Source organism: Hylobates moloch, unplaced genomic scaffold, assembly GCF_009828535.3.
Source record: "Hylobates moloch isolate HMO894 unplaced genomic scaffold, HMol_V3 SCAFFOLD_6, whole genome shotgun sequence".
In the NCBI taxonomy this organism is placed as follows: domain Eukaryota; kingdom Metazoa; phylum Chordata; class Mammalia; order Primates; family Hylobatidae; genus Hylobates; species Hylobates moloch.
The window spans coordinates 81033047-81088521 of record NW_026652281.1 but is presented as its reverse complement, the minus strand read 5'-3'; the positions used below and the strand labels follow the sequence as shown (position 1 = coordinate 81088521).

Genomic DNA, 55475 nt, shown 5'->3' with positions numbered 1-55475 from the left:
GGGCAGAGCACCTGAGGTCAGAAGTTCGAGATCAGTCTGGACAACATGGTGAAACCCTGTCTCTACTAAAAATACAAAAATTAGTCAGGTATGGTGGCAGGCACCTGTAATCCCAGCTAGTTGGGAGGCTGAGGCAGAAGAATCGCTTGAACCCGGGAGGTGGAGGTTGCAGTGAGCTGAGATCGCACCATTGTACTCCAGCCTGGGTGACAAGAGCAAAATTGTCTTTTTTTTGTTTTGTTTTGTTTTGGAGACGAAGTCTTACTCTTGCCCCCCAGGCTGGAGTGCGATGGCGCGATCTCCACTCACTGCAACCTCCGCCTCCCGGGTTCAAGTGATTCTCCTCCTGCCTCAGCCTCCCGAGTAGGTGGGATTACAGGCATGCGCCACCATGCCTGGCTAATTTTTGTATTTTTAGTAGAGACAGGATTTCAACATGTTGACCAGGCTGGTCTTGAACTCCTGACCTCAGGTGAACCGCCCGCCTCGGCCTCCCAAAGTGCTGGGATTACAGGAGTGAACCATGACGCCCTGCCGAAACACTGTCTTAAAAAAAAAAAAAAAAGGCCAGGCGCAGTGGCTCATGCCTGTAATCCCAGCACTTCGGGAGGCCGAGGCGGGCGGATCACGACGTCAAGAAATTGAGACCATCTTGGCTAACACAGTGAAACCCCGTCTCTACTAAAAATACAAAAAAATTAGCCGGGCATGGTGGTGGGCACCTGTAGTCCCAGCTACCCAGGAGGCTGAGGCAGGAGAATGGCATGAACCCAGGAGGCGGAGCTTGCAGTGAGCCAAGATCGCGCCACTGCATTCCAGCCTGGGCGACAGAGCAAGACTGTGTCTTGGCTGGGCGCGGTGGCTCACGCTTGTAATCCCAGCACTTTGGGAGGCCGAGGCGGGCGGATCACGAGGTCAGGAGATCGAGACCACTGTGAAACCCCGTCTCTATAGAAAAAATACAAAAAAAAATTAGCCGGGCGTGGTGGCGGGCGCCTGTAGTCCCAGCTACTCGGAGAGGCTGAGGCAGGAGAATGGCGTGAACCCAGGAGGCGGAGCTTGCAGTGAGCCGAGATCGCGCCACTGCACTCCAGCCTGGGCGACAGAGGAGACTCCGTCTCAGAAAAAAAAAAGACTCTGTCTCAAAAAAAAAAAAGAAAGGCCAGGTGCGGTGGCTCACACCTGTAATCCCAGCACTTTGGAATGCCGGGAGTTCGAGACCAGTCTGACCAACATGGTGAAACCCCATCTCTACTAAAAATACAAAAATTACGTGGGCGTGGTGGCACATGCCTGTAATCCCAGCCACTCCGGAAGCTGAGGCAGGAAAATCGCTTGAACCCGGGAGGCAGAGGTTGCGGTGAGCTGAGATCACACCATTGCACTCCAGCTTGGACAACAAGAGCGAAACTACAAGAGCGAAACTCTGTCTCAAAAAAAAGAAAAAAATGGTGATATCACATTTAAAAAATTTTTTTTTTTGAGGTAGGGTCTGGCTCTGTCACACAGACTGGACGATCCTCCCACCTCAGCCTTCTGAGTAGCTGGGACCACAGGTGCATGCCACCATGCCCAGATAATTTTTGTATTTTTTGTAGACATGGGGTTTCACCATGTTCCCCAGGCTGGTCTCGAATTCCTGAGCTTAAGCCATCCTCCTGCCTCGGCCTCCGAAAGTGCTGGGATTACAGGCATGAGCCACCACTCCCGGCCCACATTTAAATGTTTATATTTCAATTGCATTTTATAATTTTTCTATGAGACCATGTGTTGGTTGTACAATAAATAGATAAATATATGTCATCTTAAATTTTGTATTTTTTTTGAGACAGGGTCACACTCTGTCACCCATGCTAAAGTGTAGTGACACCACAATGACTCATTGCAGCCTCAAATTCCTGGGCTCAAGTGATCCTCCCGCCTCAACCTCCCAACTAGCTGGGACAACAACAATTGTGCACCACGATGCCCAGCTAATTTTTTTTTTTTTTTTCATTTGTAAAGACAGGATCTCACTGTGTTGCTCAGGCTGGTCTCAAAATCCTGGCCTCAAGTGATCCTCCCACCTCGGCCTCCCAAAGTGCTGGGATTACAGACATGAGCCACTGCCTGGCCTACATGTTATCCTCTTTTTTATTTATTTTTTTAATACAGATCGGGTCTTGCTATGTTGACCAGACTCGTCTTGAACTCCTAGCCTCAAGCAATCCTCCCACCTCAGGCTCCCAAAGCACTGGGATTACAGGCGTGAGCCACCATGCCCAACCTTTTTTTTTTTTTTTTTTTTCCTTTAAACATGTTATTCTGTCAAAGGCTGTTGAATAACTCAGAGAAGAGTTGATCAGGGTCTGAACCCAAAGCAGGTTAATGGCATGGAGAGTGTGGAAAAAATGGGACCAATTTTTCTGAAGGATAGGTGGGAATTGGAAACTCACTGGAAACACTTGTGGGGAATGAGGGTGAGGGGAGTTCAGAATGTTTTTTTTCCTTTTTTTTGAGACAGAGTCTTGCTCTGTCGCCAGGCGGGAGTGCAGTGGTGCGATCTTGGCTCACTGCAACCTGCGCCTCCTGGGTTCAAGTGATTCTTGTGCCTCAGCCTCCCAAGTAGCTGGGATTACAGGCACATGCCACCACACCCAACTAATTTTTGTATTTTTAGTAGAGACAGGGTTTCACCATGTTGGCCAGGATGGTCTCGATCTCCTGACCTCCTGATCTGCCTGCCTTGGCCTCCCCAAGTCCTGGGATTACAGGCATGAACCACCACGCCCGGCTGATTTCAGAATTTTAACTAAGACCATAGAGATGCTCAGCCTGGTGAGAGATGCAGGAGGAAGGCCGGTGGTGGAGTGCTGAGAGGTAACGTGATCCCTGCCCCTTGCTTATTTATTTATTTATATTATTATTATTATTAGAGAAAGAGTTTTGCTCTTGTCGCCCAGATTGGAGTGCAATGGCACGATCTCAGCTCACCGCAACCTTCGCCTCCCAGGTTCAAGTGATTCTCCTGCTTCAGCTGCCGTGTAGCTGGGATTACAGGCATGCGCCACCACGCCCTGCTAATTTTGTATTTTTAGTAGAGCCAGGGTTTCTCCATGTTGGTCAGGCTGGTCTCGAACTCCTGACCACAGGTGATCCGCCTGACTCGGCCTCCCAAAGTGCTGGGATTACAGGCATGAGCCACCGCGCCCGGCCTATTTATTTATTTTTTTGAGATGGAGTCTCGACCTGTTGCCCAGGCTGGAGTGCAGTGGCAGGATCTTGGCGCACTGCAACCTATGCCTCCCAGGTTCTAGCAGTTCTCCTGCCTCAGCCTCCCTAGTAGCTGTGATTACAGGCATGCACCACCACGCCTGGCTAATTTTTGTATTCTTAGTAGAGACAGGGTTTTCACCATGTTGGCCAGGCTGGTCTCGAACTCCTGACCTCAAGTGATCCGCCTGCCCCGTCCTCCCAAAGTGCTGGAATTACAGGCATGAGCCACTGCACCCAGCCACCCTTTCCAGATTCTTAACAGTCCCTTGATGGTATTAAGTAGCATTTTTGTTTGTTTGTTTTTTGTTTTTTGAGATGGAGTCTTGCTCTGTCACCAGGCTGGAGTGCAGTGGCGCGATCTTGGCTCACTGCAACCTCCACCTCCTGTGTTCAAGCAATTCTCCTGCTTTAGCCTCCTGAGTAGCTAGGACTACAGGCACATGCCACCATGCCCAGCTAATTTTTTGTATTTTTAGTAGAGATGGGGTTTCACCATGTTGGCCAAGATGGTCTCAATCTCTTGACCTCGTGATCTGCCCGACTCAGGCTCCCAAAGTGCTGGGATTACAGGTGTGAGCCACTGCAGCCGTCCTGAGGTAGATTTGTTTGTTTGTTTGTTTGAGATAGGGTCTTGCTCTGTTGCCCAAGATGGAGTGTAGCGGTGCAATCTCGGCTCACTGCAACCTCCACCTCCGGGGCTCAAGCAATTCTCTTGCCTCAGATTCCCAAGTAGCTGGAATTAAAGGCACACACCACCACACCTGGCTAATTTTTGTATTTTTGCTAGACAGGGTCTCGCCATGTTGGCCAGGCTGGTCTTGAACTCCTGGCCTCAAGTGATCCACCCGCCTCGGCCTCCCAAAGTGCTGGGATTACAGGCGTGAGCCACCACGCCAGCCAGGTGCTGGGAATCTGAAGGAGGGACAATGACCCTGCCTAGGGTAGGTGGAGAGATTGCATAGAGGCAGAGTCTTTGGAAAGAAACACTTGAAGGATGAGGAAGAGTCTAACTGATTCAGAAAAAGGAAAAGCTCAATGTGAGTAGAGAGCCAAGGATGTTTGGAAGAGTGAGAGATGGGGTGATGAGGTCAGCTGAGGGAGGCTTTGGCGGTCAGGCCAGAATTCAGACTTGACTCTGAGTTACTGGGGAGTTCTTGAAGGATTTTGAGCAGTGGAGTTCCTTGGCCAGGATTCTGAAGGAAAATCTCTCGGGCAGTGGTGTCCAAAGACCTGGAGTCCTTTTATGAATCCATTGTCTGAGCTGGAAAATGGATGGCTTCACCCACTCCCAATCCCATCATGGCTTCTGGTCCACTTAAACCATGAGAACTTTTTTCTTTTTCTTTTTTTGAAACAGGGTTGACCCGGCGCGGTGGCTCACGCCTGTAATCCCAGCAGTTGGGGAGGCCGAGGCGGGCGGATCACGAGGTCAGGAGATCGAAACTATCCTGGCTAACACGGGGAAATCCCGTCTCTACTAAAAATCCAGGCGCGGTAGTGGGTGCCTGTAGTCCCAGCTACTCAGGAGGCTGAGGCAGGAGAATGGCGAGAACCCGGGAGGCGGAGCTTGCAGTGAGCCGAGATGGCGCCACTACACTACAGCCTGGGCGACAGAGCGAGACTCTGTCTCAAAAAAAAAAAAAAAAGAAACAGGGTTTTGCTCTGTTGCTCAGGCTGGAGTGTAGTGGTGTGATCACAGCTCACTGCAGTCTTGATCTTCTGGGCTCATGCAATCCTCCCACCTCAGCCTCCCCAGTAGCTGGGACTACAGGATTGTACCATCATGTCTGGCTAATTTTTTTATGTTTTGTAGAGATGGTAGAGGGGCACGTCCCTCTGTTGCCCAGGCTGGTCTCGAGCTCCTTGACTCAAGCTGTCCTCCCTCCTCCGCCTCCCAAAGTGCTGAGATTACAGGCATGAGCCACCTTGCCCGTCCTGGGAACTGTTTTTTAATCAGCTCATCAAAACCTTCATCACCCCTGCTAACAAAGGGAGCCACTTCCTTCCTCTCTGCACATACCCCATGTCTCACCACGATGATGGAGCTACAGTGGGACTTGGAATCCAGATGTGTGAAGGATGCAGGAGTTGAAGGTGTGTAGAGAGGTGATGGGCAAAGGGGTCCAGGAGGTGGTAACTCCAGGTGTTCTTGGCCTTGGCCTTCCCCACCTTTCTGGGACTGGGCCAGTTTAAGCATCTCAGCTGCCTCTTCTGCCCGCCCCCTTGTTAGCCACACTCAGCTTCCTGCCCCACCAGAGGAAGTGGGGAGAGACGGCAGGTGCAGTGATGGCTGGCGGAGTCATGGTGAGTCCTTACACCCAGAAACCCGGGCATCTCGGCCCCAGCCCCCATGCCTAGGGTTCCCAGACCCCACTGACTCTTCCTAGCCTGGGAACTCAAGTGATCCTGGGGACCCTGCCTGCCATTGCCAGCAGCCTCATATTGTCCACCCCCATCCACAGGACAAGGAGTACGTGGGTTTTGCTGCCCTCCCCAACCAGCTGCACCGCAAGTCTGTCAAGAAGGGGTTTGACTTCACACTAATGGTGGCAGGTCTGGGGGTTTTGGAGAGGGAACTGCGGAGGGGATGTCCTTAGGAGACCCTGGCTGTCCCCTCCCCTGACCAGTTGGGCCTGTTCTGTCCACAGGGGAGTCAGGCCTAGGGAAATCCACCCTCATCAACAGCCTCTTCCTCACCAACCTCTATGAGGATCGCCAGGTGCCAGAGGCCAGTGGTAAGACCCTCCTCACCCTCTCCAGGCAGTATCCCCTGTCCCCAGGTTACACCCTTGTTTTTTCCATCTGGGGACTCAGGTAGTTGACTGCTTTTTTCTGAGACTTTTCTCCCCTGGGAAATGGGTGCAGGCAACTGTGATGTTGACAAAGGAAATTAATTCTGCCTCAGAGCCTCCCCGGATCCCTGACCTCTCCCCCATCCCACAGCTCGCTTGACACAGACCCTGGCCATTGAGCGCCGGGGCGTAGAGATCGAGGAAGGGGGTGTGAAAGTGAAGCTGACCCTTGTGGACACACCTGGCTTTGGGGACTCAGTGGACTGCTCTGACTGGTGAGGAAGAGAAAAGGGGACAGAGGCTCAGCCTCTCACAGTGGCGACTCCCTGGAGAGTTACAGGGCTGGTTTGTGCTGGCTCCCTATCCCAAAAGGTGGTGTCTGTTTCAGAGGGTCCCTGTGCTTCTTGATGACTCACCTAGGCCCCCACCAGTTCCCTTAATGTCTTTGGAGGGAGCCAAAGAAATGACGTTCTACTCCCACAGTCCTGGCTAACCTTGCCCCCTGCCCTCTGACCTTTGATCTCTGACCTCACATCCTCTCCCCACACCCAGCTGGCTTCCGGTGGTGAAATTCATCGAGGAGCAATTTGAGCAGTACCTTAGGGATGAGAGTGGCCTGAACCGGAAGAACATCCAGGACTCCCGAGTCCACTGCTGCCTCTACTTCATCTCACCCTTCGGCCGGGGGTCTGGTGGGGGGATCCTGGGGGCTGGGGCATTTAGGGAGGGCTGGGGGGTCTCTGCCTCCTGAGGCTGGGCAATGACCAATCCCTGGGTGCAGGCTCCGACCCCTAGATGTGGCCTTCCTCCGGGCAGTACATGAGAAAGTCAACATCATCCCAGTCATTGGCAAAGCGGATGCCCTGATGCCCCAGGAAACCCAGGCCCTCAAGCAGAAGGTGTGAGTGATGACCTCTGACCTTTGACCCCAAGTGAGACCAAACCTGATTTCAGCTTAGACTTCTTTGATCTTGAAGTGGCCTTTTTGGAGCATGGTGCGTCAGGCTAGATTGTAGGAGAAGCTTCTGAGGAAGGCGGGTGGTAAGCCACCAGCGTAGCCATGTCTCTGAAGGCTCAAAATAGGCTAGATATGCAGCCCTTGGGCTAGATGCCTGGCTAAGGCCTATTTCAGGGCAGGAGCATAGACATGAGAACATAGTGACATCCCTCTGGCCCCCACCCTGTGTCTTCAGAGCCCTTTCCCACTGTTTCTGCTTATATCTCTCTCAGCCTCTCTTTCTCTCTCTTTTTCTTTTTTTCTTTTTTTAGATAGAGTCTCACCCTGTGGCCCAGGCTGGAGTACAGTGGCAAGATCATAGCTCACTGCAGCCTCGAACTTGTAGGCACAAGTGATCCTCCTGCCTCAGCCTCTTGAGTAGCAGGGACTACAGATGAATACCACCATGCCTGGCTAACTTAAAAAAAAATATTTTTTTGGCTGGGCTTGGTGGCAGACACCTGTTAATCCCAGCACTTTGGGAGGCTGAGGTCAGTGGATTGCTTGAGCTGAAGTTTAAGACAAGCCACGGCAACATGGCAAAACCCCATCTCTACAAAAAGTACAAAAATTAGCCAGGTGTGGTGGTGTGCACTTGTAGTCCCAGCTACTCAGGAGGCTGAGATGGGAGGATCACCTGAGCCTGAGAGGTTGAGGCTGCAGTGAACCAAGATGGAGCTACTAGACTCCAGCCTGGGTGATAGAGTGAAACCTTGTTTCAAAATAGATATATATATATATTTTGTAGAGATGGGATCTAGCTATATTGCCCAGGCTTCTCCTGGTCTCTTAATGTCTGCACCATCTTAGAATCTTGTGTTTCTCACCATCTATGTCTCTGAGATTTTGTTTTTGTCTTCCTGTACGTCCATCTCTCCCCATCTCTGTCTTTCATGTCTTTCTCTCTGTCTCTGACCACCCAGTATCTCTGTGTCTCACTGTCTCTGGTCATGAAATGTCTGTCATTGTGGCCTGTTTCACACTGTCTCTGTATCTGTTTCCCCTGAGATCCGGGATCAGTTGAAGGAAGAGGAGATCCACATCTACCAGTTCCCCGAATGTGACTCTGACGAAGATGAAGACTTCAAGAGGCAGGATGCAGAGATGAAGGTGTGGGAGACAAAGAAGGAAGGCAGGCCGGGCACGGTGGCTCACGTCTGCAATCCCAGCACTTTGGGAGGCTGAGACGGGCGGATCCCCTGAGGTCAGGAGTTCGAGGCCAGCCTGGGCAACATGGCGAGACCCCGCCTCTACTAAAAATACACAAATTAGCCAGGTGTGGTGTGGTGGTGGGCGCCTGTAATTCCAGCTACTCGGGAGGCTGAGGCAGGAAAATCACTTGAACACCCCAGCCTGGGCAATGGAGTTAGACCCTGTCTCAAAAAAAAAAAAAAAAAAAAAGAGGAAGGGGCAGGAAGCAGAGGAGGCAGGTGTGGAGATTGAAGCTGGGAAAGAGAAAGTTTGTGCCGTGTGAGCCAGTGGTGACCCCCTGCCCCTGCCCTCCAGGAAAGCATCCCTTTTGCAGTCGTGGGATCATGCGAGGTGGTGAGGGATGGCGGGAACCGACCGGTGAGGGGACGCCGCTACTCCTGGGGGACCGTGGAGGGTGAGTGAGGCTAGGCAGGGGTCCTAAGGCCAGCAGGGAGCCCGGGGCCTCTGGGTCAGGCGCACTCAACATGTGAAGTTGGGGTGGGCTTTGGTCCCAGGGGATCCTAGGAGGAAAGGGGGGTCGCTGGGCTGCAGACCGCGGACCCTCCGCTACAGTGGCAGCAGGGCTTTCCTGTAGACCCGACCCTACGGGTGGGCTGGACCCGAAACTCCCTGACGTTCGCTGGTCCGCGCCGCGCCCCCTCCAGTGGAGAACCCACATCACTGCGATTTCCTGAACCTGCGACGGATGCTGGTGCAGACACACCTGCAGGACCTGAAAGAGGTGACGCACGATCTGCTCTACGAGGGCTACCGGGCCCGCTGCCTACAGAGCCTGGCCCGGCCTGGGGCTCGCGATCGAGCCAGCCGCAGGTGAGACCCGGTGCCGACAGTCTCCGAGCCTCCAAGGTCCCGCCTCACCCATGACCCCGCCCTGAGGCCCCGTCCCCACCACCCGTGACTCTGCCTTCACCACTCAGACCCCTCTCTCCCTCTCTCCCTCCTTCTCTCTCCCTCTCTCCCCACCCGCTTTGCCTCCGGCCCTAACCTCAAGGACCTGGCTCCGCCTCCTAGACCCCAACCTCGCCCCAGGCCCTGCCTCCTGGGCCTCACCCATAACCTCAGGCCCCGCTCCTGATTCCTGTCCCCTTCCCACTGTCCGGCAGTAAGCTTTCCCGCCAGAGCGCCACGGAGATCCCGCTGCCCATGCTGCCTCTGGCGGACACCGAGAAGCTGATCCGCGAGAAAGACGAAGAGGTGAGCACGCACCTCGCTTCCCCCCGACCGATGCCCCAGGTCCCCCTCTGGCCTCGCCACGTCACCGCCTGCAATCTCGCCCTGCACAGCTGCGCCGCATGCAAGAGATGCTGGAGAAGATGCAGGCCCAGATGCAACAGAGCCAGGCCCAGGGCGAGCAGTCAGACGCCCTCTGAGGCCACGCCCCACCCGGCCTTACCTCGGCTCCGCCTTCAGTCGGCCTCTTGTCCAATCCCCGCGCCCCACACTGCCCAGCGCCGCCCCCAGACCTCCGCGGGTGCCGCCCTCGCGCGGGCTAGTGGGAGGTTCTCCCAGCCTGGGCCCGTAGCCCCGCCCGGGCGCTGGTCCTGCCCACCCAGACACCGCCCACTTCCCGGCCCGGGGCCCGCACAGTCTCCGACCGCATCACTGTCTTCCAGGGTCCCCCCTCTTTTCCCAGGCTCTGTCTTCAATAAAAACTGAGCTTCCCGCGGCCACGCGAGCCTTCTCCTTCCTTGCGGAAAAAGACGGCAGGCGTAGATTGTGGGGCCGCCCCCCGCAGGCCTCCAGGCCGCATCCATTCATTTGTGGGGCGCTCCCACCCGAGGCCCTCGCACAGACACTCTGAAGGCGCCGCCCATAAGAAACAAAGACCAGTGAAATTTTATTGGGAGCCGGGGTGGAGGTCGGGCCGAACAGAAGCGTCGGCCAGCGGGAGCCCCTACTCCTGGTCCTTGGCGTCGCCGTGCGTGATGACGTAGCAGATATTTTTGTAGTCGACGTTGCCGCTCACGTCGGGGGGGAAGGCCGCCCACATGTTCTTGATCTGGGGAAAGACGTAGGGGCGTCTCGCACAGGCCCTTAGGCTCCCTGGCCCCAGCCCCTTTGCTGCTCCGGCCCCGCCCCGGTCCCCACTCACCTCCTCCTGGGAGAAGCGGTCACACTGCGTGGTCAGCAGCTCCTCCAGGCTGGAGAGAGGTGACACAAGGGGAGTTGCGATTGGGTTCCTGGTTCCTTTCCACTCCCTCGCACCTCATCCCCGTTGCCAGCCCCAGCCGCCCCCGAAAACCCAGGTCACTCTACTTCCTTTATTGGCCTCCCAGACACTCGCTTTTGCCCTCTCCGTCCACATTTGCTGTGACAATGCAATCTTACCGCCCATTACCACAATCTTAACTACTCCCTTACCTCTGGCAGTACCTAACCCTTCGTAGGAATTTTTGGGTTTTTGTTCGTTTTGAGACAGGGTCTCGCCCTGTCGCCCAGGCTGGAATGCAGTGGATAATGGCTCACTGCAACCTGGAACTCCTGGGCTCAAGGGATCTTCCTGCCTCAGCCTCCGGAGTAGCTGGAACTATAGGTGTTTGCCACCACTCCCGCGAATTTTTTTTTTTTTTTTTTTTGGAGACGGAGTTTTGCTATTGTCGCCCAGATTGGAGGGCAGTGGCGTGATCTCGGCTCACTGCAACCTCCGCCTCCAGGGTTCAAGCGATTCTCATGTCCCAGTCTCCTGAGTAGCTGGGACTACAGGTGCCCGCCACCACGCCCAGCTAGTTTTTGTATTTTTAGTAGAGACGGGGTTTCACCGTGTTGGCCAAGCTGGTCTTGAACTCCAGACCTCACATGATCCACCTGCCTTGGCCTCCCAAAGTGCTGGGATTACAGGCATGAGCCACTGCGCCTGGCCAGTCCATGAATTTTTTAGTTAAGTTTTTAGAAACAGGGTCATGCTATGTTACACAGGCTGATCTCAAACTCCTGTCCTCAAGCAAATCCTCCTGCCTCTGCCTCCCAAAGCACTGAGATTATAGGCCTGAGCCACAGGGCCCAGCCTTGGTAGGAATTTAAGGAGGCTGTCAGTGTGGGAGCAGCTGGTGGAGTGGGGGAAGGGTCGGAAGGGTGGGGAGCCGATGCTTACAACTTCTTCTTGATGGTGCCCTTTCCCTCAGGGTCCAGGACCTTGAAGGCTCCAGTGATCACATCCTCAGGGTCGGCACCTGTGGGAGTCAGAGGGCACATGAAGCTGATGGGTCCCTGAAGGGTCTGGGAAAAGGCAGCTGGGGCCTTGGACCCAGGACACTCCACTCACCCTTGAGCTTCTCCCCGAACATGTTCAGGAAGACGGTGAAGTTGATGGGACCGCTGGCTTCCTTCATCATGGCGTCCAACTCCTCATTCTTCACATTGAGGCGGCCTGGAGGGGGTTGGGGGAAGCATGGGCTGGAGCGGGCTCCTGGGGCCGGCCTGCGCTTCCTACTAATTCAGCTAATCCCATCCATTTTTCAGCTGGGTAGACTGAGGCCCAAGGTGGAGCTGACAGGGCTGGAACCCAAGGCCACTGAATTTCCTAGACTCTGCATCCTTGAATATTCCCACCTGGGGGTAGGGGGCTCACCCATGGCTGCGAAGGTGTCCCGAAGGTCCTCCTTGTCTATAATACCATCACGGTTCTGGTCAATCACGGTGAAGGCCTGGGGAGGGCCGGGGTGGGGAGGGTTAGGTCCCCCATGGCCCAGCCTCAGCATCCCTACCCCAGGCGGATCAGATACTGGCTCTCAGCCAACTGTCCTCTTCTACCCCAAGCAGAGAGGGGAGGAGGGAATTCTAAACCTTTCCCCTCCTTCAAACAGGTGCACATTCCAGGGAGAGGGTTGGGGAGAAGGCCAGCAGGGCTGCTTTTGGTCAGCCTTCCAGTTTCCCCGTCCGCTCACCCACCTCCTTGAACTCCTGGATCTGAGTCTGGTCGAACATGGAGAAGACGCTGGAGCTTCCGCCCTCTACTGTCCTTCTCTTGGCCCTCTTGGGTGCCTGGAGGGTGAGGGTTGAACAAAGGGGCCCATGGACCAGTCCCTCCACCTCTCTGGGGGCAGTGGATTAGATTAAGAATTCTTTGAGTCCCTGTTCCTAAAGCATCCGTTTGCCCTGAGTCTCCCCTTCCTTGGGACCTCTTTGCTGAGGGGGCTTGCTTTGACTGCATTCCCCAAATTCCCATCTGTGGCTCCTGGGTCTCCAACTCTCCATTCCCCACAATGGGTGGAAGCTTCCTTATCTTCTCAGTGCCCTGAGCCTAGCTCCTCTGAGCCCCAGACTTGCTGTGTGACCCCACCACTCATTTGCCCTGTTTGAGCCTCTATTTTTCTTTTTCTTTTTTTTTTTTTTTTTTTTTTTTGAGACGGAGTCTCGCTCTGTCGCCCAGGCTGGAGTGCAGTGGCGCGATCTCGGCTCACTGCAAGCTCCGCCTCCCGGGTTCACGCCATTCTCCTGCCTCAGCCTCTCCGAGTAGCTGGGACTACAGGCGCCCGCCACCACGCCCGGCTAATTTTTTGTATTTTTTTAGTAGAGACGGGGTTTCACCGTGTTAGCCAGGATGGTTTTTTTTTTTTTTGAGACAGAGTCTTGCTCTGTCACCCAGGCTGGAGTGCAGTGCTGCGATCTCGGCTTACCGCAACCTCTGCCTCCCGGGTTCAAGAGATTCTCATGCCCCAGCCTCCAGAGTAGCTGGGATTACAGGCATGCACCACCACGCCCAGTTAATTTTTGTATTTTTAGTAGAGACAGGGTTTTGCCATGTTGGCCAGTTGGTCTCGAACTCCTGGCTTCAAGTGATCCAACCACCTTGGCCTCCCAAAGTGCTGGGATTACAGGCGTGAACCACAGCACCTGGCCTGAGCCTCTACTTTCTCATTTGTAAAATGGGATGGGAGTTATTGCCTGGCTGGTGCCAGAGGGCCTTAGGAAGATGGAGTACAGGAATGAATGGATCAGGCTTTGAGAGGGACTGGGCCCCTGTGAGTTGAATGTCTGGGCGGATTATCATTGATTAGATCCTTTAGGCCATCACACAATCTGTTTTCCATCAGTGATGCCGAGAAAGAGATGAGCATTCTTTTAACTTTTTGTTGGACTGGGAACCAGCTACTTTCTTTCAAAGGGTGAGGCTGCCCTGAGGTCTAAGGGATCTGGGCAGGGGTTGGAGGATTCTCACTCACCATGTCTTCAGTCTCTGGGGGGCAAGGCAGAGGCTCCGGCTGGAAAGAAGCAGGGAGTCAGCATGGAGCAGTCCCTCTGGGGTTATATAGTCCTGCCCCAGGGAGCCCTTAACATACCAAGGTAACCTTAGCCCTGCGGGTGCCCACCCCAGATACCAAAATAGCCCAACTCAGGGCCTCTCCTTTCTTGGAGGGCCGGCAGCAGCTGGAGCCCAGCGGGGAGGAAGGGGGGAGCAGGTCTTGCAATGCATGTCTCACTAGGGCCTGGGCAAGAAGGGATGTTCTTTCTCCCAAAGAGGGGCTAGAATGTGCCAGAGTTTAGAGGGGACCCAACCCAAGGCATCATTCTGGGAGATAAATGAACCAGATCCTGTACCCCGAGTAGGGTGGGCTCAGATTTAAATCCAGTAAACGTCCGGGTGCAGTGGTTCACACCTGTAATCCCAGCACTTTGGGAAGCTGAGGCGGAAGGATTGCTTGAGTCCAGGAGTTCAGGACCAGCCTGGGCAACATAGTGAGACCCCTGTCTCTATTTTTTTTTTTTTTTTAAGACAGTCTCGCTCTGTCTCCCAGGCTGGAGTGCAGTAGCGTGATCTCGGTTCACTGCAACCTCCACCTCCCCGGTACAAGTGATTCTCCTATCTCGGCCTCCCGAGTAGCTGGGATTATAGGTGTGCCACGAAGCCAGGCTAATTTTTTTTTGTATTTTTAGTAGAGACGGGGTTTCACCATGTCGGCCAGAGTGGTCTCAACTTTCTGACCTCGTGATCCATCCACTTTGGCCTCCCAAAGTGCTGGGATTACAGGTGTGAGCCACTGCGCCTGGCCCCCATCTCTATTTTAAATTAATAAAATAAACTCAGTAAACATGTATTGAACACACACAGTGTGCCACGTGCTAGGCTGGGCTTTGTGGGTGCACTTTGGCAGACACAATCCCTCCACCCCCACATGGTGGAGTTCATAGTCAAGTGTGTGTAAGTGTGAGGGTGGTGAGAAAGAGCCATCTGTGGAAGCTGAGGGATCAGGTGGGTCTCCTACCTCCCTTCAAGGAGAGGGGAATTTTTTTTTTTTTTTTTTTTGAGATGGAGTCTTGCTCTTGTCGCCCAGGCTGGAGTGCAATGGTGCAATCTCGGCTTACGGTAACCTCCGCCTGCTGGGTTCAAGCGATACTTCTGCCTCAGCCTCCTGAGTAGCTGGAATTCCAGGCACCCGCCACCACGCCCAGCTACTTTTTTTTTTTTTTTTTGAGATAAAGTCTCGTTTTGTTACCCAGGCTGGAGTGCAGTGGCGTGATCTTGGCTCACTGCAACCTCCGCCTCCCCGGCTCAAGTGATTCTCCTGCTTCAGCCTCCCGAGTAACTGAGACTACAGGCGCGTGTCACCACGCCTGCCTAATTTTTTTGTATTTTCAGTAGAGATGGGGTTTCCCTCTGTTAGCCAGGATGGTCTCGATCTCCTGACCTTGTGATCCGCCTGCCTCGGCCTCCCAAAGTGCTGAGATTACAGGTCTGAGCCAACGCACCCGGCATCTAATTTTTTGTATTTTTAGTAGAGATGGGGTTTCACCATGTTGGCCAGGCTGGTCTCGAACACTGACTTCAGATGATCCACCCGTCTCGGCCTCCCAAAGTGCTCAAAGTGCTGGATTACAGGCATGAGCCACCGTGCCTAGCCGAGAGGGATTTTTTGAGGTGATATGCTTTGTGGTCTCAGATTTTGTGCTGGGCCTTGGTTTCCCCTCTGTAAAAGGGAGATGTAGTTCCCATCCCACAGAACTTGCCTTATAACTAATAATTATCCCTGCCCTGGTGGAACTTACAGTCTAGCCATAGAGACAGGAATGAATGCAGAAACTGACATACCAGGGCTGGTCAGGAGCGCAGAAGTGGAGGGCGTGGCAGCCCTGTCTAGGAGTATGGGAGTGGCTTCACAAGGGCCAGGAAGTCAGGTGCAGGTGGAGGAGCAGGTGTGCTGGGCGGAGGGCATGGCCTGAGCAAAGGCCTGGAGAATGGAAGATCAGAGGTGTTCAGCTTGCCAGAATTGTGATGGGGCTGGTGACCAGCCCCTGAGGGGCCTTCAAGACCAGGCACAGGACGGAGACCCTGGGGAACCTTGGAAAGGTTTCATGCAGAAGAAGGACATGATCTAGTATGAGTCTAGAATATTTTCTCTGGGTACTGGTGCGGAGGCTGGAACTCAGGAGGGGAGGCAAAGACCCTAAGAGGACAGCCAGCTGGTCACTTTCTGTGAGGTGCCTTGATGGCCAGTGGCAGCTCACTTCATTCTGGCCAAGAGCCAGCTTGGCTGATTGTGTGACTTTGATGTACCCTCTCTTCTCCCTCTGGGCCTCAGTGACCCAGTCCCCTCCATGCAGCAGAAGTCTGGAAAAATAGTGGCTGAGGAAGCCCCAAGTTGGCAAGGACAACCATCTCCTTCTTCTCCTGCTCCCTCTAGGACCCGACGACGTCCTGAGGAAGATGCCTCCCCCTCCCCCCTCCCCCCTCCTCCAGGCCCATGCCGATACCTCTAAGACATTTTCTTTTCTGGGCACTGAGGCCCAGCCACCTGTTGTCTCTAAGAGAGAAGGAGCCACCCTAAACTTAGCAGCTGCCCTTAGCCTCCCACACCAGCCCCTCCCTGCCTCAGACGGCAGCTGCCTCGCCTTATAGGGTTACCATGGGGGTCCAGGCCAGGGAGGAGCCCACTTATTACTGGGTTCTGGGAGAGGAGGAGGACTCCAAAAAGGGGAATGGGAGGAGTGCTCAGGAAGCTTGGGTCAAATGGGAGATGGGGAAGGTGAGGAGAAGGAGATCAGACACTGAATGGGAATTGACAGGACTTGGGGCTGAGTTGGGAGTGAAGGACCTTAGAGAACTCAGAAACCAAGGAGGAGCTGAGAAGTCGGGAGCTAGGTCTCAGTGGAATTCCAGGATGGTGGATGCTATATGGAAATCGGAATATGGGGGTCAGAGAAAGAAAAGGGTATTTAGAAGTTGGAAGGTTGGAGCTCATAACGTCAGGTCTTTATGCTTGTGATCTAAGGACAACCTGGGGCGCTCATGAGATTGAGGTCGGGGTTCTCAGTGGAACATGAGGAGCACAGAGGGATGTGGCAGTGAGGGGAGAGGAGTTGACGGGACTGGGGCCTTGGATCCCCAAAAGAATAGTAACACACATATGGGGAGTTCATGGTATTGGAGATTCACGGATTTGGGGTTTGAGATCCCCACTAGAAGAAATGGTGCGGGTAATCAGAGGGATAAGGTCTGAGGAATTGGAGCCTGGGTTCTGGGGAGGAGCTCAGATAGATGGGAACTGAGGAGAGGGACTTGGAGGTTGGGATTCCCGCAGGAAATGGGTGAAGCAGAGATATGGGTTGCTTATAGGATCTGGGGGCTCTGGCTATTGCCACCCGGGCCTGGAGTGTTGGGGTTAGTTGGGGGCCGGGATCGGAGAATTAGAGTAAAGGCTGAGAGTACTGGGTCAGGGCACTGGATCTGTGGTGGGGCTTAGGGTCCCACAGACCCCCAGAGTGGGGGGCTCAGGAGCTGAACGAAGAATAGGGACCTGGAAAGGACTCGAGAAGGGCAGCGCGGCACTCATTGTTTGAGGGCTGCACTAATGCCCCCGCCCCTTCTCCGTGCTGTCCCCAGCTGTCACCCTCCTGTAAGGCTTGTCTCCGGTTGTCACCGACTATCCCTGGGCTGGCACCGCCTGCTGGCAGCATCTTTGCCCTTTGGATGCTCCCATTGGCTGAGACAGCTATTTTCCTGTCCTGTGGCCAAAGTGGGAGAACACGATCATTGGCTGACGAGGTGAATTAATCTCTAGCTTGCCCCGCCTCCTTCTCGCTGTCATTCCTTACTGACCATTTTGGGAGACCTAAAGAATTCCTCAGCCCTTCCTATTGACTGCGGACGCTGTCTGTCACCGCCTAAACAGACATCACTGCCTGTCAATTTGACCACCACCTACTCCCCTTTTCATTGGCTCCCCTTTTACCGTTCCTATTGGTCAAGAACCCTCCAGGCCCCACTTCTTACTCGCACAGCCCCTACCTCCTCCTCCGCCCTTCCGCGGTCATTCACTCTTCAGTCATATTCATTGGCCAGGAGGTTCAGGCAACTGCGTTTCTATTGGTTATTCCTTTCGTCCCACCTCCCCCTGCCTTTCCTCGTCCTCTGACTGGTCTTACAGCCCTACGCCTTCTCCGTTTCCTCTTTCCAGATGATGACCCACCCCCTTTTCGCCTCGAGCCTCGCCCACGATTCCAACGATTGGCAGAAGCCCAGGTCACTCTCTCCCACTATTCGTCCAAATCCTCTGACTAGGCGGGAGAAAAAAGGAGCGCGATGGGCCAGTGCGCGCGCAGGCGTGGAACGCCGAGACGCTGGCCGCGGAGCCGGCTCTGCGGCGTGTGCGCAGGCGCGAGGTCGGCGGCTCGCCCCAAGCGGGAGGGAGGGGGCGGTGGCGAGAGCGCGCGAGGGGGGTGAGAGGGTACGAGAGAGACCCCGGCGCGCGGCGCCCCCCGACCCCTGCCCCGCCTCCGCGCGCCCAGCGGCCGCCCCGCCCCCGGCGCGCGCCGAGCCGCGCCCTTCGCCCTCTCCCCTTTCTCGGCTGGCCTCGCCGGGAGGCCCGAGGGGCGGCGCCTTCTGCGGCCTCCCCGGCGGGGGGATGTGAGGGGCGGCCCGCGGCCATGGAGACGGGCCCGGCGCCCCTGGTGGCCCCGCCGCGCCGTCATGGCGCCCCCGCGGCCCCCTCGCCGCCGCCCCGGGGTTCCCGGGCCGGGCCCGTAGTGGTGGTGGCTCCGGGACCTCCAGTGACTACAGCCACTTCGGCCCCCGTCACCCTGGTGGCCCCCGGGGAGGCGCGGCCCGCCTGGGTCCCGGGGTCGGCCCAGACCTCTGCTCCGGCTCCGGCCCCAGCCCCGGCTGTCACGGGCAGCACGGTGGTGGTGCTGACCCTGGAGGCCTCGCCCGAAGCCCCAAAGCCGCAGGTCCCCTCCGGCCCGGAACCCCCAGAGCCCGCGGCGGTGGCTGGAGTTGAGACGTCGAGGGCTCTGGCCGCAGGGGCAGACTCTCCGAAGACAGAGGAGGCTCGACCCTCACCCGCCCCAGGACCAGGGACCCCTACCAGGACCCCTTCCAGAACGGCTCCTGGGGCCCTGACCGCCAAACCCCCGCTTGCCCCCAAGCCGGGAACCACAGTGGCCTCAGGAGTGACTGCACAGAGTGCATCAGGACAAGTGACAGGTGGGCATGGAGCTGCCGCAGCAACGTCAGCATCAGCAGGACAGGCTCCTGAGGACCCCTCAGGCCCTGGCACAGGCCCCTCTGGGACTTGTGAGGCTCCGGTAGCTGTCGTGACCGTGACCCCAGCTCCGGAACCTGCTGAAAACTCTCAAGACCTGGGCTCCACGTCCAGCCTGGGACCTGGCATCTCTGGGCCTCGAGGGCAGGCCCCGGACACGCTGAGTTACTTGGACTCCGTGAGCCTCATGTCTGGGACCTTGGAGTCCTTGGCAGATGATGTGAGCTCCATGGGCTCAGACTCAGAGATAAACGGGCTGGCCCTGCGCAAGACGGACAAGTATGGCTTCCTTGGGGGTAGCCAGTACTCGGGCAGCCTGTGAGTACCAGTGGGCACCCAGCGGGACTGCTTCGGGGAAGCAGAGGTTGGGGGAGGGCGAAACGATACACTTTGCCCAGACTCTGGCAGCCCAGCCTCCTCTGAGGATCCATGGGGTGATCAGCGCGAGCTGCCGTGTCTTGAGTATCCTGAGGTGCCTGTGACATTGGCATGTTAGTGGAGTTTCAGACCAGGGGTCAAGAGGTCTGGGTTTAAGCCTTGCCTTTGATGGGTTGTGTGCCCTTGAGCTAGTGGCTTCCCCATTTCCCTGCCTCAGTTTCTTCCTCTATAAAGTGGATTGAATGAGATGATACCTGAGGTCATCCCAGCTCTTTGATGGGGAACTCCAGCTACATGCCAGATATTCTGGAGGGTTGGTTGGGCGAGGGTTCTGGTAGAGACCCTTGGTCCCTTAGGGGTGGATAGCCTGGGAGGGGTGCAGGCACCTCCCTTCCCCCATAGCCCTAGGTTCCAGGGATGGAATAGAGAGGTGGGGAAGTCTGGCTGATGGGAGACCGTGCAGTCAGGACCCCGCTGTGAAACAGGGCAGTCTCGTTTCTGCACTGAAGTAAATGGGGTGGGAGAGGCCTCTTCCCCATTTCCTCATCTCCCCAGCCGGGCTGACTCTTTCCCAGTTCTCTCCGGGGCCTGAGTCACTCCCAAGGTAGGGGGTGATTGCCTCTGACTTCTTCCTTCCCCCTCTCTGGATCCTGCCCGTTGTTCCTGTGCCCCTTTGACCTGCTGGGCCAGTCAGCCTACAGCATCGCCTGGGCCCCCAGGTGTCAGGTCCCAGGTGCTAAGGATAAAATAGTCCTTTCAAGGAGCCAATCATCTGGAGAGAAAAACAAGTACTTAAACAGTTGGTTTCAGTAGAAGACCTCGGGTTTAGCGTAGAGATCCCCAGAGGGTTTCCTGAGCGCACCTAGAGCAGGGAGTCAGCTGAACCTGCTCTGAATCCTGGAGAGTAAGTAGGATTGATTTAGTCTTGGCTATGTGTGCAGGGATGGGGGAAAGCCCTGTGGAAGAGTTTTCCAGGAGGGTTCATGAGCCAACCAAAATCAGAAAGCCTTTGATTGGGTACCAACATTCAGGGTCTTACATGGGAAAGCAACTGAGGTTTGACCCTGGTGCTTTCTAGGCACGAGGACTCGGTTTGTAGATGAAGAAACAATTAATGCAGTTGAGTGAATTGTCCCCCTCAAATAATCTGGATCTGTGTGACCAGTGGCTCTCTCCTCAATAGCAGGCTGTCCTGTGGAACTCAGGCTGAATTCAGTTTGGGGGAGTCCCTCTTGTGTGCCAGGCGCTGTGCCGGGTGCTGTTTCTCTGCTTTGTAGCTTTGTCCCTCTAAGATCAGCTTCCATGCCAGAGAACTCTACCTCTTGGGCAAGACTGACTGTAATCCACGTTACTTTCGCAGCGTTCAGCGGCTCACTGCTGTCCACAGGATGAAGTTCAGGCTCTTTGGCCTGCGCACAGCCTTTCTGGTCACCTTTGCCACCACTCCTCACCGGGTGCTTTGCGCGGTGGTCCTGCTGAACTAGTTGTAGTCCTTTCCCCTTCATATTCAGGCTGTGCACCTGCCAGGAGGGCTCTTCTCCCCTTTCTTTGCCTGCTAAGTTCTACTCATTTCTTCATGGCTTACCTCAGATGTCTCCTCCTCCAGGAAGCCTTCCCTGATACCCACTGCCCCCACTCAAATTAGATGTGTCTTTGGTACATCTTTGTCATTGCATTTCCCATACTGTATTACAGTTATCGCTCCTCTTAGGCCATAACCTTCTTGAGGGCCAGAATGTATCTTACTCTTCCCAGCCCTTGGTAGAGTTTGTAACTGACTTAGGATACAAATTAATGAGAGATAGTCTGTCTGTTTAAGACGCTTCTAGAACAAAGGTAACTAACATTTAATGAGTCCCTTCTATTTAAGAGTTGTTTATATGCAGTTTCTCAATAGTCTTCTCATAACTTTGTGATGTAGGTGGTGGTGGTGGTTTTTTTTTTTTTTGAGACGGAGTTTTGCTCTTGTTGCCCAGGCTGGAGTGCAATAGTGCGATCTTGGCTTACTGCAACCTCCGCCTCCCAGGTTCAAGCGATTCTCCTGCCTCAGCCTCCTGAGTATCTGGGATTGAAGGCATGTGCCACCATACCTGGCTGAGTTTGTATTTTTAGCAGAGACAGGGTTTCACCATGTTGGCCAGGCTGGTCTTGAACTCGACCTCAGGTGATCCGCTTCTCACTTCTGACACCTGGGCCTCCCAAAGTGCTGGGATTACAGGCATGAGCCACCATGCCCGGCCCGGTGGTGTCTTTTTATAATTGAGTAAGGGACTCAGGTCATCCCTTGCCAAGGCTCCCCATTGTCTCAGAGACAGAACTGAAATTTGAACTTAGGTGGGTTTGATTCTTAAGACCCGAGCTTTCTTCTGTTCCACTCACCTCCTAGTACTGGCTCCTACAAGTAACTGTTTGAAGAATGATGGGGGCACCATGAGTATGAACCTCTGACAGAACAGTGAGTAAATAGGGCAGGGAGTCCTTTATTTGCCTGGGGTGATTTCAGGGAGGAGGAGGTAGAGTAAATTGCAGGTGACCCAAGGGATCGCAAACGTTTGATAGGACAAAACTCAGATGGTTGCATCTAAAGAGACAGAAGTACATTTGTTCCGTATTTTATTTTATTATTATTATTTTTTGAGATGGAGTCTCGCTCTGTCATCCAGGCTGGAGTGCAGTGGCACAATCTCGACTCACTGCACCCTCCGCCTCCCGGGTTCAAGCGATTCTCATGCCTCAGCTTCGCGAATAGCTTGGATTTCAAGCACGTGCCACCATGCCTGGCTAATTTTTGTATTTATAGTAGAGACAGGGTTTTACCATGTTGTCCAGGCTGGTCTCAAACTCCTGACCTCAAGTCATCCGCCTGCCTCGGCCTCCCAAAGTGCTGGGATTACAGGCGGGAGCCACCATGCCCGGCCTATTTTATTATTTTATTTTTATTTTTTGTAGAGACAGAATCTCGTTATGTTGCCCAGGCTGGCCTTGAACTCCTGGCCTCAAGTGATCCTCCCGCCTCTGCTTCCCAAAGTGCTGGGATTACAGGCCTGGCCCTCTAGGGTATTTTATTTTATGGATAGTAAGGTATTACTTAATGGGCACTTCGCTGTGTGTTATTTCATATAAACTCTCAACAGACCCCTTCGGGTAGATATTGTTACTTTCTCCACCTTACAGATGAGGAAATTGGGCTTAGCAAAATTAAGTGATTTGCCCAAGGTCACACAGTGAATAAATGGTAAAGCTATTTTATAGATCCATTTATATAAATGGATCCAGATCTAATGCAAAATGTGGCTTTAAAATACTCCATACTCTCTCCCCAGATTTGGATGTGTCAGAAGTGAGATTTAAATATGACTTCTGAATAGAGATCCATTAGGGAAGGAAGCCCTTTCAGTGTGCCTTGGGATGCCCAAGTGGCCAGACATCCTGATGTTTGGTAGCTCACAGACTATCCAGTTTCTTGTTTGAGCTTGGGGAGGTGGCTTGCCTTAGTTCCCCCTGCAATGCAGGTTTTACACTATTGCTACTGACCCCTTCCATGCTCCCCCCACCCTGCAGAGAGAGCTCCATTCCCGTGGACGTGGCTCGGCAGCGGGAGCTCAAATGGCTGGACATGTTCAGTAACTGGGATAAGTGGCTGTCACGGCGATTCCAGAAGGTTTGAGGGCTGAATGGTGGGCAGGGCAATGCACAGGTTGGGAGGGGCAGCATGTGCTCCAGGGAAGCCCAGGAAGCCGATAATATCTGCCCTCTGGACCACACTGGGGATAGATGGGCCCTGGCGGGGGAATGGCTTTAAAAATAGAAGTCCAGGCCAGGTCCAGTGGAATCAAGCCTATGGGATGTGGGGGGGAGTATCCAGGGAGTTTGTGGACTGCTGGGGAAAGCTTGGAGGCTGTGCCGGCCCTCGAAGCTGTCCTCCTCCTGCCACTTTGCCTTAGGTGAAGCTGCGCTGCCGGAAGGGGATCCCCTCCTCTCTCAGAGCCAAGGCCTGGCAGTACCTGTCTAATAGCAAGGAACTTCTGGAGCAGAACCCAGGAAAGTTTGAGGTGCGTGCAGCTCCAAGGTGTGGGGACATGTGGCCCTGTCTGTGCAAGGGGTATCAGTTCCCCCAGATGCTGAGGTAATCCCCACTGTCCCACTGCAGGAGCTGGAACGGGCTCCTGGGGACCCCAAGTGGCTGGATGTGATTGAGAAGGACCTGCACCGCCAGTTCCCTTTCCACGAGATGTTTGCTGCTCGAGGGGGGCATGGGTAAGGTGGCCGGACCATGGGGATCAGTCAGCAAACATTGGCTGGAGGATCCACCTTTTATCTAGGTGGATACAAGACTGAGTTGAAAGTGGTTTTTGCCCTTCAGGACTTGTAGAAGAGCGATCTGTAATGGACTAAGTGTCAAGCCATGTCAAAGGAACTGTCCTGGGAAGGAGACTTGACTCGGGTTGTGTGTGGGGGCACATCCCAGGCTCCTTTGAAGAGCTTGCATTTGGGCTGGGTTTTGGAGGGGTGGGAACTACAGCAGTGGGGCAGGGTTTTCCTGCCTGGGGGTTATGGAAAAGATCACCAGGGACCCTTAAATGCTATGCCAAAGCATTTGGAATTTTGTTCTATAGACCAAGCTTCCTCCAGATGTCAGTATATACTGTTCCCTAGTAGTATACAAGATGATCATCTTAGGGAGTTCTCTGATGGACTTTTTTTTGTTTTGTTTTTTGAGATGGAGGCTCCGTTTGTTGCCCAGGCTGGAATGCAGTGGTGTGATCTCAGCCTACTGCAACCTCTGCCTCCCAGGTTCAAGCAATTCTCATGCCTCAGCCTCCTGAGTAGCTGGGATTATAGGTGCACACCATCGTGCCCGGCTCATTTTTGTGTTTTTAGCAGAGACGGGGTTTCACCATGTTGGCCAGACTGGTCTTGAACTCCCGAACTCAAGTGATCTGCTTGCCTCAGCCTCCCAAAATGCTGGGATTACAGGTGTGAGCCACTGTGCCTGGCCAGATGGATTTTTTATTCTTTTTTTTTTTTTTTTTTTTTTTCTTGCGTGATTTTTTCTTTTTGCCAATGTTGGGGGACAGTGGCATGATCTTTGCTCCCTGCAACCTCTTTCTTCTGGATACAGGTGTGCGCCACCACACCCAGCTAATTTTTGTATTATTAGTAGAGACAGGGTTTCACCATGTTGGCCAGGCTGGTCTCGAACTCCTGCCCTTAGGTGATCCACCTGCCTCGGCCTCCCAAAGTGCTAGGATTATAGGCGTGAGCCACCACGGTCAGCCGGACAATTTTTTTAATCAATAATTCATCCTTTAGCAAATATTTATTGAGCATCTGTTATCTGCCAGGCACTGTCTAGTCACAAATGATTGCAGTGAACAAAAAACCAAAAACTCCTCTCATGGTGTTTATATTTTAGTAGGGACAAACAATAAATCAGGGAAAGGAAAGTATGTTGTATGTGAAATGATGGTAAGCATTAAAGAGGAGGTTATTTTTATTTTTACTTTTATTTGTTTTTTTGATAGAGATGGGTTTTCATCATGTTGCCCAAGCTGGTCTTGAACTCCTGGGCTCAAGCGATCCGCCCGCCTCAGCCTCCTTAAGTGCTGGGATTACAGGCGTGAGCCACTATGCCTGGGCCTAAAGAGGAGTTTAAAGCAAGAGGGAAATAGAGAATGTGAGTGGGGATGGGGTTACAAATGACTTGATCCTGCTTATGTTTTAAAAGGGTCATTCTGGCTACCATGCTGAGAACAGACTATAGGGAGACAAGGACAGAAATGGACCAGTTAGGAGACTTCCTGTAATCCAGGAAAGGGGTAAGAGCTAGACCAGCATGGTAGCAGCGGGAGTATGGGCAGAAGTGGTTGGATTCTGGATATATTTTGAAGGTTGAGTCAGAGGGATTTGCCAATGGATTAGACATGCAGTGTGAGAGGAGAGAGGGGAGTAGGGTTTTTGGCCTGAGAAATGAGAAGAATGGAGTTGCTGTTTACTAATACAGATGGGCTAAAGGTAGCTGTGGGGGGCATATCAGGAGCTCAGTTTTGGAACGTTTATTTTTTATTTTTATTTTTTGAGACAGAGTCTCGCTCTGTCGCCCAGGGCTGGAATGCAGTGGCACCACCTCGGGTCACTGCAACCTCCGCCTCGCGGGTTCAAGCAATTCTCCTGCCTCAGCCTCCTGAGTAGCTGGAATTACAGGCGCCCGCTACCATGCCCAGCTAAGTTTTGTATTTTTAGTAGAGACGGGTTTTGCCATGTTGGCCAGGCTGGTCTTGAACTCCTGACCTCAAATGACCTGCTCACCTCGGCCTCCCAAAGTGCTGGGATTACATGTATGAGTCTCCATGCCCGGCAGGGAACATTAAGTTTAAAATGCTTATTGGACTTCTAGATGGAGATGTAAGTTCAGTGTACAGTATACATAAACCTGGATTTCAGGGCAGATGTTTAAACTGGAGATAAATTGGAAATTAAGAGTCGTCAACTTATAGAGGGACTAAATCTTACCCATGAGACTGGATGAAGTCACAAAGGCAACAAATGTAGATACAAAAGGAATTGATGCGAAATGTCCAACAATTGAGCCCTGCAGCTCCGACAGTTTGAGAATGGGAAGATGAGAAAGAGCTGGTAAAGGAGACTGGAATGAGAAGCTAGAGGTAGGAGGAGGACCAGGAGCATGTGACTGGGAGCAAAGTGAAGCGAGGTTTCAAGCATCAGCTGTGTGAAATGCTGCTGAAGGGTCCAATAAAGTCCAGCCCGAAAATTGACCTCTGGATTAAACACTGGAGAAGTCATTAGTGACCATGTTAAAAACAGTTTTGTGGCCAGGCGCAGTGGCTCATGCCTATAATCCCAACACTTTGGGAGGCCAAGGCGGACAGATCATCTGAGGTTAGGAGTTCAAGACCAGCCTGGCCAACATGGTGAAACCCCATCTCTACCAAAAATATTTTTAAAAGGCCAGGCGTGGTGGCTCACGCCTGTAATCTCAGCACTTTGGGAGGCTGAGGCGGGCAGATCATGAGGTCAGGAGTTCGAGACCATCCTGGCTAACACGGTGAAACCCCCGTCTCTACTAAAAAAATACAAAAAATTAGCCGGGCATGGTGGCGGGTGCCTATAGTCCCAGCTACTTGGGAGGCTGAGGCAGGAGAATGGCGTGAACCTGGGAGGCAGAGCTTGCAGTGAGCCGAAATCGCGCCACTGCAGTCCAGCTTGGGTGACAGAGGAGATTCTGTCTCAAAAAAAAGAAAAAAATTAGCTTGGTGTGGTGGCAGGTGCCTGTAATCCCAGTTACTCGGGAGGCTGAGGCAGAGGTTTCAGTGAGCCGAGATCGTGCCATTGCACTCCAGCCTGGGCAACAAGAGCGAAACTCCGTCTCAAAGGGAAAAAAAAAAAAGTTTTGTGGCTGGGTGCAGTGGCTCACGCCTGTAATCCCAGCACTTTGGGAGGCTGAGGCAGGCGGATCACCTGAGGTCAGGAGTTCGAGACCAGCCTGACCAACATGGAGAAACTCTGTCTCTACTAAAAATACAAAATTAACTGGGCATGGTCGGGAGGCTGAGGCAGGAGAATTGCGTGAACCTGGGAGACAGAGGTTGCGGTGAGCCGAGATCGCACCATTGCACTCCAGCCTGGGCAATGAGAGTGAAACTCCGTCTCAAACAAAAACAGTTTTGTGTGGAGCAGTGGGTGAAACCCTGACTGGAGAATGGGAGGAAAGAAATTGAAGACAGTGAGTCTATAGGTAAGGAAAGAAACAGTGTGGTATTCGGAGGGAAGAGAGGAGTAAAGAGACCTTTTTTTTTTTTTTTTTTTGAGACAGAGCTGGACTGTCGCCCAGGCTAGAGTGCAGTGGTGTGATCTTGGCTCACTGCAACCTCTGCCTCCCAGATTCCCAGATTCAAGTGTTTCTCCACCTCAGCCTCCCAAGTACCTGGGATCACAGGTGCCCACCACCACACCTGGCTAATTTTTGTATTTTTAGTAGAGACGGGGTTTTGCCATGTTGGCCAGGCTGGTCTCGAACTCCTGACCTCAGGTGATCCGCCCACCTTGGCCTCCCAAAGTGCTAGGATTATAGGCGTGAGCTACTGCGCCTGGTGAAGAGACTTTTTTTTTTTTTGAAACTCAAATAAATAACAGCATGTGGGTATGCTTGTGGGAATGGTGGAGAGAGAAATTGATAGTGCAGGAGGAAGGGGAGGGTTGTTGGAGTGGTGGCCTGTACACGCGAGAGGGGATGGGATCCTGGGCCCAAGTGGAAAGGAAGTGCTTGCCAGGATCACACTCTTCACCCATAGCAACAGGGAGAAGGCAGGGACACGGAATCAGGCAGGTGGGTGATGGGCGTGGGTGCTTGTGGAAGTTACATATTTATTTTAATATGCATTAGGTAAAATAACCATATCAAACCTGTCATTTCGTGGATGGTTTTGCAAAGTGGAGAAAAAATGTCAAGTAAATAATAGTAGGGTGGTATGCAGATAAAATACAGATGAAGATCACACTTGAATGCCTGGAGTTTTGGGAAAAGCTATTCTGGGAAGTGGTCAGGAGGAGGATGTGTCAGACTGGAGGCAGGGAGAGGATCTGGGAGGTCATTTTTTATGGGCAAGAAATGGAGGTCTGAGCTGCGAATGGCTGTGGAGGTGGAGAGGAGCAGGCAGGAATGGAATTCAGGGTGCAGCACTGCTTAGGCTTGGAGGAAGGGGCTCTTTTCTGATGTGGGGCTGAGTGAATAGAAGTCCTGGACATGGCAGTGGGGCACCCTCAAGAGGAGCAGGTCTAGGGTACAGATTTTATTCTTTTGGATGCAGAGACAAAAGAAAGGGCTGAGGCACAGCTGGCTTGCAAACCTTCCCCAAGAACCATGAAATCCAGTGAGACTGATAAGGCAGGCCCTGCCCTGGGGAGCTCCTGCTTTGGGGTGACAAAGACATTTAGTGCTAGAGGAGGGCTGATGCTGCGGCTGTGGAAACCTTCCTGGAGAAAATGACCTGGAAGGTTTCTGGGATGTGGCAGAGGAAGGAGGGTGAGGGTGCAGCCTGTGCTGGGATGGCCTGGAGCATGTGGAATATGTAGCCAAAGGCGGAGCCCTGGGGCCTGGAGTGCTGTGCTGTGGGCTGAGCCTTTAGCTGAAGCTCACTCAGCAGGACTGGGCAGATGGATGGAGGAGCCTGGTGGTAAAGCTCTGGGACGAATCTGGAACTGGGTTTGGGGACAGAGCTCTCAGCCCCTGTGACTGCCCTCACAGTCTTCCCCAACCCCCACAGGCAACAGGACCTGTACCGAATCCTGAAGGCCTACACCATCTACCGGCCTGACGAGGGTTACTGCCAGGCCCAGGCCCCTGTGGCCGCAGTCCTGCTCATGCACATGCCTGCGGAGGTCAGCGCCCTGGTCCTGGGCCGGGAGGGGCAGGGGGGATCTCAGCCTACAGTGGTGATGGGGGAGCTCCCTGCTCCCTGCTTCTCAGGCCCCACCCCTACTCCTTGTTCTTGCTCTTCTCAGCAAGCCTTTTGGTGCCTGGTGCAGATCTGCGACAAGTACCTCCCAGGTTACTACAGTGCAGGGCTGGTGAGTGTCTGGAGGCTGGGTGCATCTGGGGCTGTGGCGTTTCCTCCAGGCTGCAGGGAGGTCCCTGCCTTGCCCCACCCTGGCCTTCCTGGCCTCTGCCCACAGGGCTGGCCAGTTCTCCCCTGATGGGGGCACAGCTGACTTGGCCCTCTTCTCATGGCTTGTCCCACCTGCAGGAGGCCATTCAGCTGGACGGGGAGATCTTTTTTGCGCTCCTGCGCCGGGCCTCCCCCCTGGCACATCGCCACCTGCGGCGGCAGCGCATCGACCCTGTGCTCTACATGACGGAGTGGTTCATGTGCATCTTCGCCCGCACCCTGCCCTGGGCGTCGGTGCTGCGTGTCTGGGACATGTTTTTCTGTGAAGGTACTTCTGTGGCCCTCCAGGCCATGCGGGGCTGGGGTTTCTATGGTGGCTACCAGGGGTTCTGTCGTATTTCTGGTGGTCCATGGACAAAAGGTACTTGTTGGGTGGAGGTTTCACCATAAGCAGCTGAGGGCTGGAGAAACAGGCCTGATTTTAGTTCTGCCACCAACTTAGAGCCTGCTCTCCCTGCCAAGATCCTGAGACTGATAGCAGCTCTTGTCCTTTCACGGGGCCTCAGTTTCCTCATCTGAGATTGGCAGTAGATGGGGATGGGGGCTGTGAGTCTGTCCTGATCAGGACAGGCTGAGATCCTGGGTCTGACCACCCCGTGCTCTCTACTCTTCACCCCTGCAGGCGTTAAGATCATCTTCCGGGTGGCCCTGGTCCTGCTGCGCCACACGCTGGGCTCAGTGGAGAAGCTGCGCTCCTGCCAAGGCATGTATGAGACCATGGAGCAGCTGCGTAACCTGCCCCAGCAGTGCATGCAGGAGGACTTCCTGGTGCATGAGGTAGGCCTGTGCCCTCAACACAGCCCCTGCCTGCCTCAGCCCGCTCCCACCCTCAGCTCCGTTCTGGTACGCATTTCCTCTCTGTCCAGGTGACCAATCTGCCGGTGACAGAAGCACTGATTGAGCGGGAGAATGCAGCCCAGCTCAAGAAGTGGCGGGAAACGCGGGGGGAGCTGCAGTATCGGCCCTCACGGCGACTGCATGGGTCCCGGGCCATCCACGAGGAGCGCCGGCGGCAGCAGCCACCCCTGGGCCCCTCCTCCAGCCTCCTCAGCCTCCCTGGCCTCAAGAGCCGAGGCTCCCGGGCAGCTGGAGGGGCTCCGTCCCCGCCGCCCCCCGTCCGCAGAGCCAGTGCTGGGCCTGCCCCAGGGCCTGTGGTCACTGCTGAGGGACTGCATCCATCCCTTCCCTCACCCACTGGCAATAGCACCCCCTTGGGTTCCAGCAAGGAGACCCGGAAGCAGGAGAAGGAGCGGCAGAAACAGGAGAAGGAGCGGCAGAAACAGGAGAAGGAGCGGGAGAAGGAGCGGCAGAAGCAGGAGAAAGAGCGAGAGAAGCAGGAAAAGGAGCGAGAGAAGCAGGAGAAGGAGCGGCAGAAGCAGGAGAAGAAGGCTCAAGGCCGGAAGCTTTCGCTGCGTCGAAAGGCAGATGGGCCCCCAGGCCCCCAAGATGGTGGGGACAGGCCCTCAGCAGCTGAGGCCCGGCAGGACGCTTACTTCTGACCTCTGCCCTGGGGCTGGACTGCATGGCCCCCCTCTTTCCCTCAGCCAAGAACAGGCCTGGCCCGACGTGCCACCCCCTAGCCCCTTGTCAGGCTGTCCCTCGCTGGGGAAAGTGGCTTGGTTCCCCATCTCCTCGCCAGCTGCTGATCCCTACATGGGCAGGACAGATGGGCAGCTGCAAATGAGTCTGGAGCCTCTCACCTCCCATGAGCCTCAGCTGGGGTCTCTGCCGCTCCTGCCCCAGTTCCCTCTGGGTCCCCTCCTAGGTGCTGTCCTGAATGGCCCGTTGTCATCCCAGGGGTGACTCCTGGTGATGGGAGTCAGCAGTTTCAGATTCTTACACTCCATGGCTCCCCTTACCATGAGGTGGAGCTGGCTTCCTTTTCCCTGTCTTCAGCCCTCCCTGTCTCCCCGCCTTCCTGGCCAGGGCTCTCCTTCTGGACCTTTCTGTGTTGTAATTATGTACAGAGGATGGGGTTGGCCTGGGGTGGGGGTGCTCGCTTTGTCTTCTGTCCTTTGGTTCTCCTATAATGCTCCTGTACCCAGTTTATTTAAGGGGACATGCACTGGAATAGGAAATGTCCCCCATCTCTCTTCCTGCACCCTGCTGTGCTCCCTCCAAACCCACCTTGCTCTGTGTTCTCAGGCCCCCCTGCTTTGTCTCACCAGGACCCATACCTTTCACCTTGTTCCCTTCCACCCTCCAGTTAGTCCCTATCTGGGTAAGGGTCTTCCCTTGAGCTCCAGGGGGTGGAACCCAATGTTTACATTCTCTTCTGTCTCTGCCCCCACCCCACGCAGCGCTTTGAGGAATCGGAAAAGAACCTGCTGTTGTATCTGGGCCTGTCTCCTACCTTGTTATTTGATGAGGGGTGGATGGGGTAAGGACGAGGGAGGGAGGGACAGAGCCAGGACCTGGGTCTCTGTTGAAGCAGTCTGCTGTCTTGGCAAGTAGGTACCTCTTGGCTTTGGGTCCATCTCTCAATCACTCATCAGACACTGGTTGAGCTCCTACTCCATCTTTGCCTGGGATCTGCTGTCTCCATTGTCACTGGCTGCCTGGAGCTCTCTGTACCACCTGCAGCACCCGGATCTCCTTCCCAAAGTGCTCATGCAACTCCTGGAAGCTGGAGGGGGTACTCACAGTGGCTAGAAAGCCACTGTCCTCTGGGGATGAGATGGGCTCTTGACCAGCTGCCTGGCACAGCTCCCAGTATTGGGTCTTGGTTGGGCGGGGGGGGGGGGGGGGGGCAGCAGCCCAGCCAGCCGCCTCCAGCTCACGCCAGCCAGTGCCCACAGCCAAGTCTCCAGCTCTTCCTGGGTTTCTGCAGCCAGCTTGTAGGCCCGCCCAACTGTGCCCTCCACACCAGGGGTCAGGATGGTAAAGGCATAGGGTTCTGCGGCCTTAAGGTGTGGCTCCACCTGGCAGTTCTCTTAACAGGATGAGGCCCAGGGGTGTATGGTCGGTCTAGTGTTCTAGGTAGAAGAGGAGGTTTCCTCAGAGGATGAACCATCGGCGCTGGTAGCTGCGGTTTCGGGTCCCCTTCTTTAGCAAGGTACCTTCCTGGTCTGGGGCTTGTGTTCTGTAACCATGGAAGAAACTGAGCACGGACTTTCTGTGCGGTTTCATCATGATCCAATATGGGAGGAAACCCCCAGGGGGAGAGAAGTGGCCCATCTAGTTGCCTGGGGGAAGAGTAAGGGAACTCTCATGCTATCCTCGTCTGGCTCCAGCAGGTGCTGCCTGGGCAGAGTCTTGGCTTAGGGGGATGCAGCCTCCGAGTGTCAAGAGCTAGGGGTCCCAGCACAAGGGCTGACCCCCCACTACCTCCCCAATTCCCCCTTCTGCTTGGGCCACATCCCGTTACTTGGGCAGGAGTTGCTAGGCCCTATTTGCTCAGGGGGGCTTCATGCTGCAGAGAGGCACTGTTGCCCTTTTCCAGGCCTACCTGAGAGCAGGGCACAAAGGGCTTCTGGCCTGGGTACTGGTGCCAATGTCACCTCTCCAGTGATGGCTCTCCCACCTCAGAAACCAGGAACTCGCCCAGGGTATGGGCGTGGGACAAATTGCCTCCCCTGGGTCCTAAAGGGAGCTGTGTTCAGAAAGTGCCCCGAGAGCCGTCCAGGGGCTCCAGGCTGGCCATCGGGAGAGCCAGGCTTCCCCTCGGGGAGGGCAAGGCTGCACCTCTCAGACTAGGAGGGCTGACCACTGGACCACAGGAGTGGGAAGTCAGGATTTCTAACGAGACGGTAGGGGCGCTGAGCCCTTAGCCCTGGGGTAAGGGTGACTTGAACCCAGGACAGGAAAACGGGGCAGCAACCCGCTGGCCCTGCTCGGACTTTGCCCCTCCATCCTGACCCTGGGCGGCCCTTTAAGCAGATGCGCTCCAGTTTTTCTCCAGAGCCTCTACTGCTTGAATGAGGGAATGGAAGCTACTTCCGGCCATTTCTCACGCCCGGTCAGAGTCCAGGCATTCTTAGGTTCTCTCTTCTCACCATTGTCCTCCTACGCGACTGACGTCACTTCTGGCGGGAGAGAGGGTGGAGGCGTCTTCTCTCGCTCATCGCGTACTTCCGCCCGCTCTTCCAGTTAGTTCCCTAACCCGAGTGAAGCCACTTCCGGGCTTCCCGAGCGCCTTCTGCAGTCCTCTTCCGGGTGATGGCGGCCGGGTGCCCCGGATGTAGCCCTGGCGCAAGCATCTCTTATTTTCTTCACCTCGCCCCCTGCGGGTTCACAGGTGAGCGCGCGAGGGTGGGACCGCCGGAATCCCCGTGGCCCTCTAAGTTGTACACAGCCCGGGACAGTTGGGGAACACCACACGGAATTGGGAGTTCGGAGCAGGGAGGAACGGGGTGGCGAGAGCGCCAGGTCCTGGGTCTGCCTGGGCCCGGCGAGCTCCGAGAGAGCCAGGGTAGAGGGCGGGGGTCAGCCCGTGGAGCCGGTGGCGCGCAGACTGCGGGGGCTGGAGTTGGGGGCGGTGACCTGGTGAAGCCTGTCTCATTTCGGCCAGGGTCCGGGGATCTAGAGGGTCCGCCCTTCCGTCCCCGCCCCATTTAACTCGCGGATGCTAGACGCAAGTCCTGGAGGCCTCCTGGCTGCCAGCTTCGTTTCGGCCCCTGCTTTTGTGCTCCCTCCGCTCCCAAACTGTACCGGTCATAGACCAGGAAAAATGTTTGCTCTGCTGGGTCCTCTGGCGGCGAGTCCCCTCCTCACCGCGTTCCCTTCCTCTGCATCCTTTCCTCAGCTTGAGAAACACCTGTTTGCCCCGTCATGCCAAAGAGGAAAGTGACCTTCCAAGGTGTGGGAGATGAGGAGGATGAGGATGAAATCATTGTCCCCAAGAAGAAGGTGAGGGGGCCAGACTGCTTTGTGTGGGGGAAAGAGGAGCTAGAAGCCTGAGGAGGAAGAAAGCTGGCGGGAGCGGGGCGGGGCGGGCAGGCAGAGAAAAGCCTAGTTTTTTCAGGTTCTCTGAGGAATGGGTTGGGAGTGTCTTCAGTGTGGGTCCTGAAATATTTGGGGAAGTAGTCGAGATCCTGAAATATTTGGGGAATATTTGGGTCCAGATTCGGAAGTATTTGGGGAGGTAGCCAGTAACCTGCATTTCTCGACTTCCTGGCTCCTGCTCACAGCTGGTGGACCCTGTGGCTGGGTCAGGGGGTCCTGGGAGCCGCTTCAAAGGCAAACACTCTTTGGATAGCGATGAGGAGGATGATGATGATGATGGGGGGTCCAGCAAATATGACATCTTGGCCTCAGAGGATGTAGAAGGTAAGCTGTACCGAAGAATACCCTCTGCTAGAGAAACAAGTAGGGGCCTCTGGTGGTGTGGAGCGAGGGAGGCTCCGGTCTCTTTTTTCCATGCCTAGAAAAGGGCACCTGTGTCTTTGGTGCAGGTCAGGAGGCAGCCACACTCCCCAGCGAGGGGGGTGTTCGGATCACACCCTTTAACCTGCAGGAGGAGATGGAGGAAGGCCACTTTGATGCCGATGGCAACTACTTCCTGAACCGGGATGCTCAGATCCGAGACAGCTGGCTGGACAACATTGACTGGGTGCGGCCCAGGGGCTGGTGTGGCTGGGGACTGGGAGTGGCAGATGCCAGGCCTGCTCCCATGGCAGTTCGTGGGAAATCACTCCATCTTCCCATTACAGGTGAAGATCCGGGAGCGGCCACCTGGCCAGCGCCAGGCCTCAGACTCGGAGGAGGAGGACAGCTTGGGCCAGACCCCAATGAGTGCCCAAGCCCTCTTGGAGGGACTTTTGGAGCTCCTATTGCCTAGAGAGACAGTGGCTGGAGCACTGAGGCGTCTGGGGGCCCGAGGAGGAGGCAAAGGGAGCAAGGGGCCTGGGCGACCCAGTTCCCCTCAGCGCCTGGACCGGCTCTCCGGGTTGGCCGACCAGATGGTGGCCCGGGGCAACCTTGGCGTGTACCAGGAAACGAGGGAACGGTTGGCTATGCGTCTGAAGGGTTTGGGGTGTCAGACACTGGGACCCCACAATCCCACACCTCCACCCTCCCTGGACATGTTTGCTGAGGAGGTGGCGGAGGAGGAACTGGAGACCCCAACCCCTACCCAGAGAGGAGGTGAGCTTGGAGGACAGAGGAGGGGGCAGTGGGTAGGAAGTGCGACACTGGAGGCCAAATGGCTTTGCCTGTTATTTTAGAAGCAGAGTCGTTGGGAGATGGTCTGGTGGACGTGATGTGGGAATATAAGTGGGAGAACACGGGGGATGCCGAGCTGTATGGGCCTTTCACCAGCGCCCAGATGCAGGTGAGCTGCTTTCTCCCTCCTTCTGCCTTATCCCTTCTTCCCCCGCTCCTGTCAGTTGTTCCCCAGCTCTGCCCTCTCCTTGCAGACCTGGGTGAGTGAAGGCTACTTCCCGGATGGTGTTTATTGCCGGAAGCTGGACCCTGCTGGTGGTCAGTTCTACAACTCCAAACGCATTGACTTTGACCTCTACACCTGAGCTTGCTGTGGGCCCAGTTTGGTGGGCCCGTCTTTCGTGGACTTTGTGGAGGAGGCACCAAGTGTCTCAGGCAGTGAGGAAATTGGAGGCCATTTTTCAGTCAATTTCCCTTTCCCAATAAAAGCCTTTAGTTGTGTACTGGGGCCTTGGCTGTGCTGATGGCCAGAAGCCCAGGGGCCTTCTCCACAGTCCCTTTGGACTTGTCTTGGTCCCTGAGTGCTCCCATGAAGATCCTCCTTGGAGGTGCCTGTCAGGTGTCCTGTGGCCTCCCTGCCTGGACTCTGCTTGCGGTGTAAACACCCCCAACTGCGCTACTCTGTGCTCCTCTCCCAGGTTTCTTGTTCAGTTCCTCTTAGGTCTTTGGCTTTCAGGACCTCAGATTCTTTGTCCTTGCAGCCACCAGAGGATAGAGCCCCAGAAGTGGAGCTTTTAGGCCCGGAAGGACCAGGGCATTGATAAGACATTGGGACCCTGTTGGGGGTGAGCATGGAATCCTCTTACTCTTGCTCCACCCTCTCAAGCTCCTTAGATGCTGGGCAGAAGTGGGATGAGTGGCTCAAGACCGAGATCCCTAAGGTTCTGAGAGCCAGTGTCTTCCCTAATCTGGCTTTCCTCTATCCTTGCCATCGTTCCCACAGCCCTTTAGTGAAGTGCAAACTCAATGGCCAAGTGTGGGCCAAGCGTGCATTGTACTGGCACAGAGAGGGGCAGTGACTCACTGGAGGTCACAGGAATCAAAGGGCTGGCCCAGACCCAGTGGGCTCCTTTCCCAGACCTTTCTTGGCACGAAGCCTTTGCTGCCTGGCCTTCGAGGCCCTGCGGCCTACATTCTCTGGGCCCCACTGTGTGCCTGGCACAGGGCTAGTGCCTTGAGGAAACTGAGGTAGCTGGGTTGGTCCCCTTCCAGGAATTCAGAGTGGTGGCAGAGGCATGGGAGATAGACAGATGTAATTCTGTAGCCTGGGCATGGCACCCTCCACCCCCACGCCCCACCATCATTGCCTTACGCCTCCCTTGCACCACGTTAGATGGTTTCTTCCGGTTTTCCACTCTGGCTGCCCCTTGGAGTCTCCTGGGGAGCTGTAATATCTCTTTGGAGTTTCGGATTGAGCTGGTCTAGGTTGTGGCCCAGGCATTGGGTATTTCGGAAGCCCCCAGGTGTTTTCAGCTTACAGCCAGGCCGAGAGAGAGCCCCTGGGTCAGACCCCCATGATTTAGGCACACCTAGTGGGAGGGGTGGCTCCTGGACCCCACCATGGTTGTAGAGCTGAGCATGTGTGTGGCTTTAGTGGGGTCTGTTAGTTACGGGGGTCTGGGCACTGGAGCTGCAGGGCACTTGGGATCCCAGGGCAGAAAGGACCAGATGAGCAACTAGGAAAGACTTGGGGGCCAGGGCGGAGTGGGGTTACCTGACACTCTTGTGAGGCCCATTCTAGTGCCTGCTCACACCGGAATTTCATTCACTCCAAGAAGCCATCAGTAAGATATCTTCCTTTAAATGTCACTAAGAAAGAAGAGGCCTGGCGGTGACACAGTAAAATGCCATTGGTCTAAAGATGCGTCTTGATTTCAGAAAGGTTCGGAAGTAGAAAGCAGGTGTCAGGGCTGCTGAAGTACAGGGTTCTCCTATAGGCCCCAGAGATGGTCTCTCAGGGGTGCTGAGTGAGTGCGTGGTAAATGGATGCAGCCCGGGGCACCTCCTGCCAGTGTCCTCCAGGCACTCAAACCTAGCCCTTCCGAAGCCGACCTCACGTGACCTCACAGCCCCTCCTGAAGGCGCCTCACTGATGACGATGGTGGGTGGAATAACAGCCCCGAAAGATGTCCAGGTTTGGAACCCCAGGACCTGGGAAAGTGTTACCTTGTGTGGCGAAAGGGACCCGGCACCTGTGCTTCAGTTCAGGATTTCATGGTGGGGAGATGACCGTGGATGGTTCAGGTGGGCCCCGAGTAATCATGGGGGCCCTTATAAGGGAAAGGGAGTCAGGAGGGTCTGCGCATGAAGCAAGGAAGCTTCTGGCTGTGAAGATGGCAAGAAGGCCTGGGGCCAGGCGATGAGGTGGCCCCTGGAGGAGCTGGAAAAGGCACTGGATTCTGCCCCAGAGCCTCCGTGGAGAAACAAAGCCACACTGACACGACTTCAGCCCGGTGAAAACCATTTTGGACTCCTGACCTCTAGAACTGTAAGATAATAAATTGGTGTGGTTTTCAGCCTCTCAGTTTGTGGTAATTTGTTAACAGCCCTAATAGGAAACAACTACTCATGCATCCAGGGGACACCTCATGAACCACCCGATATCACTAAGTTCTCCCTGTGACCACATTGCTATTTCAGGTCCCTGTCAGCACTTATAAATGTGGCTGCCTCTTGCTAGGGTGGCCTTTATGGCACATCTGAAACGGCACTCCTTGGCTTTTTGTTTGTTTTGTTTTTAGGGACAGGGCCTTACTGTCACCCAGGCTGGAGTACAGTGGTGTGATCATAGCTCACTGCAGCCTTGAACTCCTGGGTTCAAGTGATCCTCCCACCTCAGCCTCCTAAGTAGCTGGGTCTGCAGGAGTGCACCACTTCACCTGGCTAATTAAGAAACTTTTTTTTTGTAGTGACAGGGTCTTGCTATGTTGCCCAGGCTAGTCTCAAACTCCTCCACTCAACCGATCCTCCCAGATCAGCCACCCAAAGTGCTGGGGTTACAGATGTGGGCCACTGTGCTCAGCATGCTTTTCTTTTTTAGTTGTATGTGTGTATATATGCAGTTTATATGTATACAGTTGGTAAGATATATCTATATATATATAGATATAAACTTTTTGTTTGAGTAAGCTTTTTTTTTTCTTTTGAGATGGAGTTTCACTCTTGTTGCCAGGCTGGAGTGCAAATGGCACGATCTCAGCTCACTGCAACCTCTGTCTCCTGGGTTCAAGGGATCGTCATGCCTCAGTCTCCTGAGTAGCTGGGGCTACAGGCACCTGCCACCACGCTTCAGTACCCTTCAGTGGTTTTTTGTATATTCACAGGGTTGTGCAACCATCACCACAGTCTAATTTTAAAACCTTTTTTTCCTACCATGAAAGAAACGTGACCCATGAGTAGCCCCTCCCCACTAACTCCCCACCTTTCCTCACCCCCCAGCCCTGGCAACCACCCATCTACTTCCTGCCTCTAGACTTGCCTCTTCTGGGCATTGAAGATAAATGGAATCATATATGTGGTCTTCTGGGTCTGGCTTCTACTTGGCCCTATGCTTTCAAGTTCAACCATGTGGATATCTTCATCTATGTTTTTTTTTTTTTTTGAGACGGAGTCTTGTCTGTCACCCAGGCTGGAGTGCAGTGGCGCAATCTTGGCTCACTGCAACCTCTGCTTGCCGGGTTCAAGCGATTCTGCTTCAACCTCCCAAGTAGCTGGGATTACAGGCCTGTGCTACCACACCTAGCTAGTTTTTGTATTTTAAGTAGAGACTAGGTCTCACCATGTTGGCCAGGCTGGTCTCGAACCCCTGACCTCAGGTGATCCGCTCCCCTTGGCTTCCCAAAGTGCTGCAATTACAGGCGTGAACCACTGTGCCCAGTCCTCATGTTTATTGTTGAATAACAGTGTATTGTGTGGATGTATGGTACATTACTACTGATTCAACTTCACCCTTTTAAAAAATTTTTCTTACTAATTCAACTTCACACTTTTTAAATTTTTCTAGTTTTCCCCTAATGTCCTTTTCTGCTTCAGGATCCCTTGTGACACCACATTATATTTAGTTGTCACATCTACTTAGCTTCCTCAGCCTGACAGCTTCTCAGGCTTCACCTTTGTTGACCTTGACAGTTTCAAGGAGTGCTGGTTATGTATTTTGTAGAATATTCCTTTTTTTTTTGGCAGTGTGGGGGGAACAGAGTCTCTTTTTGTCACCCAGGCTGGAGTGCAATGGTGCGATCTCTGCTCACTGCAACCTCCACCTCCCGGGTTCAAGTGATTCTCCTGCCTCAGCCTCCTGAGTTGCTGGGATTATAGGCGTGTGCCACCACAACCGGCTAATTTTTGTATTTTTAATAGACATGGGGTTTCACCACGTTGGTCAGGCTGGTCTCAAACTCCTGACCTCAGGTGATCCACCCGCCTTGGCCTCCCAAAGTGCTGGGATTACAGGTGTGTGCCACCGCACCTGGCCTCAGAATATTCTTTTTAAAAACAACTTTTTAAATAAAAAAAAAAAAAATATATATATATATATGCATTTTTTTTTTTTTTTTTCCAGAGACGAGGTCTCACTATGTTGCCCAGGCTGTTCTTGAACTCCCAGGCTCAAGCGATCCTCTCGCCTCAGCCTCTTACAGTGCTGAGATTACAGGTGTGAGCCTCCACACCCAGTTGAATATTCCTAAAATTTGGGTTTGTCTGATCCTTTTTCTCATGAATAGGCTTGGATTATGGAGTTTAGGGAGGAAGACCACAGAGGTGAAGTTCTTTGCTTTTCATTTAAAACTTTTTTTTGAGACCAGGTCTTGCTCTGCCGAGCCAGGTAGAGTGCAATGGTGCAATCATGGCTCAGTGTGGCCTCGAGCTTCTGGGCTCAAGTAATCCTGCCTCGGCCTCCCTAGTAGCTGGAGCAAGAGACGCATGGCGCCATTCCTGGCTAAATTTTTGCAATTTTTTTTTGTAGAGATGGGATTTTACCGTGTTGCCCAGGCTGGTCTCGAACTCCTGACCTCAGGTGATCCACCCACCTCAGCCTTCCAAAGTGCTGGGATTACAGGCGTGAGCCATGACGCCCAGGCCTGAATGCAGCCTCTTGCCTTGGCCAGGTTATTCTTCAGAGAAGTAGCAGGAGTTGGGGATGGAAGTCTCGGCACTCTTGGCAGAGGCCTGGGGCATCAGACTCTGTCCTGGGCACCTGCTGTGGCCCTGTGAGAGACAAAGCCCGCACAGGAGTCCAGCAGGGTTCAAATAAGCAAAGGCTCCAGCTCCTCATGCCAGAGGAATGAGGGCTCTTCATGTCTCTGTCACATCTGCCACCCCTTCCCGTGAGGAGTGGCTAGTTACCCAGACCCTAGAGCTGCAGTGCAGCCAGCTTGATGACCTGCTGCTAGTCGTTTCACCCAGGCTCCCAGGCAGGGGGTCAGGCTGAGCTACTTGCCTTCCGTTCTGCTCCCAGCAGGAACCAAACCAGAGACCCGGACATGCCCAGCTCCTCCTGATGCCGAGACCTGAGAGGAGTTTCTCCCAAGGATGGATTTCAAGGCAGATGTTTTGTGTGGGGCCCAAGTAACAACAGTGCTCCGTGGAGTCAGCATACTCTGAACTCCCTGTGGAGCCCAGTCCCCAGCTGCCGGCACCCTTGGGGGTATGCTCCACAGGGGAGGGTTCAGTGGCCCCTGACCACCTACACCCCCTGCGGTGGGCCACACCTGCCATCTCCAGTTGGCCTCTGCAGGTGGCTGCAACCCTGCCCCCACTAGGCCCCTGTTCCCTGGGAGGCTTCTCTGTCCCTTTATGTAAGATCCCAGCTTCCCAGCTGCCCATGCAGACGTGGCACATGACCTGCCTGTAAAAGTCAGCAGCAGGCGCTGGCAGCCTCTGGTTTCCCTGTTCTTATTTGTATTTATTTTTTATTTTTATTTTATTTTATTTATTTATTTATTTATTGAGATGGAGTTTTGCTCTTGTCCAGTCTGGAGTGCAGTGGTGCGATCTCGGCTCACTGCAACCTCTGCCTCCCGGGTTCAAGCAATTCTCCTTCTTCAGCCTCCTGAGTAGCTAGGATTACAGGTGTCAGCCACCATGCCTAGCTAATATTTTTGTATTTTTAGTAGAAATGGGGTTTCACCATGTTGGCCAGGCTGGTCTTGAACTCCTGACCTCAGCGATCCACCTGCCTCAGCCTCCCAAAGTGCTGGGTTTACAGGCGTGAGCCACCGCGCCCTGCCCTTTAATTTTTTTTTTTTTTTAACTTTTTTCTTGAGACAGAGTCTTGCTCTGTCACCCAGGCTGGAGTGCAGTGGTCACTGCAACCGCTGTCTCCCACGTTCAAGCGATTCTCCTGCCTCAGCCTTCTGAGTAACTGGGATTACAGGCGCCCGCCACCACGCCCAGCAAAGTTTTGTAGTTTTAGTAGAGATAGGGTTTCGCCATGTTGGCCAGGGTAGTCTCGAGTTCCTGACCTCAAGCTATCCATCTGCCTTGGCCTCCCAAAGTGCTGGGATTGCAGGTGTGAGCCACCACACTCTGCCATTTAGTTTTAGAGACAGCGCCTTGCTGTGTCGCCCAGGCTGGAGTGCAGTGGTGTGATCATAGCTCACTGCAGGCTGGACCTCCAGAGCTCAAGTAATCCTCCCACTTCAGCCGCTTTATTTTTATTTTTTATAGACATGATGTCTCACTATGTTGACCAGGCTGATCTCAAACTCCTGGCCTCAAATGATCCTCCTGCCTGGGTCTCCCAAAGTGTTGGGATTACAGGCATGAGCTGCCGTGCCCAGCCCAGTTTCTCCATTCGGATGCCATCACACTTGCTCTTACCTTCCCGATACCCCACCCATCCCTATTCCCTCCCCATACAGCTGCCCTGCAGCTCTCCGTGGCTTCAGACCTTATAGCTCCAGTACACTGTTTGGGACACATTTTTCTGTCTTGAACACTTCACATTCCTTTGGATACAATGTGGGCATTTGCCTTCTGGCCTCAGACATTGAGGCCTCTTACCTGGCCCAGCCTTCTCAGGCTTATACACTAAGCCTGTTCTCTGCCAGGCATGTAATCTCAGCTGAGGTGGGCAGATGGCTTGAGCCCAGGAGTTTGAAACCAGCTGGGCAATATAGCGAGACTCCATCTCTACACACACAAAAAGTGTATATACATATATATATATGTATATACACACATATATATATACATCCTCTATTTGACAGGGGAAGAAGAGGGTGTCTGGCATTTATTAGGGACCTAAATAAGTTCAGAAAATTATGTTTAATCTCCTTGACTACCTATTTAGTTACGTATCTCTCCCACTTTGCTGATGAGAAAATCAAGGCTCAGAGAGGTGACATTCAACGTCACATAGCCTGAGGGTGGTAAAGCCAGGATTTTAACCCAGGTCTGTGGGACTCTAAAGTCCAGTCAAAATTTTTGGTGAAGTGTCTGCTTATATTTTTTGCCTGTTTTAAAAACTGAATTGTCTTCTGATTGACTTGTAAGAGACCTTGATCATTATATATTCCAGATAATGAGTCCTTTGTCAGATTCTGTTTTGTGAATATTTTCTTTATCCGTGACTTGTCTTTTTTTTTTTTTTTTTCCCGTCGTCATCTTTTGAAGAACAAAAGTTTTCAATCTGGTTAAAATTTAATTTGCTGATTTTTTTTGAGACAGAATCTTGCTCTGTCACCCAGGCTGGGGTGCAGTGGTGCAATCTCACCTCAGTGCAACCTCCGCCTCCTGGGTTCAAGCAATTCTCCTGCCTCAGCTTCCCAAGTAGCTGGCATTAGAGGCGCACACCACCATGCCTGGCTAATTTTTGTATTTTTAGTAGAGATTGGGGAGGTGGGGTTTCACCATGTTGGCCAGGCTGATCTTTTTTTTTTTTTTTTTTTTTTTGAGACAGAGTCTCACTATGTGGTCTAGGCTGGAGTGCAGTGGCGCAATCTCGGCTCACTGCAACCTCTGCCATCTGGGTTCAAGGGATTCTTGTGCCTCAGCCTCCTGAGTAGCTGGGACTACAGGCTGCCACACCCAGCTAATTTTTGTATTTTTAGTAGAGAAGGGGTTTCACCATGTTGGCCAGGCTGGTCTCGAACTCCTGACCTCAAGTGACTGGCCCGCTTCAGCCTCCCAAAGTGCTGGGATTACAGGCGTGAGTCGCCGCGCCTGGCTTAATTTGTTGATTAAAAAAAAATCATTTGTGCTTTTTGTGTCCTATTTAAGAAATCTTTGAGCCAGGTATAGTGGCTCATGCCTGTAATTCCAGCATTTTGGGAGGGTGAGGCAGGAGGCTCAATTGAGTCCAGGAGTTGGAGACCAGCCTAGGCAACATAGCAAGACCCTGTCTCTACAAAAATTTTAAAAATTAGCCAGGCATGGTGGCTCGAGCCTGCAGTTCCAGGTACTCCAGAGGCTGAGGCAGGAGGATCCCTTGACCCTAGGAGTTTGAGGCTGCAGTGAGCTATGATTGTGCCACTGCACTCCATTCTGGGTGACAGACCAAGACTTTGTCTCTAAAGAAATGAAATAAAATAAAACAAAACAAAATAAAACGCATTTTAAAAATTAAAAAAAGAGCCAAGCACGGTGGCTCACGCCTGTAATCCCAGCACTTTGGGAGGCCTAGATGGGCAGATCACCTGAGGTCAGGAGTTTGAGACCAGCCTGGACAACATGGTGAAACCCCGCCTATACTAAAAATACAAAACTTAGCTGGGCATGGTGGCTTATGCCTGTAATCCCAGCTACTCAGGAGGCTGAGACAGGAGAACCGCTTGAACCCGGGAGGCGGAGGTTGCAGTGAGTCGAGATTGAGCCACTGCACTCCAGCCCGGGCAACAGAGCGAGACTCTGTTTCAAAAAAAAAAAAAAAAATTAAAAAGAGCACTTCTGGGAGTGAAAAAGAAAAACCTTGCTCTTGATGCCTAGAGAGCTGTGCTAGTTGCAAAGATAAAGCTTTTACTTTAGGCACCGACCTCAAATTAATCTTGTAGGAAAGTTTTTTGTTTTGTTTTTTTTTTTTGAGACAGAATTTCACTCTGTTGCCCAGGCTGGAGTGCACCGGTGTGAACTTGGCTCACTGCAGCCTCCACCTCCCAGGTTCAAGTGAGTCTCCTGCCTCAGCCTCCCCAGTAGCTGGGACTACAGGCACACATCACCACACCCAGCTAATTTTTGTATTTTTACTAGAGACAGGGTTTTGTCCTGCTTTCCAGGTTGGTCTTGCACTACTCCTGGCCTCATGTGATCCACCTGCCTCGGCCTCCTGGGATTAGCACTTTGGGAGGCCGAGGCGGATGGTTCACCTGAGGTCAGGAGTTCAAGACCAGCCTGTCCAACATGGTGAAACCCTGTCTCTACTAAAAATACAAAAAATTAGCCAGTTGCAGTGGCGGGCACCTGCAATCCCCGCTACTCGGGAGGCTGAGGCAAGAAAATCGCTTGAACCTGGGAGGCAGAGGTTGCAGTGAGCCGAGATTGCACAATTGTACTTCAGCCTGGGTAACAAGAGCAAAACTCCATCTCAGACAAAACAAAAAGAGAAAAAAAAAACACACACACACAAAGTGCCGGGATTACAGGTGTGAGCCACCGTGCCCAGCGTATTCAAGTTTTCTATTTCTTCTTTTTTTTTTTTTTTGAGACGGAGTCTCGCTCTGTCTCCCAGGCTGGAGTGCAGTGGCGTGATCTCGGCTCACTGCAAGCTCCGCCTCCCAGGTTCATGCCATTCTCCTGCCTCAGCCTCCCGAGTAGCTGGGACTATAGGCACCCACCACCATGCCCTGCTAATTTTTTGTATTTTTAGTAAAGACAGGGTTTCACTGTGTTAGCCAGGATGGTCTTGATCTCCTGACCTCGTGATCCGCTCGCCTCGCCTCCCAAAGTGCTGGGATTACATGTGTGAGCCACCGTGCCCGGCCTTCTTTTTCTTCTTGAGTGAGCTTTGGTGGTTTATTATTTTTAAGAAACTTGTCCATTTTGTCTGTGTTGTTGAATTTACTGGCATAAAGTCGTCCATGAAATTTCCATGAAAAATTTTACTGTTGATGGGTTCGTGGTACTTTGAACGTGTCATTGGACTGCCTTCTGGCTTCTATTGTTTCAGATAAGAAGTCACTGAGCCACTGCTGGTCAGGTGCAGTGGCTCATGCCTGTAATCTCAGCACTTTGGGAGGCTGAGGCAGGAAGACTGTTTGAGGCCAGAAGTTTGAGACCAGCCTGGGCAACATAGTGAGACCTCCCATCTCTACAAAATAAAAGTTAAAAAAAGCCAGCTCCTTGTCAATATTGATGCTTCCCTACACATGATGAGTTTTCTCAATTGCTGCTTTTATGATTTTCTCTTTGTCTTTGAACAGTTTACGATGTAGCTGGCTATGGATCTTTATGTATTTATCCTTTGTGGCATTCACTGAGCTTCTTGGATGTGTAGATTACTGTATTTTTTTTTTAAAAATCAAATTTGGAAAGTTTTTTTTTGCCATCATTTCATCAAATTTTTTTTCTGCCCCTCTCTCTTTCCTTTCCTCCTGGAACTCCTTATTTTTTATTTTTATTTTTTGTCTTTTTTTCCTTTCTTTTTGTGGAGAACGGGGTCTTGCTATATTGCCCAGGCAGATCTCGAACTCCTGGGCTCAAGCTGTCCTCCTGTCTCTGCCTCCCTGAGAGCTGGGATTACAGGCGTGAGCCAGCATGCCCGGCCTCCTCCTGGAACTCCTATATGCTTGTTGTGTCTCCCACAGTTCTCTCAGTCTTTATTTTCTTCTTCTTCTTCTTCCTCTTCTTCTTCTTCTTCCTCTTCTTCTTCTTCTTCTTCTTCTTCTTCTTCTTCTTCTTCTTCTTCTTCTTCTTCTTCTTCTTCTTCTTCTTCTTCTTCTTCTCTTCTTCTTCTTCTTCTTCTTCTTCTTCTTCTTCTTCTTCTTCTTCCTCTTCCTCCTCCTCCTCCTCCGCCTCCTCCTCCTCCTCCTCCTCTTCTTCTTCTTCTTCTTCTTCCTCCTCCTCCTCTTCTTCTTCTTCTTTCTTCCTCCTCTTCCTCTTCTTCTTCTTCTTTGTCATCGTCGTCGTCTTTGTCTTTCTTCGTCCTTCTTCCTCTTCTTCTTTCTTCTTCTTCTCCTTCTCCTTCTCCTCCTCCTCCTTCTCCTCCTTCTCCTTCTCCTCCTTCTCCTCCTTCTCCTCCTTCCTCTTCCTCCTCCTTCTTCTTTTCTTCCTTCTTCCTCCTCTTCCTCTTCCCCTCCTTCTCCTTCCTCTCCCTTCTCCTCTTCTTTTTCTTCTTTCCTCCTCCTCTTCCTCCTCCTCCTCCTCTTTCTCCTCCTCCTCTTCTTTCTCCTCCTGTCCCTCCTCCTTCTTCTTTTTTCTCTCTTTTTTTTGGAGGCAGGGTCTTGCTCTGTTGCTCAGGCTGGAGTGCAATGGTGAAATCTCAGCTCACTGCAACCTCCGCCTCTTGGGTGGTCCTCCCACCGCAGCCTCCTGAGTAGCTAGGACTACAGGTGTGCACCACCACTCCTGGATAATTTTTGTATTTTTTGTAGAGACAGGGATTCACCATGTTGGCCAGGCTGGTCTCAAACTTCTGAGCTCAAGCAATCTGCCCACCTCAGCCTTCCAAAGTGCTATTCATTTTTCTTTGCCTTTTCTCCTCTCTCTTCCTTAGTTTGGATGGGATGATTGTTGTTCTTTCCTTTACTTATTTTTTTCTTTTGAGATGGAGTTTCGCTCTTGTTGCCCAGGCTGGAGTACAATGGCACCATCTCTGCTCATCGCAACCTCCGCCTCCCGGGTTCAAGTGATTCTCCTGCCTCAGCCTCCTGAGTAGCTGGGATTACAGACATGCATCACCACGCCTGGCTAATTTTGTATTTTTAGTAGAGACAGCGTTTCACCATGTTGGTTAGGCTGGTCTCGAACTCCTGACCTTAGGTGATCCACCTGCCTCGGCCTCCCAAAGTGCTGAGATTACAGTAGTGAGCCACTGCACCAGCCCCCACTTTTTTTTTTTTTTTTTTTTTTGGTGACAGAGTCTTGCTCTGTTGCCCATGCTGGAGTGCAGTGCAGGGGTGCAATCTCAGCTCATTGCAACCCCGCTTCCTGGATTCAAGTGATCCTCCCACCATACCCTCCTCAATAGCTGGGACTACAGGTGCACACCACCATGCCTGGCCAATTTTTGTATTTTTTTTTTTTTTTTTGAGATGAAGTCTTGCTCTTGTCCCCCAGGCTGGAGTGCAATGGCGAGATCTCAGCTCACTGCAACCTCCACCTCCCGGATTCAAGCGATTCTCCTGCCTCAGCCTCCCGAGTAGCTGGGATTACAGGTGCCTGCCACCACACCTGGCTAATTTGTGTATTTTTAGTAGAGACGGGGTTTCACCATGTTGTCCAGGCTGGTCTCCAACTCCTGACCTCAGGTGATCTTCCCGCCTCGGCCTCCCAAAGTGCTGGGATTACAGGTGTGAGCCACTGCACCCGGCCAATTTTTGTATTTTTTGTAGGGACAGGGTTTCACCATGTTGGCTAGGCTGGTCTCAAATTCCTGAGCTCAAGCAATGTGCCCACCTCAGCATTCCAAAGTGCTATTCATTTTTCTTTGCTGTTTCTCCTCTCTCCTTTTTAGTTTGAATGGTTGTTTTTCTTTCCTTTCCTTTTTCTTTTTTTTTTGAGACAAGGTCTTGCCCTGCTGCCTAGGCTAGAGTGCGGTGGTGCATTCATGGCTCACTGTAGCCTCAATCTTCTGTGCTCAAGCCATCCTCCCACCTCAGCCTCCCAAGTAGCTGAGACTACAGGTGTGCACCACCACACTTGGCTGAGCTTATTTATGTTTGTTTTTTTTTTTTTTTTTTTTTTTTTTTTTTTAGAGATGGGGTCTTGCTATGTTGCAGAAGCTGGTCTCAAACTCCTGGGCTCAAGGGATCCTCCTACCTCGGCCTCCCAAATCACTGGCATTACAGGCATGAGCCGCTGCACCTGGCCCAGCTTGACTAGTTTCTGTTGATCTTCAAGGTCACCAATTCTGTCTTCTGTCACCTCAAGTCTATTGTTAAGTTCCTATAGTGAATTTTTCATTTAAGTTACTGTTCTTTTCAACTCTGGAATTCCCTTCCCTTTTTCTTTTTTTATAACCAGTCAAACTGTATATTATAGTTTTTTTTTTTTTTCTTTTCGAGATGGAGTCTGCTCTGTCGCCCAGGCTGGAGTGCAGTGGCATGATCTCAGCTTACTGCAACCTCCACCTCCCGGGTTCAAGCAATTTTCTGCACCATGCCTGGCTAATTTTTTTGTATTTTTAGTTGAGACGGGGTTTCACCATCTTGTTCAGGCTGGTATTGGACTCCTGACCTCGTGATCCACCTGCCTGGGGCCTCCCAAAGTGCTGGCATTACAGGCGTAAGCCACCGCGCCCAGCCTCCAGTCAAACCATATGTAAGTGTACAGTTCACTGGCATTAAGTACATTCACAATGTTGTGCAACCCTCATAACTATCCATTTGCAGAACTACTTTTTCATCATTTCAAACAGAAACTCTACCTATTAAACAATAATTCCCCATTCCCCCCCTCCCCAGCTTCTGGTAACCTCTATTCTTCCTGTCTCTGAATTTTCCTACTCTAGGTACCTCACATGAGTGGAATCATACACTATTTGTCTTTTTGTGTCTGGTTTATTTCACTTAACATAATGTTTTCAAGGTTCATCCATTATTGTAGCATGTATTAGAATTTCATTCCTTTTTAAAAAAATAACTTATGGCTGGGTGCAGCTCACACCTGTAGTCCCAGCACTTTGGGAGGCCGAGGCGGGAGGATCACCTGAGTCTAGGAATTCAAGACCAGCCTCGGCAACCCCCACCTTTACAAAAAAATATACAGATTAGCGGAGCGTCATGGCACACACTTGTAGTCCGAGCTACTTGGGAGGCTGAGGTGGGAGGATCACCTGAGCCCGGGGAGGTTGAGGCTGCAGTGAGCTATGATTGCACCACTACACCCCCGCCTGGTTGACAGTGAGACTTTGTCTCAAAACAATAAAATAAAATAATTTCTACCCCCTTATCAAGATTCTCTATTTTTCATTCATTGTCGCCACACTTTCCTTTTGAGTCTTTAAACATAGTTTACTTTAGTTCTATGAATGTGTTTTTATTATTTTTTATTTTAATTTTAATTTTTTATTTTATTTATTTATTTATTTTTATTTTTATTTTTTTTTGAGACGGAGTCTTGCTCTGTCACCCAGGCTGGAGTGCAGTGGCGTGATCTCGGCTCACTGCAAGCTCCGCCTTCCGGGTTCATGCCATTCTCCTGCCTCAGCCTCCCGAGTAGCTGGGACTGCAGGCGCCCCCCACCATGCCCGGCTAGTTTTTTTTGTATTTTTAGTAGAGACAGGTTTTCACCGTGTTAGCCAGGATGGTCTCGATTTCCTGACCTTGTGATCTGCCTGCCTCCATCTCCCAAAGTGTTGGTATTACAGGCGTGAGCCACCGCACCCGGCTTATTTTATTTTATTTTTGAGATGAAGTCTCACTCTTGTCCTGCAGACTGGAGTGCAGTGGCGCGATCTCGGCTCACTGCAACCTCTGCCTCCCGGGTTCAAGCGATTCTCTCCTGCCTTAGCCTCCTTAGTAGCTGGGATTATAAGCACGTGCCACCACGCCTGGCTAATTTTTGTATTTTTAGTAGAGACGGGTTTTCACCTTGTTGATCAGTATGGTCTTGAACTCCTGACCTCATGATCCGCCTACCTCGGCCTCCCAAAATGCTGGGATTACAGGTGTGAGCCACCGCTCCTGGCTATTTTTATTTTTATTTTTGAGATGGAGTCACGCTCTGTTACCCAGGCTGGTGTGAAGTGGCACTATTTCAGTTCACTGCAGCCTCTACCTCTCAGTTCAAGCAGTTCTCCTGCCTTAGCCTCCCGAGTAGCTGGAATTACAGGCATGTGCCACCACACCCAGCTAATTTTTTTTTTTTTTTTTTTGAGACGGAGTCTTGTTCTGTCACCCAGGCTGGAGTGCAGTGGCGTGATCTCGGCTCACTGCAAGCTCCGCCTCCCGGGTTCATGCCATTCTCCTGCTTCAGCCTCCTGAGTAGTTGGGACTACAGGCGCCCGCCACCACACCCGGCTAATTTTTTGTATTTTTAGTACAGACAGGGTTTCACCATGTTCGCCAGGGTGGTCTCGATCTCATGACCTAGTGATCCGCCCGCCTCAGCCTCCCAAAGTGCTGGGATTATAGGTATGAGTCACCGCATCTGGCCATGAATGTGTTAACAGCTGCTCAGTCTTTGTCTTACTATATGCAACATCTGGGGATGGTCAGAGACTTTCCACTGCTTACTTTTTTCCCCTTGCGTTTGAACTGGATTCTAATGCCCCCCAAAGGCGGTTGTTGTCATTGCTTTGTGTTTGTTTTATAGTTTGCTATGGTGTGTGGCCACTGGTGTCTCTATCTCATTTTAAAAAATTCTTGTTTTTGTTTTCAAGTTTGAATTCCTAGGAATACCCCTGTGTCTGTGTAGCCTTAGGTCAGCCAGATAGAGGCTGGGCTCAGTCACCTTGAGCCAAGGAGAGTTTTGTCCTCTGCCAGTGGATCTGGGTATGGGTGGGAGAGCACAAAGTTCAGGCTGTTTTTCAGTCTGCCAGGCCTGGCCCTTTGGGATCTTTTCTGTGCTTGCAGCCTTAGGGTCAGCCTAGAGCATGTGGGTAGCTTGGGCTGCCTCTGCTTCCTGCTGCAAATGGAACTAATATGTGTGCCCCAATTGCAAATACATCAGGTTCCTACTCGCTTGCCACTAAGACTGTCACTTGCACTGACATTGCTGGGCATGGGTATCGTCCACTTCTCCCAATCAAATGAGCTCCCTTCGGCAGTAAAGCTGCCAGACCTTAAGGCGTGCCCACCGTGGCAGAACCTCTGCAGCTACCCAGCTGGAAATGGGGAGAGGGGGAGCCGTCCTGGCAAGTACACCACAGACCCCCAGTGTTCTCACTCAGAGGTGAGCAGTTTTCAAGCATATATATATGCCTCTCAGATTGCTATAGGCCTTTCTTTTTTTTTTTTTTTTTTTTGAGACAGAGTCTTGCTCTTTCACCCAGGCTGGAGTGCAGTGGCGCGATCTCGGCTCACTGCAGGCTCCGCCCCCCGGGGTTCACGCCATTCTCCTGCCTCAGCCTCCCGCGTAGCTGGGACTACAGGCGCCTGCCACCTCGCCCGGCTAATTTTTTGTATTTTTAGTAGAGACGGGGTTTCACCGTGTTAGCCAGGATGGTCTCGATCTCCTGACCTCGTGATCCGCCCGCCTTGGCCTCCCAAAGTGCTGGGATTACAGGCGTGAGCCACCGCGCCCGGCCAGGCCTTTCTTTGTTTTTCTAAAACGTAATTACTTTGTGTGTGTGTGTGTGTGTGTGTGTGTGTGTGTGTGGAGACAGGGTCTCACTATGTTGCCCAGGCTGGTCTCAAACTCCTGACCTCAAGCGATCCTCCTGCCTTGGCCTCCCAAAGTGCTGGGATTACAGGCGTGCGCCCCATGCCTGGCCTAAGGGTTTTCTTTTCACCTTTGTTAGTCATGACCAGAATTGACCCTAGTCTGGTTAATTTGGCCTCAAAACTGAGCAGCCTGCTTCCGAGTCCTCTACAGGATGCCTCTATGCTCGGTGGTCTTTCTTTCTTTTTTTTTTTTTTTTTTTTTTGAGACACAGTCTCACTCTGTCGCCCAGGCTGGAGTGCAGTGGTATGATCTTAGCTCACTGCAACCTCCGCCTCCTGGGTTCAAGCGATTCTCCTGCCTCAGTCTCTCGAGTAGCTGGGACTACAGATGTGTACCACCACACCTGGCTAATTTTTTTTTTCTTTTTGTATTTTCAGTAGAGATGGGGTTTTGCCACATTGGACAGCCTGGTCTTGAACTCCTGACCTTGTGATCACCCGCCTCGGCCTCCCAAAGTGTTGGGATTACAGGCGTGAGCCACCGTGCCTGGCCAAGAGAAGGGAAAAATGCATTACCATGAAATGTCTGAAATCGCAATAGGAAGAAAACATGCTCCAGGTGAGGGCCGAACTCACAACCTTGGCATCACCTGGACATATACTGCTGTATAAGTACTAAGAGCTAACCGATTGTGCCACTGGAGCACGTGGTGGTCTTTCCACTCTGGTTGGTGAACCCCATGCTAGCCTTGCCCAGTCTGATCCCTGGGATTGTCCTGCCTCCTCTTTTCCGGTGGTCGTTCTGCGGACTCCCACATGGGCCGCTCAGTGCTCAGCTGGACTGTGGCCCCTCTGCAGATGGCTGGAGCTCTCCATGCATTCCATATTACTCTGCCTTGCGAATCCCACCTGCCTTGGCCTCTCTGAAATCCGGACTCTATCTCCTCCACTTGGGGAGACTGCTGGACCCTGTGAGTCCCTTTCCTGTGATACTGCCTGGAAATTCTCTCCAGACAGGAAACCGGGCAGTCCTAGGATTCATCTCTGTGGTTTCTCATTTCTCAGTGCTCACTGCCCTGTGCTGCTGGTGTGCAGTGTCTGAAAGGCCAAGATTTTGTGTGGGTTTTTACTTGTTTAAGATAGGTAGGTATATCTGGCCAGCGTTAACTTCTTTCTGGTTGGAAGACCCCACTTAGACTTTTTTTTTTTTTTTTTGAGACAGAGTCTCGCTCTGTCACCCAGGTTGGAGTGCAGTGGCGCAATCTCGGCTCACAGCAACCTCTGCCTCCCAGGTTCAAGTGATTCTCCTGCCTCAGCCTTCCGAGTAGCTGGGATTACAGGTGTGTGCCACCATGCCCAGCTAATTTTTGTATTTTTAGTACAGATGGAGTTTCACCATGCTGGCCAGGCTGGTCTCAAACTCCTGACTTTGTGATCTGCCTGCCTTGGCCTCCCAAAGTGCTAGGATTACAAGCGTGAGCCACCATGCCTGGCCTTTTTTTTTTTTTTTTTTTTTTAATTAGAGACAGGGTCTCCCTGTTTTGCCCAGGCTGGTCTTGAACTCCTGGGCCCAAACAAGCCTCCTAAAGTGTTGGGATTACAGGCATGAGCCCCCGCACCTGGTCTTAGACTTTTCTTTCTTTTTTTTTGAGACGGAGTCTTGCTCTGTTGCTCAGGCTGGAGTGCAATGGCGCGATCTCAGCTTACTGCAACCTCTGCCTCCTGGGTTCAAGTGATTCTCCAACCTCAGCCTCCTGAATAGCTGGGACCACAGGTGCCCATCACCATGCTCGGCTAATTTTTGTATGTTTTAAAATTTCTTTTCTTTCCTTTTTTTTTTTTTTTTTTTGAGACAAAGTGTAGCTCTGTTGCCCAGGCTGGAGTGCAGTGACACAATCTTGGCTCACTGCAACCTCAGCCTCCCAGGTTCAAGTGATTCTCCTACCTCAGCCTCCTGAGTGGCTGGGATTATAGGCACCCACCACCATGCCCGGTTAATTTTTGTATTTTTAGTAGAGACGCGGTTTTGCCATGTTGGCCAAGCTGGTCTCAAACTCCTGACCTCAAGTGATCCGCCCACCTCAGCCTCCCAAAGTGCTGGGATTACAGGTGTGAGCCACCGAGCCCAGCCTAGACTTTTCGAGTACACTATGCTGTGTCCCATCCCAGCCCAACCCCGCCTGGTGCCCCAGCATCCCTGGCAGCAGAGAAGGTTCAAGGAGAAGCTTCTGATTTTCCACAAATCTCACTGAAGTTCTTCAGGGAGGTCAGCAGGGGGCACCATTCTCTGTGCTCACGCACTCGTGTGCAATGCGGACTAGCAGCAGGTGTGAGGAAGCGCAGGGATGGAGCCTGGCCTTGAATATCACAGCCATGGGCATTCTGTGACCCTACTGCCACCAACTAGTCTGGTATCCATGAGGAGGCAGGACATGTGACACCTACCTGGGTCCCCTGGAATGTCTGTCTTCTGAGGCTTTGGTCTGATTGTTCCTGAAGTTGCCTTTGGTATAATAACAACATCTAACATTTAGTAAACATGAAAAATGTGCACTAGGCTAGGTTTCGTATATACTAGTCCTTGTGATGTGATTGTCATGCAGGTGTAGACCCTTTAGTAGCTGGAATGTGGGGCCTTCTGGGGTTTCCTGAAGGAGTGGCCAGGGAAACCAGGGTGGGAGGGTTTTGGGGGAGTTCCTTGGGCCACTGGCTAATTACCAAGAGGCACAGAAGGATTTCAATATTTTAGCAGCTGGGAGGCTGGGCAAGGTGGCTCATGCCTGTAATCCCAGCACTTTGGGAGGCCAAGGCAGGAGGATGACTTGAGTCCAGAAGTTTGAGATCAGCCTAGGCAACATAGTGAGACCCCCGTCTATTCAAAAAATTTCAGAAAGTGGCACACGCTGTAGTCCCAGCTGCTCTGGAGGCTGAGGCAGGAGAATCAATTGAGCCCAGGAGTTCAAGGCTGAAGTGAAGTGGTGATTTCAGTTGTACTGAGGATTTTTTTTTTTTTTTCCTTTTCAGCAAGCGCCTTTTTGAAAGTATTTATTTTGGCCGGGCGCGGTGGCTCATGCCTGTAATACTAGCACTTTGAGAGGCTGAGGCGGGCGGATCACGAGGTCAGGAGATTGAGATCAGCCTGGCTAACATGGTGAAACCCCCGTCTCTACTAAAAATACAAAAAATTAGCCAGGCATGGTGATGCGCACCTGTAATCCCAGCTACTTGGGAGGCTGAGGCAGGAGAATCACTTGAACCTGGGAGGCGGAGCTTGCAGTGAGCCGAGATTGCGCCACTGCACTCCAGCCTGGGCAACAGTGCGAGATTCCATCTCAAAAACAAACAAACAAAAATTTCTCAGTTTTAGGCCAGGCACCATGGCTCACACCTGTAATCCCAGCACTTTCGGAGGCCGAGGTGGGCAGATTGCTTGAGCCCAGGAGTTAAAGACCAGCCTGGGCAACATAGTGAGACCTTGTCTCTAGAAAAAAAAAAAAAAATTAACCAGGTGTGGTGGTGTGTGCCTGTGGTCCCAGCTACTCAGGAGGCTGAGGTGGGAGGATTGCTTGAGCCCGGGAGGTTGAGGCTACAGTGAGCCCTGATTTCGCCACTGCATTCCAGCCTAGGCAACAGAGTGAGACCATCTTTTCTTTTTTCTTTTCTTTTCTTTTTTTTTAAGATGGAGTCTCACTCTGTTGCCCAGGCTGGAATGCAGTGGCATGATCTCGGCTCACTGCAACTTCCACCTCCCGGGTTCAAGCAATTCTCCTGCCTCAGCTTCTCGAGTAGCTGGGATTATAGGTGCCTGCCACCATGCCGGCTAATTTTTTGTATTTTTAGTAGAGACGGGGTTTCACCATGTTGACCAGGCTGGTCTTGAACTCCTGACCTCAGGTGATCCGCCCACCTCTGCCTCCCAAAGTGCTGGGATTATAGGCGTGAACCACTGTGACGGGTCTTTTTCTGGACATTTTATATAAGTAGACATGATCCTTTGTGACTGGATTCTTTTTTTTTTCTTGAAATGGAGTCTCTGTCACCCAGGCTGGAGTGCAGTGGTGTGATCTCGGCTCACTGCAAGCTCTGCCTCCTGGTTTCAA

At 52.7% G+C, this 55475-nt stretch overlaps 4 protein-coding genes across 9 annotated transcripts; 3 read left to right on the top strand and 1 right to left on the bottom strand.

The window, feature by feature from the left end:
* The first annotated feature begins 5484 nt into the window (after window positions 1–5484).
* SEPTIN1 (septin 1) lies at window positions 5485–9926 on the top strand. 2 transcript variants are annotated; one of them, XM_032155751.2, is made up of 11 exons: window positions 5485–5559; window positions 5718–5808; window positions 5904–5990; window positions 6199–6322; window positions 6600–6734; window positions 6829–6946; window positions 8053–8154; window positions 8551–8650; window positions 8901–9066; window positions 9360–9450; window positions 9540–9926. In XM_032155751.2, the coding sequence occupies exons 1-11, from the start codon at window positions 5542–5544 to the stop codon at window positions 9624–9626; spliced, it is 1119 nt and encodes a 372-aa protein (XP_032011642.1). In that variant the 5' UTR covers window positions 5485–5541; the 3' UTR covers window positions 9627–9926. The 2 variants fall into 2 exon arrangements, 1 of the variants encoding a protein (XP_032011642.1); XR_004248558.2 differs by having other exon boundaries at window positions 5487–5559; window positions 8831–9066; window positions 9540–9558.
* Window positions 9927–10087: 161 nt separating this feature from the next.
* On the bottom strand, window positions 10088–17781 carry MYL11 (myosin light chain 11). The gene is made up of 9 exons (XM_058440300.1): window positions 17661–17781; window positions 15284–15422; window positions 13419–13457; window positions 12145–12237; window positions 11825–11900; window positions 11519–11623; window positions 11348–11426; window positions 10349–10397; window positions 10088–10255 (listed from the first exon to the last, which is right to left on the bottom strand). The coding sequence occupies exons 3-9, from the start codon at window positions 13419–13421 to the stop codon at window positions 10151–10153; spliced, it is 510 nt and encodes a 169-aa protein (XP_058296283.1). The 5' UTR covers window positions 13422–13457; window positions 15284–15422; window positions 17661–17781; the 3' UTR covers window positions 10088–10150.
* Window positions 17782–17805: 24 nt separating this feature from the next.
* TBC1D10B (TBC1 domain family member 10B) lies at window positions 17806–31135 on the top strand. 2 transcript variants are annotated; one of them, XM_032155723.2, is made up of 9 exons: window positions 17806–19049; window positions 22671–22770; window positions 23054–23161; window positions 23260–23366; window positions 28394–28508; window positions 28632–28697; window positions 28874–29063; window positions 29418–29572; window positions 29662–31135. In XM_032155723.2, exons 1-9 carry the CDS (start codon window positions 18118–18120, stop codon window positions 30292–30294), a joined length of 2406 nt encoding a protein of 801 aa, XP_032011614.1. In that variant the 5' UTR covers window positions 17806–18117; the 3' UTR covers window positions 30295–31135. The 2 variants fall into 2 exon arrangements, with proteins under 2 accessions (XP_032011614.1, XP_058296892.1); XM_058440909.1 differs by having other exon boundaries at window positions 17884–19049; window positions 30018–31135.
* Window positions 31136–32885: 1750 nt separating this feature from the next.
* On the top strand, window positions 32886–35400 carry CD2BP2 (CD2 cytoplasmic tail binding protein 2). Of its 4 annotated transcripts, none has more exons than XM_032155801.2 (7): window positions 32886–33032; window positions 33540–33643; window positions 33925–34063; window positions 34189–34346; window positions 34447–34879; window positions 34960–35066; window positions 35152–35400. In XM_032155801.2, the coding sequence occupies exons 2-7, from the start codon at window positions 33566–33568 to the stop codon at window positions 35260–35262; spliced, it is 1026 nt and encodes a 341-aa protein (XP_032011692.1). In that variant the 5' UTR covers window positions 32886–33032; window positions 33540–33565; the 3' UTR covers window positions 35263–35400. The 4 variants fall into 4 exon arrangements, with proteins under 4 accessions (XP_032011692.1, XP_058296894.1, XP_058296893.1 ...); XM_058440911.1 differs by lacking the exon at window positions 32886–33032 and adding an exon at window positions 33070–33163; XM_058440910.1 differs by lacking the exon at window positions 32886–33032 and adding an exon at window positions 33073–33206.
* Window positions 35401–55475: the final 20075 nt, after the last annotated feature.

Excerpts from the sequence above, each read along its gene's own strand:
- SEPTIN1 (XM_032155751.2), top strand. Across the intron at positions 8,651-8,900 it reads CTCCTGGGGGACCGTGGAGG|TGGAGAACCCACATCACTGC; the intron begins GTGAGTGAGGCT and ends CGCCCCCTCCAG. Across the intron at positions 9,451-9,539 it reads TCCGCGAGAAAGACGAAGAG|CTGCGCCGCATGCAAGAGAT; the intron begins GTGAGCACGCAC and ends CGCCCTGCACAG.
- MYL11 (XM_058440300.1), bottom strand. Across the intron at positions 11,624-11,824 it reads GGACACCTTCGCAGCCATGG|GCCGCCTCAATGTGAAGAAT; the intron begins GTGAGCCCCCTA and ends AACCCCCTCCAG. Across the intron at positions 11,427-11,518 it reads GTTCGGGGAGAAGCTCAAGG|GTGCCGACCCTGAGGATGTG; the intron begins GTGAGTGGAGTG and ends TGACTCCCACAG.
- TBC1D10B (XM_032155723.2), top strand. The coding sequence starts at position 18,118 with ATGGAGACGGGCCCGGCGCCCCTGGTGGCCCCGCCGCGCCGTCATGGC. Across the intron at positions 22,771-23,053 it reads TGTCACGGCGATTCCAGAAG|GTGAAGCTGCGCTGCCGGAA; the intron begins GTTTGAGGGCTG and ends ACTTTGCCTTAG. Across the intron at positions 23,162-23,259 it reads AGAACCCAGGAAAGTTTGAG|GAGCTGGAACGGGCTCCTGG; the intron begins GTGCGTGCAGCT and ends GTCCCACTGCAG.
- CD2BP2 (XM_032155801.2), top strand. The coding sequence starts at position 33,566 with ATGCCAAAGAGGAAAGTGACCTTCCAAGGTGTGGGAGATGAGGAGGAT. Across the intron at positions 34,880-34,959 it reads AACCCCTACCCAGAGAGGAG|AAGCAGAGTCGTTGGGAGAT; the intron begins GTGAGCTTGGAG and ends CTGTTATTTTAG. Across the intron at positions 35,067-35,151 it reads TCACCAGCGCCCAGATGCAG|ACCTGGGTGAGTGAAGGCTA; the intron begins GTGAGCTGCTTT and ends CTCTCCTTGCAG.